This window comes from Thermobia domestica, chromosome 11 (genome assembly GCF_964235325.1).
Source record: "Thermobia domestica chromosome 11, izTheDome1.hap1.1, whole genome shotgun sequence".
Classification (NCBI taxonomy): Eukaryota; Metazoa; Arthropoda; class Insecta; order Zygentoma; family Lepismatidae; genus Thermobia; species Thermobia domestica.
Genome location: NC_137464.1, coordinates 23287794 through 23348741, shown reverse-complemented (window position 1 = coordinate 23348741; position 60948 = coordinate 23287794). Strand labels below are relative to the sequence as shown.

The 60948-nt window shown below is 36.8% G+C and overlaps 1 protein-coding gene across 1 annotated transcript; it reads left to right on the top strand.

Moving 5' to 3' along the window:
• The first annotated feature begins 3076 nt into the window (after positions 1-3076).
• Positions 3077-20840, top strand: Tssk (Testis-specific serine/threonine kinase). Its single transcript, XM_081730238.1, has 3 exons — positions 3077-3212; positions 14310-15565; positions 20364-20840. Exon 2 carries the CDS (start codon positions 14470-14472, stop codon positions 15508-15510), a length of 1041 nt encoding a protein of 346 aa, XP_081586364.1. The 5' UTR covers positions 3077-3212; positions 14310-14469; the 3' UTR covers positions 15511-15565; positions 20364-20840.
• The last annotated feature ends 40108 nt before the right edge of the window (positions 20841-60948 follow it).

Genomic DNA, 60948 nt, shown 5'->3' with positions numbered 1-60948 from the left:
ATATATATATATATATATATATATATATATATATATATATATGTTCGATACTCCTTTAACCTCCTTTAGGGGACATAATTTAATTGTTTTTCTTATTACTTATTTTCAAGGCAATGGAGTTTCTTATCCAAGTTTCATGTTTCGAGCTATAGTAGTATCAAGGGCGCCGATTTTTTTGTAACTTTGGGGGGGGCATTCAAATTTATATTTGTTTGCAGACAAGGGTCTAAGAAGACATAAATGAGGATTTTAAGACAAATTTAATTCAAATTATACCAAATTGTATATTCATTAAAAATACATATAATAATAAAAATAAATATAAAAATACATATTCATAAAAATACATGGTCCCACATGAGTATTGGGGGCCAGGCCCCCTTAGAATCGTCGCCCTCGAGTAGTATGACTTATACATTGACGAATGAAAGGAATGACGAATTAGTAGATCTACACATGTGAAAGGAACAGCGACAACACATTATACAGATTATAAATTACGAAACTTCTCATATGAAATAATTAGTGCAATACTGAGCAGTGGCATAGCCAAATTATATCATGGAGAGAACTAATAATTACAGGCTTACACAAACCAAGCATTATATAGCGTCACCGGCTGAAATGTGGGCCTTGTGGTCGTCCAGAGTACTTCACGAGTTCTCGCAATATGAAGTTTAGTATTGTACAGAATTTCAGTACATACAGGCGAGATAAATTGCAGGTGAGACAGATAAGAAAGAAATTACTTTTTTCAGTTTCTTGTAGCTATACAACATGAAGACACTAATGAAATTTTCTAAGACAGGGGGCAAAATTTCCGATCGCCGGGTCGCCATTGGCGACTAGAAATTTGGAGCTGGCGACCAGTGTTCAGTAGGAATAAAATTCACAATTTCCGTCAATGGCCCTTCACTTAAGAACTTTGATCCGAAAACTGTATCGACAATTGGTACTTCAGTGCAGAGAGAAAGCGTTACACAAACGTATTTTTTAAGGTATTTTTTTAACATGTATATCAGGCACGTAGCCAGGATTTCATAATACGGGGGGTCCGTGTCGAAATACTGCGGTTATCACACCAGGGGCTCGATCATTCTAAACTAGTTTACTGGAAACGTATTTGGTTCGTTTAACCAGGATTTCGTAATGAGGAGGGGAGGCATGACATGAGATACTCCGGCTACACACCAGGGGTTCGATCAATCTAAACTATTTTACTATGACAACAGCTATGGCAACATATCCATATTGGTTTTTTGGACAATAAAATCTATGAAGAATCTCTAGTAAAAGAATATAACAAAAAGTATTGAAAAAGATATAATCTTCCGAGTTTTTTAAGGACTTCTGAGAGTCTATCTGATCGAACTGGTTTATCGATCGTCATTTGTAGTCCTTAGAATTAGCATGGAGCTAGATGGAATTTGGAATGCTCTGTTACAATAATATCAATTTTCAACTTGTTCCCCCTCAATTTCCTCCACACAAAGCTCCTCAGAAGAAAGTGTAACCAAACGCTTACTGTAGCTTTATATTTTTAACGCTGATTCTTCTTTTCCTAGTTTCTTTTTGTTTCATTCTTTCTTAATTTTTTACATTTCTGGTTCCAAAGGGGGGTCCGGACCCCCCGGACCCACCCCTTGGCTACGTGCCTGTGCATATGAATTGTCCAATTCAAAATTGATTATCCTGAATCTAATTGTCTGGTTTTGAAATTTTATGTCCTGATGTAATCTCTTTCTTTGTCAAAGGCCATGGGAGAGGGGAAGGGCTCTCATAACTTGTACGTGAGATATGCTCTTTTGTTTTTATATCATAAACAAATGTTGTATAAATAACTGTGATATTTCACTTTTGAGACTGAGTTATTTCGAACGAAGTTTCCCGAAAAGATAATTTTGACTAATTTTCAAGTAGCATAGACCACTCAATTTTTTTTAAATGCCCATTTTGAATAATATACGATAACCACGCATTGAAAAGAAAGAAAAAAACGTTCCAAAAATTGGCCATTGGAGGTCATCGAAGTAGTTAAGGGAATTAAAACCTTTTATGCCTTATTTTTAGCACCCTTTTTTCTTTCTCTTTTTTCTATGAAAACTGCCTCTATTGGTCTAATGATGATAATATAGACGAATGTGCTTTATTGTTTATCATTAAGACAAATGCCACTGATCACTATGACATTCATTTCCTATACAACCAATGGAAATTTTATATTTTCCCAATACTACAAAAACGACTCTAGCGCCTCTACCGGCAGCAGGCGTAAGTTACTTACATCGTCTAATCCTACCAGCAGCGAGATCATTGTATTGTCGTATTCTTGCTCACAGGTTAGCTTGCATGTGGATAAAGACCATGTTGCTCACTTGCTCTACCGGCTTACGGGTATCCTTGGTCCACGTGGCCCCAAGTTCGAATTCCGGAAACTTGTCATATATTGTTGTTTAGACAAGATAACCAACAATAGCTTAAAATGTTAGGATGTATAAACATTAAAAAATATGTAAGATAAAACACTAATTGTTCGACTATGTACTTCTTTCTTGGAAACTTTCTTCATTTTAAGCAGAATCTGCTAAAAGTAAATATCTAGAGTTGCATCAACTTATACTACTATTTTCATTTTCTAATCTGACATTATTGTTAAATTACTGACACTCTTACAGTTGGTATTACTGAGAAAATATGAAACACGGGTTGTACAGGATACTATATTTTATAATAGTCGGCCAACTGAAATCCCATATTCATATCATTTTCATTTAGATAAATTATGGGTTTAATACTTTAATGGCATAATTTTTCGCAATGCGTTAACGTTTTGATTGCAACGTTGTTAGAGATACCTATTCTACCTCAAAATAGTCAAGTATTTTCATCTCCTTATATTTACACTTATTCTAGTTCTTGTCTTAATCAGTATCAGAAAATAAGTTATGCCTCTCTTGCATATTTTGCGAAAAATAATAGTTACTATCTTTCATCTCCTCTACTCTTTATTGTTGCAAATATTCATTTGCTTTTTCCAGTTCAATAGAATTCAATAACAGTGCTTAATAATTGTATCGCATACCATTCTTCCATTGTTTCGACATGAATACTCGTTGCCCAGTAACAAGACTTCAAATACGATTCGGGGGTTAATGCAAAATATGTAGTAACTTGTATAAATTTATGGTAGTTATTTTTCAGAATTGTTTAAGGTAAGATAATTCATATTACACTTAAAATAGCTTCTATTTTATAATTTGAATATTAGATAATGAATCTAATTATAAAAATAACTACAGTACATATTCGACTGATTTATAATTAAGTATAAATGCATTTTAAACAAATAAACATAGAATTTATAAACGTTAATCAACCGTGATTTAGTCAAACTTAAAACAAGAAGATCGTTATAATGCAATCATCTGAATGGCAAAACAAATATATTTATTAGTAATTGAATTCCAGATTCTAGGAAAGGTTAGTTTTCTGAATGTATTATACTTTAACGCTTAAGGACTAAATAAGCCTACAAAGAAAAACTGCAAGATGAACAGTAAGTTTAATGCAATATATACATTATAAACATAGAATGACAATGTACAGCGACGTAATTAGATTGTATATATAATAAATGTGTATGTTAAACAAAAAAACGTTTCCTCACTCAAGCACATTCAGCCCAAATTGTATGGCGTTGCAAGTTTAGTTGATAGATTTTGAAGATTCTTCTAAACAACATCTTAGTTACATACACATCTCATTAGCATAAATACAGGAAAAAGGACATCATATTGAAAGAGACGGACATATTTAAACAACTTTTGTAGATTTTACAAAACAAAACATGCGAATCAGTCAACCACACGTAAGTCAATCAAGTGTAATTTCGAGTCAACTTTTCAATGCCCACACTAGTTGGCATCCTTACGTAGACACAAGAAATAGAACTTAATTTTCACAGGAGGGATCCAGATTTATTTTACTCCAACCTAACTCTTATTCTATTCTACTCTTTCCTACCTAGTACTGTACTCTATCCTATCTTACCCTAAGCTAGCTAAACCAGTCCTACTTTTTGATGAGCACGAAAACAAGTTGGAGCGTGTTATGTAATCCCATAATTTCAAAGAAAAAAATACGTTAATTGTAGCTAAACCTAAAGTTCTAATTAGTTCAATTTAGTTTTAATACTGGAAATTGCCTTACTAAATATTATTATTTTTCTAACTTATCAATGTGAAGTGTGCAATTGACCATAATAAAATTGATATGTTATGGTTAGGGCTCCCTAACATCTCAGTTTACATAACCAAAAGTTATTTAAGACTCCAAATATCACATTTTTCTTCAAAATATATCTGTTAATATCATTCGTGTAATATTTAAACAAAAATTAGTCACTTTTAGCGAGTGATGACTTTTAATTGCTACTATATCATCTCAAGCATAGGTTGGTGGGCAACATGGAAATTTTAAAACTTTTCTCTCTCTTGGGAAAGCTGTTTTGTACTTCGAAAACGTCTCTTCTTCGTAACTGCGTCTAGATATTCTATCCTTGGTCTTCCTCGTCCTTCTGCTTTTCCCTCTATCAACACAATGATCCAATCGGAGTGCCGAATAAGATGGCCAAGCATGCTGTTTCTTCTTGTTCCTATTATCTTCATGATCTATCGTCCTTCATTAGCTTCCTTTAGTACGTCTTCATTCCTTTTCCTTTCGGTCCATGATATGCGTAGTATGCTGCGCCAACACTATATTTCACGAATCTTGGAGCACAAATCTTGAAGCTCTATTTATGGTTGATTTCGTACCTTACCCGTTTCGGAAGCATACCACTTTGAATTATTTCCCCAATGTTACCAACCCTATCAGGATCCTGCCGCCTACAGTCGGACAATTTGTCCATGCCGACCAGATGCCGCGGTCGGATTGCCGGCGGCGGACAACGGCGCCTCTCCGCGCGATTTTCGATCGCGACGAATAGTTGCCTTGCCGAGCAGTCGGCAAACAGCCGGAAATGAACATTAAATGCGTCGGCGCCGCCGTCGAAAAGAGGCCGGCATAAGGAGTCGGCAGAGGGTCGGAAAGAGGCCTTTCTGACTGTTTTGCCGACTCTGACAGTCGGCAACAGTCAACAAAGATTAGGCAAAGGGCATTTTATTTTACGATTTTCGACCACTTGCCGTCTCGGCAAAAGGTCGTCAACTTTGAACAAGTAGATCGTCGTGCCGCCGCGGACGGGTGCCGGCTGATTCCGGCGGCCCATCACCGTCGACGACGGCAATCCCTCTTTCCAATCGCGACTTCCTGATGGGGAATGAAATTCCTTGCGAGCAAATCTCTCCATGAAGGCTTAGAATTAGGAATTAGATTTCTGGGCTTTCAGCATCTATGGTCATGTTAATCCATAAGTAAGAGGGATCACGTCTCTCGGCGATCACACTGACCGGAGAATTGAAGAGGAAGGAAAGAATGAAAGTGGACTGAGACCATTATTTGAGGTACCATCCTGGAATTTGCCTGTGTCAATGAGGAAAACCTCAGTATGACTAGTGTGAAAAAGCTTTTACACCTTTTTGACCGACTATCCCCATCAGGCATCGAACCTGAGACCGCTCGCACCAAAGGTCAAGTAGTTAGTGAATACGCTACTCGGGGCTACAATCTCTCCATGAAATATATATCACTTTATTGTTATTTCCTTTCTTGTTAGTGTGTCACTAAATATTGTAATTACACTTATAAACGTCATCTTGTTGTTGGGCTTTACTTTAAATGCTCTGTGTTTGCATTGAATAAACAAATAGAAAAATTTATTTAATGGGTAAGAAGATCGGCCAATAATTGTTTAGCTCTGGATATGACCAATCTGTTTCGCGACAAATACCGCCAGTTTCTCAGCTAACAAATTTTCAGCAATCTTTCAATTGGTTTAGGAAAATTTTCCATTCTTACCTATCTGACCCAGACTTTTCACTTTCCTGGTACATTTGCTACCCCACAACTTGTATTATTTGGTCTGTATTTCAAAGGGTCTTCCTCTGATCCTTAGCAGAAGGATTTGGATCGTGACTTTTCTCTAAGTACTATCTCCTTCTACCATTTCCTCCATAGCTAATATCACGAGTCCTCCATTTCCAATAATGTATCTAATCATCCTATCTCTTCTTTCTAAAATACTGTTCAGTATACTCCTTTCTTCTTCTTCTAACATTTCCAATACTCATTAAATTAATATCTTATCCACCGTAAATTTATACTTTTTCCTTGAGCTCTTAGCTGTCGATAGAAAAGCTACCCTTCAGAGGGAAAAAGTATCTTGGAGAATGTTCCGTCATTCATCAGATCTCTGAAATGTTGGAAGTAAGAACTCGAAATTTTGTACGAAGTTTCTCATTCAACTCTAAGCAGAGTGTTCGGACTAGTTACTTTCAACTTGAAACTGCAAATATAGGGTGGCCCAAAACTAGGTATACAGTCCCGTACTTAACAATTCATTGCTTTTTAATCATTTTTTGTTATTGTTATCCATCAAGTAGACTTAGTTTCTTTATTATTTGTTGTTAATGTCTTTCTACTTATATCTTAAACTCGGAACAGCCAAAGCAAATAAACCTATAAGCTAGAATGTTATACTTGATCAATACAGGGGTATGTACCTACTTTTAGGCCATTCTGTATGTTGTGTCTTTCGCTAGAGAGCTCCGGGGTTAAGTTTTGTTTAACACCAAATCTTTGGCTTTTAGATGGTCAAGCTTTTGTTGTTTCGGCCTCGTTAATCGGTGTTTCTGTTACGTTCGTGCCGAGTGTACAGACATCGTGGCATATCCATCTATCTCACCTTTCTCGTGAATCGTGTACTCTTGTACTTCTACCCAAATCATCTTTTACCGTATGTTGTGTGGCCCCGCGTAGTGTAGTCGCTAACGCTCTCGCCTTTGGTGCAAGCAGTCCCGGGTTCGACTCCTGGTGATATATCTTGGTTGAATACATGTAAAACCTGAGTGAGTTTTTCCTCATTTACTCCACGTAAATATCGGGATGGCACCTAACATAGTTGTCCCAGTTCGCTTCCTTCTTTCCCCATTCTTTTCTTCCTCTCTTATTCCGCAGAACTGTCATCTGCGAGGGACGTCTTCCCTCATATGTGATGGGCTAAATTGCTATGGATACCGAAAGCCCAGAAATCTAATTCCTAATTCTAATCTTTTACTTGAAAACTTTTAAATATACAATCCCCCTATTTGTTAAGATATTCTTATTAATACAAAACTTTTTAAAACCCCAATTAATCACAAACTCTTTTTTATTTCGAATTTATTCGTATGTAGAAAACACAATACTTCTGTTCGGGTACACAATTTTAAGAGTTCTACTTGGACCTGGCTACTTAAATGACAAACGGCTATGAAAATTGATACCAGAGATAGTGAGTGTAATCTGACTCTTTTAAATTTAAGTGTCAACGGAAGAAGTGCATCTTGCGGCTTTTGTGCAAGTCCGCATACCTGAAAGAACATGAAGCATTCTATGGTCCAATTGCTACTATCCAGCAGCAACCACCACTTCACCAGCCTATTTCAAGTCCAGTGACTCTTCTCAGGATTAACTACAAATCACCTTCGCCCAGATTGTTTCTACCAACATTAAGATGGCTACCAATCATAACCACCACCCCCTATTCCGATGTTAAACACGTATCAAACCTCTGCCATGGACGATGAGCCTCCTTCACATCCTACCACTTCAAAGAATGATCAAACAAAATCAGCTTTCAAGAGTATGTTTCTTGACAGCATTACGGAAGCACGCACGTCTTCACAAAATCCATAGTTAAAAATGCCAAACTAAAGCAGAATTTATAATCAACCTGGATCACATCAAAATCCGCTTTCATAATCAGAACTTGACGAAGGTAGAAACTCTTCTGAAGCAACAAGCTATAGAATTCACCAGTAAGACGAATAAAAAACTAAATATCCTCAAAGTCATTGTAAAGAAACTCCCCATTGGCACAGACCCTGAAGAAATCTTACAAGATTTGGGAAGAAAGGGCTTTCCGGTCATATTAGTTCAAGAAGTGAAAGAAATCAACTAGAATCTACCCTATCCACCATCCGCATGGAAAAATACCGACTCCATTTTTCTTGATAACATTACGCAAATTCAACTCCGTGACACAAAATGACATTTCCAACATTTCTCAACTGAAGAATCTCCTTTAATATCGAATCGTGATGGAACTATTCCGCATGAGAGCTTATTATAATGTTTCGTGTGTGTTGCAACGCCTTGTAGTGTGCAATGCCCCTAATCACATCTGACTCGTGAATGTCCTACTGTGTTCCCAGGGAGCAGGAAAATTCGGTGTAGGAAATTTCGGTGTAGGGTAATTCGGTGTAAGAAAATTCGGTGTAGGAAAATTCGGTGTACGGAAAACTCGATGTGGGGAATGTTAGGTGTAAAGAAAGATTCGTTATGGTAGGCCGTAGGATTTATTAAAAACTCAACTTTGAGTATAAATGAGTGTATTAGTTTGAAGTTCAAATTTTGTGTAGAACGTACTTCTACTGTCTACTATCATTTTTACTGTTTACTGTCTACTTTATATTGCTTTATATTGAATTGTGTTCCTGAAATTATTGGAATTCTAGATTTCGAAGGATTTTAACATTTTATGGCCCTTACATGACGAGAAATTTGTCCTCCAATCAACCACTTTAGTCCTCAAAGTCCTCCAATCAGACACTTTAGTTTGTTTACCTTAAGGCAAACAAACTAAAGTGTTTGATTGGAGGAGAAGTCAACTATTTGTACAACTATTATCTTATGAAACCATCCCCTTTCCACTAAGACTTTTTTGATCAATATATTTTTGCATCTTACATATGTATATACAGAGTGATTCTTTGAAAACTCACGGATTTCATTTGGTTCTAGAATTTCTAACTGAAGTCAGATTTTCATGCCGTTTGCTGCAAATCATCAAGGAGGGATGAGAGATCTATCGGACTATGTTTACTGGTTTAAATTCATCCGGGGTAATATAGAGCAGGCCGCAAGAAAAACAGCAAATATTCGCCCTTGTACGTTACAGTTTGAATGAGATATTGGATATTTGAAGCGAAATCACATGTTGAATAGAGATTTCTTGGGTGACTTAGAGTCGGTATCTGACATCTTTCACAACATCCGCCAGCGAGATCGGATGCATCCCTGTCTTCCTCAGAAGCGATCCTGTTTCCTGCAATTTATTCACTAACGACTATATTATGATCCTGTCTGGGGCAGAACGTGAGGCAAAGTTGCGTGTAAATGCCCTTTGCGTAGCAACAACAGATCCCGTTCTCCAAAAACTTTTTAACGATAAAATCACATTGCTCCAAAGAGTACATTATTGTAACTGTGTCCTGATCATATTGATACAGTAGCACAGCATAATTCTCAATACAACGGCCCAGTTTCTTGTTTCTTATTGACCGTCGCAAGGTTGCCATCTAACGAAGAAACTCAAATCTCCACACCGCACCTCACCTAATTCCAATTCGATACAGTGGCGAATATTTGCTGTTTTTCTAGAGACGTGGCCGATATTACTCCAAATGAATTTAAACCAGTAAACATAGTTCCATAAATCTCCCAACGTTCCTTGATCATTTGCCACAAACCGCATGAAAATCGAACTTCAGTTAGAAATTCTAGACCCAAATGAAATCCGTGAGTTTTAAAAGAATCACCTTGTATATGTTCTATGATGTACTATAGGAAAGGTGTTTTTAGTTGTTCCTATAACTCTGAACTTATAATTGTTTTATTTCTGACAAAAAGTGTCAGCTTCATTGTGTGATGAAAAGTAGTTTATAATAATACCCCGCGAAAGACATGCAAGGGGTAGTGGACTGAAGAAAAAAAATAAATTTGCTTTTCTTGAAATAGGAACTAATAATTTATTCGTTATATTTAATGGATTTCGTTTTCACAATATGAAGTGTCGTAAATTATCGTAAGTGGTAATATTCAATATGTATTACACCGAATCTACCTTACACCTAAATTTCCCCACACCGATTTTTCCGTACACCGAATTTTCCTACACCGAGTTTTCTTACACCGAAATTTCCTACACCGAATTTTCCTAGACCTGTGTTCCCAGCATTATCGGTACAGGAATCAAATATTGTATGCCGAAGCAAACTTGCCGCATGTTCTATTGTACTACGTAGTATTTTGCTATTTATTGAGAAAGTGAAGAGAGGAATCGTTATGCCTTCTTATCCATTCAAAGCTTTTCTAGTCTCTGCGCCAGAAGCAAGCTTCCTTACCTAGAGCTGCACAAAAAAGCTTGGATTACAATAGTTAAAATCCTCTGTGATCATTTCAGGCATAATGGGAGCAAGAGTACTAAGTACCAGTGCATTGGTGAACTTACAGTTTCTATCTCTAGGTGACACAAATGAGGTTTCTGAAAGAAGAGCAATTGTGGTTTCAAAAGTGAAGTCTGATCACCCAAAACAACCCTATCCTAATGCTTAGTGACCGCATTTGATAGGACTGAGAATGGTGGACCCAACCTTCACAAAGTGAACCCCATTAACATTCTTCTGGATAGAGACGTGTTTCTGCTTCTAATGCTGAGTGGAAAGCGTAAAGTACCATCTGGAACACCTGTTGTCTTAGAGACCGCTCTCGGCTGGGTGCTCACGGGCAATGTAGGCCTCACCAGTGGGATTGTAATAATGACGACGTGTCGTCTTCATGTGAAGTGGATAATATTCTTCACAAGTTGTTGGACTTCGAAGGATTCCCACGTGAGATATATTTCTCAAAACAAGAGAAGAGTTGCGAAGAACATTTTGTATAAAACACCACCGTAATATCTACAGAAGCTACGTGGTGAGACTACCCGTTAAGGATAATACAATGCTTTCTGAGGAAGTTAAGGGAGGTCGCGGTCAAGAATATAGTGTATTCTGAACGCAAATTAACCAAACAGCCTTAACTTCAGCAGCAATATCGTGAGATTATGAAATAATTTCTGAAGTTGGGGCACATGGAAGTCATAGCACAAGAAGAAAGCTGTTACCTTCCACACCATACCATTCTGAAGCCAACAAGTTCTACAACGAAACTGAGAGTAGTTTTTGATGGAGGTTACAAGACTATGTCCGGTGTGTCCACACATGAAAAACTTAGGGTGAGCCTAAAATCATAAGAGGACATTTTTCCTCTGTTACTGGAATTCCGCGGACGTTATGTACTGTTATGCGCAACATGGCAAAGATCGAGCAGTACCGGTGAACAGAGAAGGCATAAACTACCAAAGAATTGTGTGGCGTAATGCTCCGAATTCCCTTATAGAAGACTACCGGCGACTACTAACAGTAACATACGGAACTGCTTCTGCTAGTTTCTGGCTACAAAGTGTCTCTAGCAGCTAGTGTCAGATGAAAATACGAAATATCCCTCAGGAGCAAGTATCGTACTAAGAGACTTTGGTGGTTGTGATAGTGTTTTCGACGCAATCAACTTCCAACAGCAGCTGATCCAGCTATCACGCAAAGAATGATTCGAACTATAGAATTGGTTGTCCAGTGAACCGAAAGTGCTTCAGGCTCTATCTTCCTCTTCATATTTGTGAGACTGATATGTCCTTCCACTTGGATAAAGACAGCACAATCAAAACCTTATATATGCATTGGTCACCAGCGAGTGACGAGTTTGAATTCAACGTTTCCCCTTCATCTCAGTATGCAATATGCCCCAAATAAATTATGTTTTGGGAGATCGTTAAGATTTTTTAACCCTCTAGGTCTTCTCTCTTCCGTGACGATCGAGGACAAAAATATACTTCTGCAATCCTTGTGAAAACTGATTTAGAGTGGAACGAAAAAAAACTCTTCTGAGACAAATGAAAGGCGGCAAGCATATTGCAGTGAATTACTAAGCAAAAACAGAAGAGTGGGGGGAGTTTGACATATTTCGACAATATACCACATTAACATTGCTGCCGTCTCAATATAAAGTATCTTTTTTTTTTTTTTTTTTCAAATAGCACCATGTTAGGATGTTTCATATTTCAAATCTACATGCAAAATGAAATATTAAAATATCACACTTTTTATTCAGTATTGTCAACTAAGGATGCTACAGTATCACACATATCCAAATTTCAGAAGGCTCTACAACATTAATAAAGCAACTGAGATGAACGAGGAGGACATCTAAAGTAACTTAATGTCGAATACTATGACCATAATATGATGTATTTAGGATAAATAAGAACAAAGTTACAAGAAACTGAATATTTAGTTTTTTAAATACTGGTTTTATTTCGAAAAGGTGCTAAGATAAGTATCGTGTCTAAAGAGTTAGGTAGTGTTCAACAATCAAAACAACCATAATGCCGTTCACAGCAGTTTGGTATCTCAAACCAATCTGAAGATATGATAAACATAGGTAGTGTCTGAAACACTGTTTAAAATGATGAATTTGTAGCAATGTTTAAAATGATCGTTGCTTTCTTTTGCATCAACGTATAACATTACAACTATGGTATTTTGTTGTTCTAATTAAAATACAAGCAGTGTTGCAAACCATACCTATGCTTATCATATCTCAGGAATGGTTTGAGATATCAAGTTCCTGTAAATTGCATTATGATTATTTTCTTTTGGAAACCATGTATCTCCTTAGATATGACACTTATCTTGACACTTCTTCGAAATAAAGTATCTATAAAAATAATAAATTTTCAATTTCTCGTGACTTTGTTCCTATTTGTTCCAAATGCATCATATCATGGCCACAGTATCCAACACTAAGTTACTTTAGATATGCATCATCTTGTTCATTTCAATTGCTTTATTACTGTTGTAGAGCCCTCTGAAATTTGAATATTTGTGATACTGTAGCATCCTTAGTTGGCAACACTGAATAAAAAGTGTGATATTTCAATGTTGCGTTTTACATGTAGATTTGAGACATGTAATAACTTGACGTAGTGCTATTTGAAAAAAGAATACTTTATATTGAGATTGCAACACTGTCGACCTGGTGATATTGTCGAGGATAAACTTTTCCCTTTCCGATATTTGCTTGGTGCAAAATTTCAACTATTTCAGTAAATTAGCTCAGAAACTACATGAAGGAGCCACTTTAAGTGGTTCACTGTATATACCGTGTTTGACGTATAGAATATGAATATCTAATGCAAGAGAGTTGGTCTGGCTGTTCCGATATTCTGAAAATACGAAGGGTGTTCAAAAAGTACCAAACGTCTTGGGCTATCGCGGCAGTGGGTGGGGCTAGAGTCGCCATCTTGGTGTCAGAACATTGTCACTCAGTTTGCATCCAGCTGTGGTAGCATGGAGACTGTGACGCTCCTACTATGCTTTCTGTGACGTGTTACAATGTGCGCTGAAATAGAAAATCACGCCTCTTGTGAGGTGCGTTCTGTGATTAGGTTTTTGTTGGCAAAAAAAAAAAAAAAAAAAAGAAAGAAAGAAAGAAAAAGAAATCCATCGCCAATTGTGTGAAGTCTACGGGCATGGAATAATGAGTAAAGGTAGAGTGAGGTAATAGTGCATTGATTTTACACCTAAAAATGGTCGTTCGAATGTTCACGATGAGGAAGATAAGGACCCACCTCATAGCCTGGATTTGCCAACGAGCGACTACTACCTCTTCCCAGTAATGAAGACATGGCTCGCTATACAACGCGTTAATAGTGATGCCGAACTATATGCCGGTGTAAGCCAGTGGTTGATTGAAATCACAGGCTGCAGTTTTCTACCGTGACTGTATTGAAAAACGTTTGCCACTGTATAAGGGCCTTAATTTTCATGGCGATTATGTGGAAAAATAGCTTAAATGTGTACCTTTCAAATGTATATAATACAATTTGGTTTGTTTATTCTGTTCTTTTTTTTTAAAAAAAAATCAAAACGCCAGTTACTTCCTGGACGCCCTCGTGCATTAAAGGAAAAGTTATATATAAGGAATTGTGAGAGTTTATGTAACTCGGTGAAACCAAACTTGCGTCAAGAATTTTGAAACCAGAGAAATTGTTTGTCTTTTAAATATTTTTCAGCAAACCTTATTCGTTCAGTCCAATTTAATTATGTAATAAATCTAAAAAAAACAAACAAAAAAATCATAGATGAAACCTGTAGTTAGACCCTTTTCAATTGACGCCTTGAACTTGTTAACTGTTAGATTTATATGTAGACGATAACAATAATTTCCGTTTTCTTTTCTTGACGCTCGATTTCATACTTTTGAGTTCTTATTAATGATTTGTTTTGCAGGTCCTCTCCGTCACATATTATTTAAACTTCCGGAAAAGAAGCCATTTGGCAATGTTTTTGGAGCCATTGCAATGCCCCGCAGTTTACCCAAATCAATGAGTGTGTTGGAGTTAATTGAATCTGAGTGGATCAGAGGGGAGATCTTTGCTACCCTCGCCAGATGGCTGGCAAACTAAGTCCCAAAAACTCAGAGGTAAATGCTCTGGAACAAAAAGGTTACTTGATAGGCAAGAAGATTGGACAAGGATCGTACGCGACGGTCCACTTAGCTGATTACATAGATGGCTCAAACCAAAGGAAAATGCGCTTGGCTTGTAAGATCTTCGACAAGGAAAAAGCACCAAAAGACTTTCTTGAAAAGTTTTTCCCTCGAGAACTGGACATTCTTACAAAGATTGAAAACCCTCACATAGTTCAAGTACATAGTATTCTTCAGCGTGGCCCACGTGTTTTCATTTTTATGCGCTTTGCCGACAATGGTGATCTTCTTGACTTTGTGAAAAGGAATGGTGTTGTGCCTGAGCATCAAGCAAAGCTATGGTTTAGACAGATGGTTGGTGGGTTACAATACCTCCACAGCAAAAACATTGCACATAGGGACCTGAAATGTGAAAATATACTTCTATCGCGGAGATTCAATGTGAAACTTGCGGACTTTGGATTTGCTCGTTTCTGCGTGGACAGTGAAGGTAGAAGAGTTCTGAGTCAAACTTATTGTGGTTCTGCAGCGTATGCTGCTCCAGAAGTAGTCAGTGGAACGCCATATAATCCGAAATTAGCGGATGTTTGGTCTTTGGGTATTATTCTATTTATTATGCTAAACGCATCAATGCCGTTCGATGATTCAAACCTAAGAAAATTGCTCAAAGATCAGATGAATCGTAACTGGGCTTTCCGTACCCGTGTTCGTGACACGGTCTCACAAGCTGCTAAATCTGTAGTGACTCAAATTTTGGAACCCGACATCACCCAGAGACTAACATTGGAAAGAGTGGCAGGCCATGAATGGGTCAAGATGCGCGGGAGAGGATCCCCTGCATCTTCGGCACGAACTTTACCACCGTCATCCTCACATCAGCAAGGTCGGAATTCGGCCGGTGCAGGAGCTTCTTCAGGAAGTGCAGCTGAGGGCACGCGAATGTTGAATCTCAATACCAGCAAGAAAAGCGCCAATCATAGTAATATCACCAGTCCAGAATGAGTCAGACAAAAAGAACGAGGAAACTTTGTATTCATGAAGATCGACCATTTTACAGGTAAGATTGATTTTTTAAAGAACGTTTTTAATAATTTTGTCAGTTGTATAAGATAATTATAGTAGCTGCGGTCAATGACAACATTCTACTACGATGTTGCTAGTCTTCACAACGAATTCAAAGGAACGCGGTAGAACGTTTCAAGAAGAGAAGCTAACTTATTGTTCATACATTTCTCCCTTTACTTCGAGTCTTAAGATTGTTCAATACTTGCACCATCTTCCTTCTTCAGGCCATTGTGTTATATTGTGAAGTATTTATGTTCTTTGCAATGAACATGGATTTTAATGGTTTATTTTTACCGATTTTGCAAGTCCTTGTTTTATAAATATGAATTTGAGTTGTCTACAATTTTAATATTACCTAAGTTAATTTTGATTTATCTTTACTATAGTTATATATGACACAAATTAACACATTCACTGTTATATCCGACCTTGGTCGGATTTGAATTGAAGTTTATAGCCTACAGTATTCGACTAGAGTCAGATTTGAGCACGCGTAAAGATTTTCTGTTTTGTTTTAAAAAGAGCGCCGGTGCCAGTAGAGGGGACTACTTTGAGGGGTACAATCTATAAAATGCTATAAAATGGGCAATACAAATTTTATAGTAAAAGTACTGTCTTTTTTTAAAAAAAATATATCTCGTATAGCTATGTAGAATATTCGAAAATCAACCTTCTATAAATTAGTTCGGAGATATGTAATAATACGGCAGAAGTATGGAGCTCGAAATGGTGTTACTCTCAAGGGCGCCCAAGTTTTGGTTTCCAAGGGGGGAGGGGGCAAGTATAACCGACGTTTCAAACATAGTTTCAAATTTTGCTGTAACTAATGTAAAAATTCTATTGGGTTTTCGATATTCCCAAGTACAATTTCCTCTAGGAGGGGGCAAGCGCCCCCTGCCCCCCCTCATGGCTACCCTTGGTTACTCTCTATTTTTTTAAAAAATAAAAGGATATTGTACCTTCTTGAACCTGATCACTATGTTTATTTAGTTATCCATTATTTATTTTCAATAGTAAAGAACAACCAAAAACTATTTGTATACGGAAATCCTTAGAATGATAGGGCTACGCAGTGGCGGCTCCAGAGCTCTACAAGAGGGAAGTCACTCCTATGGTGACAGCGTTCGGGGCCTTCAGTTATTTTCCTCGTTGAACATATTCTTTAAATCTTAATATGTTGCACAAATGTTACAGAAAAATGTAACACAACGAATTTGCAGTTATCATAATCATATATCTAGGATATATCTTACAAACAGAATTGTTTTACTTCTTTTTATCAGTATTATAAAGCACTGAAGAAGTGGGAAACAATTTATGTTGCGAACGCTATTCAACGTTCTCTCTCTCTTCAATTTGTATATCTTAATAGATTCTGTAAAACTCGTTCGTTACATACTCATTACAGTAACGAGCAGAGGAGCCAATTTTGTCCGCATGTGCAAATATTTAACTTTCTTTAACATTATAAAGTGTTTGCTAAGAGCAGTTCAATTTTACCTTGTGAATATAATGGTCACTTTTGTAAAATTTATATTATAATATCATTTATTTTATTTCTATTAAAAATTATTCATTTTGTCCTGGATGATTATTATTATCTCCCCTTGTAAGTCATCTTCGTGTTCGTCTCTTTTCCTTTCAGTTTTCTTTTTAGTCAATAATCCATATATTTTACTGTTAACCCTGTAACTGGTTATGTCGTAGTACTACATCATGGCATATGTGTAGTAGGAACGGCTACGGCATAGTACTACGTCTTGACTAAAATGTCACTAATGTTCAGTGGCAATGACGAAAGTGTCTGTTGAAAACTTTTCTTCTTACACTTAAATAGATGGCTCTGAATGCCCATAATGCGCATTGACATTGGCTTTTGGAATAATAGATGGTACATTGTTACTCAGGAGAAGGACATTGCTGCTGCTGTAATAAAAGAAACAGAAACTGCATTTCAAAACAGTAGCAAACGTCTTGGGGAAGCGGAGACGTCATTATAACTTTTTTTTTGTTTATTGAGAAATGAAATGAAATCTTTCAGTTTTACGTCCCACGGTTATGCCGACAAGGCTAAAGGAGACTGTGGTAAAAGAAATGAATGAAATGGTGGAATGAAGAAAGTGGGAGGAAACGGGAGAACCCCGAGGAAACCCACGCACACGGTGTTTGTCCACCACAAGGTTCACTGGACGAGGGCTGGGATCGAACCCTGGACCCCAAGCACCAGAGGTGAACGCGCCACCACTGACCCAACCCATAGTCTGCTCTTAAAGTTTGGAAGTTGTTTGTTGATAACTTTGAGACGAATAGATTGGCCGTACTATGACCCATAAATCCTACATATACGCCATATGTTTAGTAGTTGTATGGGAACGTCAAGGTGCAATTACATGCACAAAACCCGACAAACTAGACAACCGTGAGCGTAAGATATGTGATTCGCAACATTCCAATAGACACTATCAGAACGTAATTCTCGAATTCAGAAGAAGATTGAACAATGTTCAGATGTGAATGGTACGCAGCTGAACATCTAGCGATAAACCTAACTAGAGTCGTCCTGTAGGTGGAGTAAGTAGAGCGGTTGCCCGATGCACGCACCATAGAAGGGAGAAGTGAAGTGTTCCCAGGAAAGTAACAAAATAGCACTACATTCTGCTGTTCGTACACGATCTTTCTGTACGTAAATATTTATTTCAAGAGTTTCGTAAGTTAATAGACCCTATCTATTTCAGAGTGGTTTATTATTTTATTTGCACAGTTTATAATAATGTAATAATATCAACATTAACTAATGTATCGTACAGAAGCATACAATTGTTAGCTTAAAGGATTATCTTGTATCTTGTCTCTTATACGTATTAGAATAATACTAGGTTGTTTCTGTTGTGGCACCGTTGTGCGCACTCTCACTCAGGCCACATAGGCACGTTAAATGAATCTTGTAGCTGTCATTAAAAAAAAAAAAAAAAAAACCTTGAAACTCAATCTTTCTATATTACTGTGTACATATTACAACTTCTTGAAAGCAAGAAAGGTACTTCCACCTAAGCAGCACTGCACTCTAGTGGACAAACAGTGAACCTCCTCATTAAAAACGTATTTTGGCGCACTCCCCCTCCGTGTCCAAAAGAATCCGTTGTTTCGGAAGCGGCGAAACTGTTTTTTCCTTTATGTCAGCGGGAGGGCTATAGCAGGTAGCAAGCAAGATGTCCCAGAAAGTTGCACACTGTTCAACTCCTTGCAAGATGGAAAAAATGTTTTGTGACCCTTTCAAGACTATGTGTACATGGTGAAATATGATAGGGTTTCAAGATTTTTTTTTATGACAGCTACAAGTTCTTCTAACGTGGCAACCCCCATTAAGAGAGATTGCGTTGTGCAAAAAGAGTTTCTTTTTAAAAAAAAAAAAAAAAAAAGAAAAAGGTCATCAGTAATAATACAACCATTTATAATTGAGAGAGTTATTGTGCGTAATATTCCCAGTGAAACACTGCGTTATTCTTAACAATAGTACTTAAATAGTGTGACTGTTCATTTCAGCGATCTTGAAAACTCTGGATTCGACACTAATATCGGTCATTTTCGATCATTTTTATATATCTCCTCCTCCGTCTTAGTTGCACCGTTAAAGTGAAATGATAAAAAAAAAAAAAAAAAAACTCCCAGTCCCGAACCTCATTTATATTGAAAATTTGATGGAGATCGTTCGGGTGGTTCAAAAGCTATTAAGTCGCAAAGTCACTTTCATATATATATATGCATTACTTTTAAATTGAAGGCGAACGTTTTCGCTTTACTTTGCTTCAACAACATTTTTTGTAGACATTTCGTGGCACGGGAGGCTTCTGATAACTTCTAGACGAAGTTGAGCCTGAATTACTAAAAATAATACACAATTTACAATTTTTCTTTTGTTTGTTTATGCATAAGTGAAAGAAGATAATGCAATGCAACTTACCACAATCTTGGATAATGTTATTCTACAACAGAAAATATGAACCTGAAGAATTTTAAGTGTTGCCATCCATAGAAATTACAGTGTTGCCAGAAAAAACAACGCCTCTAAAATCTAAGTTAAGACAGAGACTAGAGGAACAATCTCAATTGCATTTGGTTACGTATCATGTTGTTTTGGTTTCTAGTGAACTAATTTTTAAAGAACATTATTATTTAATGTTAATAAATATATGTTAAAACTAGTTTGTTTATTACAAACTAAATACAACTATTATTTAAAAAGTAGTTCACAGCAAACCAAAACAACATGATACGTAACCAAATGCAGTTGAGTTCGTTTCTCTACTTGCTGCCTTAACTTAGATTTTAGGGGCGTTGTTTTTCTGGCAACACTAATTTCTTTGGGTGATAACACTGTACATTTTTAAGGTTCATATTTTTTATTGTTGAATAACATTTTCTATGATTGTGGTAAGTTGAATTTCATTATCTCTTTTCGCTTAATGAAAAATAAACAAAAGTAAAATGGTAAACTTTGTATAAATTTTAGTAAGGCAGGCTCTTAAGAAAAAAAAATCAGGGCACAAATTTTGTAAATAGATTCGCTAAATGAGACGAGATGAAAATAGTTTTTGTTCTATTTTCGAAGTGCGAGAAATTAATAATAATAATAATAATAATAATAATAATAATAATAATAATAATAATAATAATAATAATAATAATAATAATAATAATAATAATAATAAAGTTCATAAGAATCTGTTGGCTGTCTTGTACTTCTTGTAAAGCTTTTTCACAATAACATTTGTATTTTTATCTCTTTTCAGATATCTCAAAAATATTGAAGAATACGTTGATGAGAATCTGTAAGTGTATCAAACTCGTAATAACTTGTGAATTGAAATATCTGAGAGCAAAACATAAACATTTTCTTGCAACATTCCACAGGGTTTTGGATTTCCACTTATTATTATATTTTTTACAAGATTTTTTTCAGAAGCTGTGACTTTTTTTGGTGAGGCATATAAACAATGTAAATAAAATATTAACATATAATATAACTTTCATTAATTAGACTCAATGTTGTATTTGTGTACTGTACAGAAAATTCAAGAAAAGAGTTACTTTTTTCTATTCTTCATGAGATGGCCTATTGAAAATATTTTTAGAAGTAACATTTATGTGTGTTTATGTCTGTTTAATATATTTGTCCCAAAAAAAAAATCATATGGATTTAATCAAGAAAAAAATAGAATAATTTATAATTTAATATTATCTTATTAAAGTATCAAAGAGGACATTTACATATTTTGTTTTTATTTTATTTAAATTTTCCTTCAATCTATATAATATTTCTTTTGAGATTTTGGAATATTTAAGTATTTCTTACATATAATATAGGGTTTAAGAAACTTATGTACCACTGCTAGGTTCTGCAACTGTCGAGTTATACGTTAGATGATATTGTTATAAAATGAAATATGAACATACAAAGTTTAGTTTTTAGCAGGTGTGCGGCTTTTGTCTTAGGACCAATGGTTGTGCCAGAACCTACTTTTAACCCCTTTCACTCAAATGCTTTCGAAATGTTAAAAGAATTGTTTGAGGGAAATAGTGCCTTTTCTCTTCAACACAACCATTGGTCCAATTCGAACTACTACTAGTATGTTCTAGTGCATAGAGCTGACTTATGAATACTTGTTTTAACTTTAAGCAACTTTTCTTTTTTAAATTATTAGTACCTTAATTTACGATTAGTAATTTAATCGTAGCATTTAGAAATTGTCTGATCAACCATTTCTTATTTACTGTTGTACCAGTGCCTGTTTCTTTGTACTGATCCATGTTTACCTATATACACTCTGCCTTATTGGTGCAAGTTGTCTATGCACTATAACGTACACTTGCACACTATTTAATGTGGACTGTTGGTTGGACACAAAATGAGGGAAGAGAAAAAAGACTACAATTATGAACGAAATCGAACCAAAAAAATCCCGCGTCAAGGCGAATAGTTAGCCAAGGACCAGAGTGCTCTGCTAAACTCCATATCACTTTTAGAAAATAGCAAAACCAAACTGATGTTAAACGTGACGTCCTGCAACGAGACGTTGCCAGACAGTTGGTACACTGATATGAAATAGTACGACTCAGGAAAGAAACAAAAAATAAAACAAACGAATGGAATGCCCATTTGACCTTTTCCGTTTCGCCTTATGCCCTCAAAATATATGACGACAACCAATAAAGATGTTATCTTGAGGCAGAACGGGAATTCCCGTTTGACCTTTTCCTGTTTCGCCTTATATAAGGGAATTTTCACACCGTATCTGTAACAAAGGGGTATTTATTTTATTCTCAACTGCAATCTATCTTCTATTTCAGACAAATTAAACTAAATATTTTACAAGAACATAAATTTTATCCAAAATAGCATATCAAGTTTCTATGTGGATGTAATATGAAACAACAACAGTATATGAAATTACATCAATTTCATTGTTCTTAAGTCTATGTTTTAGGCGGTGAGTCCTGTCAAGCCGTCTCCAAGGGCGCCCCCAATGATCATGTGGGTCCCCTATTGTATTTATGAATATACAATATCTGGCATAATTTGAATCAAATTTGTCTTAAAATCCTCATATATATACCTTCTGCATCTGAATCTTCCCCCTCCCCCCCAATTTACAGGGAAGTCGGCGCCCTTGGCCGTCTCCACTTTAGCTTTCTAAGTGTTTCCTTGATTACCCATTTCAAGAAGAACTCGCAGTTTTTTATTTTCACGTTGCTCGTCTTTCATTAATTCAATGAAAGAATATATGTCTAAATGGTCCTTTGATGCATTTCTTCGTAATTTGGCATGTCACCCGTTTGCATTGTCAGTCTTCGTTCTTGGTCGTTTTCGAAGTGATTCCACAATTCACTGCAAATAGGTAACAAAAAAAAAAAAAAAATCACTAGCACATTAAAGATTCAAAGGATTGCTAGAGAATGTACATTGGAAAATCGATAGCAAAAGTTTGGGTGAAACGAATTTATTTCTTTTGTAAATCAAAAGAATTTATTCTTTTGATAATTTACAAATCAGTGAATGCAGAATCTTCAATATTTATGTGTTGAAACTGTTAAACATAGAATATTGCTTTGTTCGTCCGTGGAAACATTAATAGAAGTATTACATATTTATTCTTATGTTTATTTCTATGTATTTGATAAGGTAACATTTTATTAAAAGTCCTTGCAATCTTTTTAAACAGTGACGCAAATAATATATTACTCTGAATACTCTATTCGTTCAAACGTAAATTCTACTAGCCTTACAAATGTTTTGCAAAAATGACACTAAATTTCCTTATTATAATTTGAAAATTCCCCTCTCTGGTGTGAGGCCAAACGGGAATTCCCGTTTCACCTTACAATCAAATTAACATACATTATCTTAGCATCATAGCCTGAAGTAATGAAAACAGTCGTAAGGCGAAACGGAAGACACCAAATAACCTACATACACTGGTCAAGAAAATTCAACTACATACACACACACACACACACACACACACACACATATATATATATATATATATATATATATATATATATATATATATATATATATATATATATATATATATATATATATATATATATATATATAGATAGATAGATAGATAGATAGATAGATAGTTGAATTTTTATATATTTCATGAAACTGTCTGTTCCTTATAGTTTTCGAGTTGCTGAAAATGAGTCTGAGCATAGTTTTGATCCTGTACCCTTCATTTTAGAAATGATGCAAGTAACAGTATTAAGTTCGCTTATAAGAAAATATTTATATATTATGTCTTTCGTCAAAAACTTTATTCTTTAATTGATGGACAGTAAAATTTCTATGAGCATGAGTGTTAATAAAACCCAGTGATTTGGCTGGAAAACAATTTACAGGAACGGCTATAATAATACACGCCGACTACGTGGGTGCTCCGGGGGTCCGGCACCCACAAGATTTTTAGTTTGCATCCGTTTCCTAAGAGAACTGAATGGCAGAACTGTTTGAAAGATTCCCAGAATAAGGCCAAGCTCTACCAGTTCCTTAGTGAAGAACTTGTGAAATACACCAATGCTGCAAAGTATTTGTTGCTTACAACAAAAGAAGACCAGGTGCTTAGCAACAGATCAACAGACGTTACTTCCCTGACTCCATGTCGTCATGAGGAAGCGGATACACGGTTTATGCTCCATTTACACCATGTTTCTGAGTAAGGACATAGAAAAGCCTATATCCGGACAGTGGACACCGATGTTGTTGTCCTAGGAATCTACTATTTCAACCAGATGAATTTGACAGAGTAGTGGATCGGTTTTGGATCAGGAAAGGCATCCATTATATTTGTGAACAGTTGGGATTTCAACGATGTCAGGCAATACCCTATTTTCACACCTACACAGGATGTGATTTAACGTCGGCGATGCTTGGAGTTGGTAAGAAGACAGCACGGAATGTTTGGTTTAATTCCCCTGAGATTATTGACACTTTCATTGCCATTACCCAAAACCCAAGTAGCCTCACACTTGAATCTAGTCACATGCAACGTTTGGAGCGTTTTACAGTGTCCTTGTATAGCAGAAATTGCAGTGCAGAGTCTGTGAATGAGGCAAGGAAAGTTATGTTCATACACAGCCTGAAACCACTCGATTCTATTCCACCGACACAGCATGCATTATTCCAACATGCAAAGCGTGCTTTACTTTCTGCTGCCTTTATTTGGGGACAATCTCTTTCGAAAGTACCAGACATCCCTGGCCAAACTAACTGGGGCTGGGAATGGAACGCTCGAACTGAAATGTGGATCCCATATTGGACTGACCTACCGGACGCAAGCAAGGAGTGTTCACTTCTACTGCATTGTAGTTGTTCCGTTGCTTGTAAGGGTAATTGCAAATGTCATCGAACTGCAAGAAATTGTGGTCCATTGTGCAAGTGCGAAGGAAGTTACACAAACAGTTTCACTAATGCATCAAAATTTGACCCTGAATAATACTTGTGTGCACCCTTCAGATCGCATAACATCAAATCTTCTGAATGTATAGTGCAGAACTCGGACAAACTATAATGTAATATACAGGGGTGGACTGGCTATGTAAAAAGGGCGCGGTCACATACTCTGGGAGGGCGCCGTTCATCTGAGGCTTTCGCTTGTATGGAATACCCCCTCCTAATAAAAGAAAGTGCCGGGGGCTTCCCCCGGAAAATTAGTACACAAAACACAACAAAAGATTAACTAGCTATTGCAGTTAATCACGATAGAATTATACAAATTCAATATTTTCATAAACAAAGAGACTTTGAGTACTCAATACGAGGCGTGTTTTTAAGTAAGGTCCGTTTTTTTGTAGACACTAGTAGTTCGCGGGCATACCGCAACTAGCGTGTGCGTCGTGTACCGGCATGCCTCGGGAACAAATGTGCACAATTTCAACTCTGTAGCTGACCTGTGCAGTTGTGTTCTGTGCTTTCACAATGTTTAAGACTATGAAGTCGCCCGCAGCGTGTGAGGTTCGCTCAGTGATACGGTTTTTGTCAGCAAGTAACCTGTCTGCTGCAGAAATTTATCGACAGATTTGCGAAGTGTACGGTGATATTGTTATGAGTGCAAGCAAAGTGCGTAAGTGGGTACGAGAATTCAAAAATGGCCGTGACAACGTCCATGATGAGGACCGCTGGTCGCCCTTCTTCGATTACAGACGATTTGGTGGCTTCAGTTGAAGCGAGGGTTCGTGAGAACAGGCGCTGCACAATAACAGGTCTCTCAAACGAATTTCCTGACGTGTCGGGATCAGTGCTTTATAAAATTGTTTCTGAACACCTAAAGTTTAGAAAACTGTGCTCCCGTTGGGTCCCGAAACTCATAAAGAGGACCACAAAAACCAAAGATTTGAGTGTGCCATGAAGTTTTTGACTCGTTATCACGAAAGAGGTGATAGCTTCTTAAGTCAGATCGTAACTGGAGACGAAACAGACTCTGTCCCAGCGCAAATCATGGCGTCGGTGTTTTGGAATAGGCATGGTGTTTTGTTGGTCGACTTCATGCAACGAGGAACCATTATTAATGCAGAAGCATATTGCCAAACCCTGTGAAAGCTACGCAGAGCGATTCAAAACAAACGACGCGGCATGCTGACAAAGGGCATTGTTCTTCTCCATGAAAATGCAAGACGTCACACTGCAAGTCAGACCCGCGATTTGTTGGACAGTTTTGGCTGGGAAGTTTTAAACCACCCACCCTACAGTCCTGATCTTGCGCCGAACGATTACCATCTGTTCCTCCATCTCAAACAACACCTCAGTGGCAACCGTTACAATGATGACGACGATGTGAAAACGGCAGTGAACTCTTGGTTATCGGAGCAGGCGGCAAGTTTTTATGAAGGGGGTATGATAGTTGAAATTGTTTGAGAGGTATGATAAGTGTTTAAACAAACTTGGCAACTCTGTCGAAAAATAGAGTAAAGTATGTACTTTCTGAAAATACATATACTTTTTTGAATACATATACCTTTCGTTGTGTACTTATGTTCAAACGCCTCGTATATTAGGCCTATATAAATCTGCACACTTTAACTGAGACTACAAAAATCACACCAGTTGTTTAAATTCTTCGGCTACATTTGTTAACAGTCTAATTATAACTGAATATTTGAGTTAAGTTTGGGGCTTATGCTATTTTTCATACTTTTGAAAAAAGAAATTCAAAAACAAAACTGGAAAATGAAAGTAAAGTCTCCGCTTTATGCTTGAAGGAGCCTTCGCATCTCCTTGCTTTTTACACACATTTTGTCAATAATAAGATTGTTGTCTATTTTGGTCAGAATGTCTTTTTCTGAGTTCATCAAGAACAATGATTCCAGATGTTCATCTGTAAGTCTTGAACGGAGTCTTGTTTTTATGTAACGCCACTAGCGTCTCTAACAGCGGGAGTGGGAGGGAGAGACATGTAAAAATGATCCAAAATGACCGAGATTAGAGTGAAATCAATATATTTCGAAATCGCTGAGATCATTAATGGTACCACCAAAGCCTAAAACAGAAAGGGCAAGGCCGTAGGCCGAGTAAAGACGGGATCTGGGGGCGGAGCATTGGGGGTGGGAGGGTTGATATATAAAAATCATCCAAAATGACCGATATTAGAGTCAAATTTATAAATTTCAGGGTCCCTAAGATCATTATAATGACATTCCCAAAGCCAAAAATAGAAAGAGCGAGGCCGCAGGCCGAGCAAATACTGAGATTTGGGGCGGAGCGTGGGGTTGGTAAGGGTGATATATAAAAGTCGTCCAAAATGACTAATATTAGAGTCAAATCTATATATTTAGCGGTAAATCTAATGTCATTAATAGCATTCCCACGCCGAAAACAGAAAGAGCGAGGCCGCAGGCCGAGCGAATACCGGGGTCTGGGGTGGAGCCCTAGCTGGCCAAAGGCTAGCGAATTTATAAAATAATTATGTACCTTTGTTTTTTTTTAAAAATTGTGTTCAGAGAGGAAACTGTGCGCCTTCCCGAGGCTAAGACGGGTCTTAGCCCCTCCCGAGGAGGGCGCAAAGGCACTGATGTGAGGAGGGCACAGCGGCCATCGGGCCGGTACTTTATTATGGCCAGTCCACCCCTGGTAATATATGAATAACATGTGTATAACGTAAAATATGTGAAAACATAGTTAATTAATGGTATAATAATTGTAAATGGCATGTTAATGGATATTGTGAGCAATATGCAGTTACCCACTTCGATGAAGTCATTATCACCTTAACAGTCAATTTTAATATGGCAAAAAATGCAAAACTATTATTTTATAACGCACGGGTAAAATGGATGTGAAGCAGAAGATAGTTTCTGCGCGGCAACCATTTTGAATTAAGGCAAACAATCCAAAAAAGTCCAGACTTGGCTTGTTTGTGATGCTTTTTGAAAATACTATCTCTATAGCTAACATCATGCCAGATTAAAAAAAAAAACTTGCACTTTAAAGCTAGAGAAACGAATTCCACCAGCGGCCATTTTGTTCCCCCTTCCCCTCCCGGGCCATTACCACAGTCTTCGACTTGACACCTGATACCACATGACTAGATAGCTTCTAATGAAGATATTTTCTCCCTATACGCAACATGTCTTCAAGCAAAAGCCCACGAACTTATAAAGGCAGGGTTCTGACAATTTTTTCTGGCTCTTATTAAAGTCATAAAGTACTACACTTAAGATCACACAAAATAGGCTAGTTCCGTTAATTTTAGAGATACAAAAATGGCACATACCTCGTTGGAAAGCTCTTGAACTATCCAACAACGTTCATTTCAGGGTAGTTTTGTCTACATGTGATAATAAAAATGTTATTTGCTTTTAAATACAAAGAAAATGGATTGAAAATGCGTAATTTTGGAATTTAAGGACGCCATATTCAAAAGATGGCGTCACTATGGCAATATACTGTAGTAAAATGAAATGTCCAATATGTTACCTAAATATTCACTCAATCACAAAGTTCTCAATTAAAAATTTCTGGAAGTTATAGCACTTTAAATCTAGAGAGACGTAGTCCGCCTGCGGACATTTCGTTTTACGCAAACAGGCCAACAGAGGTCAGCCTCAGCTTGTTTGCGGTTTTTTTTTTAAACCTTATGTCTATACCTAACACCATGCAAAATTGCAAGAACTTGTCACCAAGTGCGCGATTCCGTGGAATTCTCTTCCAACTATACAGGCGTATAGGCGTATTTACAGAACTACAGACTGGATATGCGAAACATTGTTCCTTCGTATTTGAGTGGGATATTTGAGACCCAAGATATTCATATCAGAGAAAAGAAAAATCACTATACAGTACAATGAAAATAGCGTTAAAGAATGTTGCAAACACCTCCTTAGTCAACATTAAAACATACATTCATATACCTTTACTCCATATTAAGTTTGACCTAATGAATTTTTTGTGTTTGTAATGGACAAGAGTGGAGCTGTTTCCAGTATTTGATACGCAAATTTCCTAATCTCAGCAAACAACAAAGGGGACACTTGTGTGTTTGAGGGTCTCTAGATAAGAGATCTCATACGGGACCAGGACTTCGATACGTCCCTTAGTCCTCTTGAGCTGTAACCGTGGGTGTCCTTCAAGAGTTTGAGCTAGGTTTCATTGGTAACACAAGGGCTGTGTATTACAAAACATCAGTAGACCATTTACAGAACAGTTACGAAAAGCATGGATGCAACATGTCTCTTAAATTGTACTTCTTGTACAGCTACCTGGCGTGGTTTCCATCAGATCTGTACACGTAAGTTATGAGCACGGTGATCAATTTCATCAAACAATATTAGCAATGGAGAAACATTACCAAAGTGAATGGGAGCTAAGTATCTTGAAGAATATTGCTGGATATTAATTACGGACGTCGCAGACACTCACAGAAGGAATCAAACGTAAACAAAGAACTACGGTAGGTATTATGTGGGTTCATATGCTGTATGCTACATTTTTACATATGTTAAGTTCCAAGTGCAATATGTAGACTTTATACACAAGCTTTCACAAGGTGATTGTAGTTGGAATTGTCACTAACTTTAGTCAACCAAGCCGTCCCGCCATGTAAGGCCCTAGAAACAGCGCGACATTTACAACGAAATGTAAATTTTTACAAATTTATTTTCAAATCCCAGTAGCTTATTCCCGAAATAGCTTAGGAACATGAAACAAGGATCATAATATAAGGCCTTCAGAGCACAAGGGAGTTAAATCCAATTAGCAAAGGGATGTATAAAGTCTGTACGCTAAGCTTAAAAGGCCTAATCGCTACGAAATTAAAATACCGCTAATTTTACAGTAATTATATGATATCTTAAAATAGACAAAAGATAATCAAAATGTGGAACTAGAGCGTGCTAGACAATATTATTATCACGAGTCACCTAGTAGCTTTCCGTTTGCATCCATTTATAAACGCGAAAATAAATGTCGGTTTTCTAAATGGCTGGAAATCAAAAGCAGATAAGTGAGTCGTGATAACGGTATCTCATGTAAAATAATATTGTATAGGGAGCTCTTGTTCCACTTTTCGGTTATATTTTATCTATTTGAAGATACTACATAATTACTGTAAAATTAGCGGTATTTTAATTTCGCTTGATGGAGTCTCTGAAGTACGTGGAAAAGTACTGTGTTTTACATTATACATTATTTACAACATCTGAACATGAATCTTTTATACTCTGAAAGGAGCTTCAGGTAGAGATCTTAAAGATAAAATAGGCCTATGTCCAAAATGTCCAAAAGTGGACTTGAATCCCTTAGCACCGAACGCACCAGATACAAAATAGATCAAAGATTCATAATATGTAAGGCATATCGCCATTGGGGTACGCATAACCTAAAGTGGCAGCGAAAACTAAGATTTCTACTTTTTAACCTGCTGCCGCATCCCTGGCAAAGTATACATATAACAATTACAAAAGTAAGCTAAAACTGTTTCCTGAAATCTGATACACATAACATATTGAAGGAAACAAAACATTCTCTTGTCAAAATCTTCCAACTAGCCCACAAAGTAAATAAGTTTGGAGCATGGAATTAATTTTGCAACAAAGGAAGACGCCATTTCACTCCTATCCCTTATATTGTTACAAAATTGCTTCTTTCAACTGAAGATCATAAAAACAGGAAGAAGAATGTATCAGTATATGTGACCAGTAAACATACGTTGAAAGAGACCAATAACATTCTTTGAAAGAGAAATGTAAAAATGTCACATTTAAGCCAAGGAATCTTTATATGGTTACTTGGTATCTATTGTGTAATATCAGAGTATCTTTATAATGCTATTAGGTATCTTAAAGATTAAAAACTAATGTACCAAAGTTTCCTTTGTTTTAAACATCACTGGTGATAAGTTGTAATAAGTGGATGCCATGCACGAAATATAAGCAAAAGGGGAGCTAGATAGATAGATATAAATCTTACGGAAAGTTAAACCTTCTAAAATCAGCGATCAACAAACATATGATCGGAAAAGGTCTTCGTTGGATTGGAAATTACATTTCCCTAATTACGTTCTAAGTGTGTGTGTTATGCAAACCATTTTGGACATAAGATTATCATTTTCATCACTCTTATTATTTCGCTCCTTTCTATCTCAGAAGTCACAGTTGCTGTAAAACTTATCAACCTTGGTTCAAAAACCTTCTATATCCTCATAATTACTCGTACTAATCTATATCTTCATCGTAGGAGACATATCACTTCAAAGCAAAGTTTTAGATTTTTTTTGTTCGAATTTCTTCCGAATTTATGGATTGTTATAATAGGGTCTACATGTGTATGCTATCATTCGAGAGCATGCATTAATCTGAAGACAATGACGTACAATCTATGAAGCTATGATAATTACAGTAAGACGAGGAGATTATTATATAAATTATACATATACAAAATGTCGCAATATGTTAGATTGATGTGGATGAAACGTTTGCCCGAGCTGCATCATTTCCAAGGGCGAAAATAACGCAGTACAGAGTTAATCAAAATAGTCGCCGTCTGCAACAACACTTTTGCAATCGCTGGGCCAGTTCCATAATTAGACTATGTGGTGAAAGAAATGTGCACTCTGCAATCCGAATAACTCCTTAATCGCACGTTCCATCGCCCAATCAAAATAGGGAAGGTTTTCCCTCTTAAAAAGTGATTGAGATGTCGGAAGAAATGATAGTCAATTAAAGAGATATCGAGGAATATGATGGATGAGGAAGGGTTTCATTTTGCAACTCATGGAGCATCTGCACCGTCTTTTGCACATCATGTTGGAGAACACTGGTGTCCAGCACTTGGACACAATGTTTGTTGACGCTTGCTGGATGTTTGAAGACAAATTTGTGGTGCATTGCACCGAGTTCAATACTGTAACCATCCACGATAGTTTTATGTCGACAAAGAGAAACAAAATGGATCATCCATATCATAGGCCGTCATACTGTATAAATATACGATTTTGTTACGTATTTACATACATTATGATATTACACGTTAGTTTATTATTATGAAATTGTGGTATTACATTTACACGTTACTTCATTTCGAACATTAGAACATTTTACTTTAAATTGAACTCAATGAAAAGCGTCATCGTCTGATTAATGTTGAAGTTGCATTATAATTCTTTTTTTAAGTTCATTTACTTTACAAGCAAGGAAGTTTTCTTGCTGTCTGTCGTCTCATTCTTACATATGTAATTTCTTAATCCCTATCTGCATGATTTTTTTTTCTTTAGCGAAAAAAATAATCAGTACTGGAAATCCTCATATGGGAACTTGAAAAATGAATTAAAACTTGAATTTTAGATTTTTTCACTTAATTCCGACAAGAAATAAGTAAGTGCCATACATGACACACTTACAACTCACAAAGAACACGCCAGATGACACCAAAATATATTATTCATACACGTCAATATCTCACACAGCAGACAAAACAGTCATTTGGTGTCTTTGATAAATCACAAAAGAGCTAAAGTGAAAAAAACAGGGATGTGGTTATTCAATAATAATAATAATAATAATAATAATAATAATAATAATAATAATAATAATAATAATAATAATAATAATAATAATAATAAACTTATTATTTCCCTGTCTGCATTTCTGTTATCACCTCACCTATGGTTAATCTATGTAGTCTGCACTTTTCAATGTCACGGAAGAAATTGTCGATGACCCGGAAGGGACGTTAAGCAATAAACCATTAGAAGAATTTTGGAAGAAGTAAACGAAGTTTGATTTCGAGCCAAGCAACATGTAACAGCGCGAGTTACGATTTTGAGTTTTCTAAAAGTTATTCCTTGCTCTAGCTTTGAGCGCATTTACTATATCTTTGATGTTGTTAAGTTGTTGGTAACAAAGTCTCGTCGTTTGCAAAGTAATTTCAATCTCGGTTGAGAAAATCATCACAGACTTCTTTGTTTGAGCAGCGCCCACATCTTAATTTCCATCCGCTTCATCGTTCACTTGAAAGGAGAGATCAAGGAGACTTACGAATGGACGAACGTCGATCTACTGAAGGAACCATGAGGGAAGAAACACAGAAGCCTGCGGGTAAGTACAAGTAGATTAATCTAGCCTAATAGCTATTTCCCTTCTTACCAATTTCTACCTTTTCATCATCACAATCTGCTTCATTTTGTAAGTATCCAGTTTCATTTAAGGTTGGTTTAAAGGGACAAGCTTTGTCGATAGATGTCACTATAGTCTTGATATAGGGCTATCTCTCATGTATATTTTACCTTTCACAAAAATTCACAATTTCTCTTATAAATTTCAACCTAGAGACTTCAAATTTTTAGAGAAGGAACTTCATAACCTGTCGTAGGCAACAATCTGTGTCGATTTTTATTTAGAATTTTCTTCATTGCTGAAATGACTTGATTGTTGAATCCAAACCATTATCAATATAACTGCTTCAACAATGGAGAAAATTCTAAATAAAAAATCGGCACGGATTGATGCCTTCGATAGGTTATGAAGTTCCTTCTCTAAAAATTTGAAGTCTCAAGGCTGAAATTTGTCAGAGAAATTGTGAATTTTCGTGAAAGGTAAAAAATACATAAGAGAGATACGAAGACTGTAGTGACATCTATTGAGCAAACTTGTCCCTTTACACCAACCTTAATGCAATCCAGGTCAGATCCCGTATTTTACGCTCTACCAAATATAAATTTACAAAATCCTGGGCGCAACTTGTCAGTTTTGACATCCCCAATGTGAAATTCATTCATGCGTTGTCTGAACTTTTGAACTGACAAGGGGCGGCTCATGATTACTTCTGGCCGAGTCATGATTTTGACGAAATTATACTACTGATTCGTATGTTGTTTCTAGAGAATGCCTATTCTTTAATATTAAAGTTACCGTATGATCAAAAATAACGTTTTAAAGTTCATATGGAGGATTATAGTTTCAAGTTAGGCCAATTTTATTTTGCCTATTTTACCTATTTCGCCCATTGCTGCCTAAATAATTGCTTTAGCGCCTAATGTTGCCTATTCTATGCATTTTCTTTAAAATAAACCTTTATTCGGGGAAAATATATAACTTAGTATTTCAGGAAAGGATTCTGTCTCTTCCGAGAAATATAAGTGCTATTTGTAGTGATAAGATGCCGTAAAACTTTGGACTGCTATGGGTACTGCAAATCTTTTGATTGCTGTATGCTCTGATAAAGTCTAGAAATGTGGATTGTTATGTGTGGTGACAAAGTACTGCATATAACGTATTTACCAAATATACGTGAAATACATGCCAAGCTTCGTTTTCTTATATACAATGAAAGAAGGTATTAACAAACAGGTATATTTCTATATTCTTTGGACATTATCTAGGACTTCAATTTAGTTTTTAATTGTACAGTGAAACCTGTCTATGTTGGCCATCATCGGTTCGATTGAAAAGTGGCCAACTTAGACAGGTGGCCGACTTACAGAAAATAAGTGTGATTGGTGTATTTTTAGAATAGGGTTTCTAGTATTACTTGATTATAATAGCACGACGGATACTTTTAAATAATGTATATAGAGTAATCATAACAATATACAGTTTACTACAGTATGTTCAATATATGTACCTTTCTCTTCCTGAAAACTAGTCTTGTACACTGAATTATTCGCATTGAAAAGTCAATAATACAAACAACCATAAAATAGAAACATATGTACGCAGTTGATATTGTAGCACACTGAGTTGTTCAGATTGAAAACAAGAAAAACAAAACTATAAATTGAGCAGTTCATATGCAGTTTATATGACCTTTTTTTTTTTTTTTTTTCGACAGTGAGAAATATTTTCTGTAGTTACCTTTCGAAAAAAAGAAAAAGCGAATCAGTTATTAATAAATTTATTCATGGTGCTTCATTCTAGGCGTATTTCCTTTATTCATTTTGGCATATATATACTTTTTAATTTTGTAGTTAACTACTACTTGTTAATGAGCTCAAGTGTTTCCCTTCGAGTAAAAGATGTTTTGAGAAAATCTTAAAGGGGTTCATATCGCAAAACCTCGGCTACCTTTCGATAAGCCGTCAGGTGCCAAGTTGACAATTGAGATGGTTAGCTTTAACCTCGAGAATTACTATCTCCCCACTGATGAAAGGAGCCGATATAGCTAACGGTTAAAAAAAAAAAGACAGGGTAAACAAATACGTACAACCGTTTCCTGAATTCCTGTACGTGGTTTTACTTATTCACATCTTTCTTCACCATCCCTTTATCTGGGTAGTGTTCTGGCCAAACACCTCCGAGAACAAATCGTGGGAATTCATGCTTCTTTTGTCTCTAGTCACAAATACCGAACATCTGCCTCTCATATGGGAATTCGAAAGAGTTAAGAAAAATAACAAAACGGTATTTTGGGTGGCCAAGATACGGAGATAAATTTATCATTATCATCATAGGATAAACATTGCTTCAATTCGGCCAACTACCAAGATAGACAGGTAGCCAACTTACAGAGTAATAAATAACGAATGTCATGGGAAAATGCAGGTTCAAGATGAACCAGGCCAAGATAAACAGGTAGCCAGCTTAGAGAGGTGGCCAAGTTGACAGGTTTTACTGTATTGAGTATTTATCTTCATTATTTCGACTTATTTTAGTGCCTACTTTATTGCCTATTTTTTAAATTTTAAGTGCCTATTTGCCTGTCTATTTTCCATGTTTTTGATGCCTAAACATCCGGGGCCTTATGCAGAAACGTTCTGACGTGTGATTAGTGCCATACTAAAGAGTTCGACTAACATATGTTTGCTGCAGTAGTCAAGTCTTTAGTATGACAATAGTCGTACGTCAAAACGACTCTGCATAAGGCGGCTGGTCTCTCGGTAGTTTTCTCGAGCCGAGTCACTATTTTTGAGGTTGAGTTCAGCTCCTTTTAACTCGTATTGAAATCATGGCCTATGAATAGACTGGAAAGCAAAAGCCATGAGAAATGTAAGCAGTAATGTGGAATATTTTTATTGTTGTAGACGAGAGGGGACAATAGATTCTAGTCTCGATAACGAGACGACAATAGATTTTTATAACGAGACAGGCTCAAATATCGTGAGCACTAATATGAGTACCATCAAGGCTGAGACCTGTTAGGTCGAATTTTTGAGCCCAAGCAGAAACCTACCTGGGCAGTCATGTCGATCGGCTCGGCTCAACTGAGCCGATGGCTTAAGCAGGCTTGGTTGGGATGAGCCACCGACTCGGCTCAGATGAGCCATCGGCTTGAGCCAGCTCGGTTGAAACAAGTTCTTTAGCTTGGTTCGACTTGGTTCAACTGAGCCAATGGCTCGTGCCGGCTCGGTATAGTTGAGCCAACAGCTCGATTCGGTTCGGCTCAACGGAGATGAGGGCTCGAGCCGGATCGGTTAGGTGAGCTGTTGACTCGGCTCACTTCTTGGTTCGGCTCGATAGTGAATGAGCTGTGAGCCGAGCCACTCGAGCCGTTGACAACCCTAAATCCGGGTCGAGCAGTTTTGAACACGTGCTCCTCTATACGTCCTTCTAACTTTCAACAATTTTTGGCTCAAGCCCGAATACTTGCTCCTCCGGAACTCAAACCCAAAACCTCGTGAATGATATCCTTGCGTCTTGAAGACTTCTCGACGACCGAAGTCGGCAGTCGACCAGTAAACAAATGATATAATTTTTAGTATTCAGATATGTTTAGACTAGCGGTGGCACAAAAACCGGTTTTTCGGTTTTCGGTTTTTTAGAAAAACAGAAACCGGTTTTTAAAAATAAAAAAACGGTTTCGGTTTTCTTCAAAAACCTGTTCGGTTTTTCACCGGATTCGGTTTCGGTTTTCTTCAAAACAGGTTCCCGTTTTTTTTTCCAAAATTTGTTCTATTTCGCTGTTGTCCGGAAACCGAATCCGTTTCTACAGAAATAGTTTTATGTGTTTTTTAGAAGTTTCACCGAAACAAGTTTCGGTGAAAACCGAACCGGTTTTGAAGAAAACCAAACCGGTTTTAAAGAAAACCAAAATTTCGATTTTCGGGTTTCGTTTTTTTAGAAACCGGTATTGTCCATCCCTAGTTAAGACATGTTGCTGTTCTATTATTATTATTATTATTATTTGTATCATTGATAATAAACATTATGTAGAAAAATGTTTTTAAAAAATCGTTTCAGAGAGCGTGGGTGAAAAGGAGAGAGAAACAAATTCCCATTCTAAATTAAGAGAACAAACAATTGTTTCCACACAGAGTTGACATATCGAATACATCTGCTCGTCTTTTGCACATATCCCCTAAAAATACTCCGACATATTTATGACAAGTCAAGTAGCCATCTTTTTTCCATTTTTTTTCTTTGAATAGTCGGTATTGTCGGCATCTTGAATAGTACGAGTTCGGAAGTTTCTAGTCCTTTCCAGGCTAAGGCCATGAGAAGAATATCTTGAATAATATATATAAAACAGACTTGTTTATATATATTATAAACACAAAAGGACATTAGAAGTGTCTTTCATTTAAGATTCCCAAATTTTGCCCCGAAATGGTGGTTGGTTCTAAGTGCATAAACTTATAAAACTTTAGTAGCGCTTGTTTTTCACAAGGTTTTCTTTTTTTCGAACGGCATTACGTTCATAATTAGTGTTGCCACGAGACGAGACGAGACGAGACTTCAGGCTGTCTCGTCTCGTCTCGTGCAAAGCATGTCTCGTCTCGTGTCTCGTCTCGAAAAAATGTGCTCGTCCCGTCTCGTGTCTCGTCTCGAGAGGTTCTGTCCCGTCTCGTCTCGTCTCGTTTGTCTCGTTTTGTCTCGTCTTGTCTCGTAAAAATATAGCAGCATACCATGGGAACGAAAGTAAAATGTAGCAGGCTGCGCCATGCTAATCAAGATACAACTAACAAGGGAAGAGAGGGAGATTATATATCGAAGTGGAAGATGGTTTATATATCAATCGAAAGCACTAATGACGCCTATTACAAAACTGTAATAAAAATTTTCCGAGTGCATATACTGTGCGAGTTATATGAATATACAGGGTGTCCAGAAAATCCATTTCCACCTCTTGAAATCGCAAACGATGAGACAGATGCCAAAACTGGAAAACACGTTTTTGATCATTATAAAAGTACAATGTATCAAAGCAAACATTGTTGTCCCAGGGCCACCCGCAGAGTCCCAGGCGGTATCCAATTCAAAAATTACAAAAGGTAAGGGGGTCAAGTAGTATATCGTTCGAAACTTCTTGGGAAATGAAAGAAGACGAACAAGTCCCAACTCTCTAAAATTACCCTGTGCAAAATGGCGGCCGGTCAAACTGTCAGCAAAAACGTCATTGTAGAGTCTATGGCCACCCTCCAAAGAAAGAAAAAAAACTGAAACGGTAAGACAGATGTCAAAAAAGAAAAAGATGTGTGTCATCTTTTCAAAAGTACAATGATTGAAAGTAAAAATGTTTGTCCCAGGGTCCTCCACAAGGTTCCAGACGGGGTCCTACTCAAAATTTTCAAATGGCAAATATGGTCAAATAAAGCTGTTCAGAAATAAAAGAACAGGGAAGAAGTCTCGATCCTCTAAAATTACCCTGTGTAAAATGGCGGCCGGTCAAAATGTACATCTTCATTTCGATTTTCTGAGCACGTTCACTTGCCATTTTGCAATCGGCACTTGTTTTCATTCTGAGACATTTGTACGTATTTACTCTTCCTGGTGCAAGGAATTCTTTCGTTTGAATCATTTTATAATTGATAAACCAGATAACGAGCATAAGTACCACTGTTGTGCAGTCATAAACATAAATAAGTAGAGGTAAGAGTCTTTACTTCTGACGGCTCGAACCTCTACTTGTTTATGTTCGTGGAAGTACATTATATGTTAACTAGTCAGTTCTATACTCAAAGATGTCAAATGTTGTCGTTTCTTTTCTTTATGTCTTAATTTGCTTTTATTTTATTATTTTTTTTCTTTATTTAGATATTATTGGGCTCAAAGAGCAGAATCTCACAGTAGGGGCACTTCCTTTCTTTCCGTTGAGTACAAGAATTAAAGTGAAAATAAACTAAAACCCGGTTACAGAAAGAACAACTAAAATGCAAGATGTTTGCACAGTATTATCGTAGAGCGTCCATACTTGTTCTTTCTGCCTTCATTTAATAACAGCTTTAAACGATGTGCTACTTGACCTCCCTTGCCATTTGAACAATTTGAACATGACCCCGCCTGGGACATTGTGGAGGACCCTGAGACAAATATTTTTACTTCCAATCATTGTACTTTTGAAATGATGACACACATGTTTTCCTGTTTTGACATCTGCCTCACCGTTTCAGGATTTTTTGGGGGGTGGCCATCGACTTTTCAATGACGGTTTTGCTGACAGTTTGACCGGCCGCCATTTTGCACAAGGTAATTTTAGAGTATTGAGACTTGTTCCGTCTTCTTTCATTTCCCAAGAAGTTTCGAACGATATGCTACTTGACCCCCTTACCTTTTGTAATTTTTGAGTTGGATACCGCCTGGGACTCTGCGGGTGGCCTTGTGACAAGAATTTTTGCTTTGATACGTTGTACTTTTAAAATGATCAAACACATGTTTTCGAGTTTTGGCATCTGTCTTATCGTTTGCGATTTCAAGGGGTGGTAACGGATTATCTGGACACTCTATATATCCATATAACTCGCATAGTATATGCATTCGGAAAATTTTTATTACAGTTTTGTAATAGGCGTCATTAGTGCTTTCGATTGGTATATAAACCATCTTCCACTTCGATATATAATCTCCCTCTCTTCCCTTGCAAGTTACAAGTATTACCCAGAACACACAAGACAAGAAATGTCACGATAGCTACACCGTGAAGCCTTCACCTCTGGTGTATGTGGTAGTCGGTTCGATCTCGGTTAGTGCCATGTGAGCTTTGTGGTGGACAAACATTGAATGTGAGTGGGGACCGCGATGGCTCAGTGGTAGAGCGTTCACCTCTGGTGCTTGGGGTCTCGGGTTCGATCCCAGCCCCGCCAAGTGAACTTTGTGGTGGACAAACACCGTGTGCGTGGGTTTTCTAGGGGTTCTCCCGTTTCCTCCCACTTTCTTCATTCCACCATTTCATTCATTACTCATCATCACTGTCTCCCTTAGCCTAACCGGCATAACCGTGGGACGTAAAACTCAAAGATTTCATTTCATTTCATTTCATTTTTCGAATGTGTGTGTTTTCTCGAAGTTGTCTAGTATCCTACCACTTTCTTCATTCCACTAATTTTCCCATCATCATCCATTCGGCCAAAGTTGCCTAAAGGTCTTAAAAATAAATTGAAATAAGCTCACAAGGCAAGGACAAATAGTTTACAAGATAATATATCTCTGCTGTTAGTTGTCTGAGGCTTCTCGACCCTGGCTTCTTTTTTTTTTTTTCATTCTAAAACATTGAAATTTGTTTCACCAGTTTCAATACACGAATATACAGTAAATTGCTCATAGGTACGTCGAAGATGAAGACACTAATGTTAAATAATGTTTACACGACAAGCAAAGTTCGATGTAAAGGTCTCATCATCCCCGACACTATCGTATACTATCAGCCCACTTGCTTTATAGTGACTGTATATATATATATATATATATATATAGAGAGAGAGAGAGAGAGAGAGAGAGAGAGAGAGAGAGATGGAAAGATATATAGATAAATAGAGAGATAGATATGTGTGTACACTTTGATTTCATATATTCCAGCCTTTAGGTTTCACAGTGTTAACCACACCAAACCAAAAACTACTTTCCACTTTAGCATGTTTAGATTTGTTGCAATTATTTTTTTTAAAAAAAAGCTCGGAACCAAATAATTTTATTTAGTAATGGAAAGTATTTGATTGAAATTTTATATGTTACTGCACACTAAGCTCTACTTAAAGTGCCATAGTAATGGGAGTTGAACGACACATCGGACGAAAGAATGCTTGGGGCCAGTCTTCATCTCCATGGTTCAAATCTGTTCCCATAACCGCGGGGTGTGTGCTACTGTGTGGTGCTTGCCCCGTTTGTGTAACAAACTCATGACAGTACACCCAGATTAGCTAATGGCTAAAAAAAAAGTTGATTTTTGGGTGGCCATTTTGGATTAAAGTTCCTTATATTGTCGGGATCTATTCGCAATCATACAACGTACATCTTCATACCAAGCCGAGCGGTCTGCGGCGATAGACCATCGGCTTGAAGGCCCCGGGTTGAGTCCCGGAAGGGTCATGTGTATGGATTTTAACAACATTTGTTTTTTCGTACTGTGTCAGGGGGGGTAATCGTACGGGATAAAAGGATTTCAGTCTGAAAAAATGGAGAGAATATCCTCCCCAGGATACTTTCATGGGAGTAAGGAATTAGTAAAAATATAGGATATACATTTTATAACAGGTTTAAAAACATGGTTTGGGTATCCTATTTCTTTTCTGTTAATTATATTCTTCAATGTTCAAATTTTGATCATTCTCATGATATTTTCTGCTTTCAACGGAGTTCCATGAATATTATACCAAATGTTCTTTACACTTATCAAGTTCTAGAGGTTTAGTGCGCCTGTAAGAAACAATTTCTGAAGATAATTCAGGTCCTAATGAATATTATTCACTAGGAAAGGGAAGTATTCCCCTCCTCTCGAAGCAGAGGGCAATTTCGCACTCTGGTCAGATCAAACATTTCCGCGTAACAAAGCGAAGGTCCCCCTGTAAAATTTCTTTACCTAAAGTGTTATTATTAGTATCATAAATTTGCTGAAAGCAAACAATTTGAAGGGTTCGTCGATAATATCTTTGCTTCTTTTGTCGTCCGCCCGCCTTCCAAACGAAGAGGTGAATTTTACAACATGACTGCTGTATAATAAGCAAGCGATTGGTAAAATGGTAAAAGTGTGTTTTTCCATTGCCGTTTTCAGTTCATATAGCAAAAAGAATACCGCCACCAGAGAATAAAGACAAGTGTAGACCTTACCCAGTTTTCAAATTGAATAGATGGTGGTGGTAGTTCGGTTTCTTGACCTTGTAAAAATCTTCCCTGTCTTTGATTTTGTTTGTCATCATTCCAGCCAGAAATAAAAAAAATGAGAATTCCTCAGTTTACAGCAAGGGGAATTGGGGACAAGACATTAAGGATGATATTCCTGAAAGCTCATGTATCACGATTGTTTCATTCAATAGACAGAGGACACTTTTCTATGAAGGCTTTTCAACATGTTTTCTCACAAAGAGGATTTTCCTTTTGCAATCTATATGACCACTGGCAATTTCAATCTTGGCCATTCCCGCCAGCGTTTTCATTTTCGAGACACGAGACGAGACGAGACATTTCACGAGACGTCCCGTCTCGTCTCGTGTCTCGTCTCGTTTTCGAGACGGGACAAGTAGTCTGTCTCGTCTCGTGTTTCGTCTAAGAGGGTTCTGTCCCGTCTCGTAAACGAGACGAGACGAGACGAGACACGAGAAATGTCTCGTCTCGTGGCAACACTACGTTCATATACAGACATACACACATCTGTAAACAAGACACACATACAGGGTGACTGGTAATTCGATGCATTCCTTGCAAAGGGATATTATACAAGTACTTTGGAACATTTTCACCTGTATGAACCGGGGGTCGAAAATCAATAGTTTCTGAGTAATTTGAACATGTGTGATTTCTTTGAAATTTACCGGTTAACGAGAGATGCGCGAGAAAGTTTCCCCCTGACCCACTTTCACATATTGTAGAGCAATGAAATTTTACATGTGTGATCCTGCATACCAATGTAGTTCATGTGGTAACTTACAGCTTGAAACTCTGTAAAGCAGCGTGGCAACATCTCAGGAGTACTTGCCCCTAGGAAATGACTGCATGGTTTTGAAGAGGTGGAACGAAGAAGGTTTGCGGTCAAGAGAAAACGCGAACTATGACCGATTTCATATTCAGGGCCGTGCATCTGTCTGACCAACATTCGAGCGGTAAACTGGTGCGCGGTTTTCCAGGAGGCGGACACCTTTTGTCAACATGTCATGTTCTAGGATTTCAGAGAATCCCCCAACGCACACAACAGTGAGGCACACTGGCGTCTCTGGCATGTAAAATTTGGAGGGGGGACATCAAAGAAACTGACAAATGGTACTACCTAGCCCACCTGTTTATTATCTTCGATACCATTTGTTACCTTTCTGTTTACCTTCACGGACTCCCTGAGATATATCAAGAGCTGTGTTATAATTGTTTCACAGCCTGAATAATATATTCCAAATAAATATAATTACTATTGTTTATATGTTATTCTATCGTTAGTAAATAAATTAAATTAGAATAAAATATTGAATATTTTGTACTTCAAAATATTGGGTGGACGCGTCCCCCTCCAGAGACGCCCGTGGTGAGGCATAGTATATCCTGGTAGCTGTAGTACCCCTTGCATGGAAAGCAAGTAGTAATACCCTATGCTGATCCCAAATAAACGTGATCATCATTTTAGTCGCTCAGAGTTGAACACGGACTTCCTTTGGTGGTGATACGTCGGCACACTGTCATTGATTTGACTAGGTTTTTCCTGGTTTTCTTCACTCCCAGTAGGTGAAGGCAGGGATGGTATTTTCTAGAAAGCGAGAGCCAGTTCTTGCCCAAACCTAGACCCACGTAACAGACCGATATGACCCCGGAGTTGGAGGTCCGGACCCTTTCTTGAGTCATTCCCTTGCATAAATACATTAATAAATAAAGAAAGAAATAACAATCAAATAAATCTTTTTAATAACTAAAAACAAAATTACGACCATTGCCGTACCAATTGCCACAATGACAACCCAATGTTATAAGCTGTCTACAAAGGTAAAAATTTAAACCTTGGAAAGTCATAACAAAATAACACATTTAGCACTGTAGCACTAACAAAAGCTTGTGAAAAATAGAAATAGAGCGTGGCATGCTGACAAAAGGTGTCCGCCTCCTGCGAAACAACGCACCAGTTTACCGCTCGAATGTTGGCCAGACAGATGCCCGACCCTGGGTATGAAATCCGTCATAGTTCGCGTTTTCTCTTGACCGCAAACCTTCTTCATTCCACCTCTTCCCAACCTAGGAACAAGTTCTTTCCTAGGAGCAAGTGCAGTCATTTCCTAGAAGAAGTTCTTCTGCGATGTTGCCACGCGGCTTTCTGAGGTGCAGTAATGGATTTTGGACTACTATATCTTACTTCACGTTCGTACCTATAACACAGCAACGGTGCTGAGTTACAAGCTGTACATTACCACGTGAACTACATAGGTATGCAGGATTACACATGTAAAATTTCATCGCTCTACAATATGTGGATATGTGGATGTGGGTGTTTCTCGCCCACCTCTCGTTAGCCGCAAATTTCAAAGAAATCACACATGTTCAAATTACTCAGAAACTATTGATTTGTGACCCCCGGTTCATATGGGTGAAAATGTTCCAAGGTACTTGTAGAATATCCCCTTGCAAGGAATGCATCGATTTACCTGTCACCCTATACAGCCTTAAAAATACATACAGGATTTTGCACGTTTTGACTATGTGACATAAAGTAATCGCGAAAGTATGTTTTATTCTATTGGAACTTCATGTTTTAATTAAATTCCCAAACACAGGTTATCTCAACCCGCAGTTTCAGGAGCGTCAATTAATCTTGAGGGAGGATTCCCCCCCCCCCAAATCCCGTCTGGCAACGGGTCTGATGCTCCTCCGGAATGTAAATCCGGAACCTCTGAACGATGTCCTTGCATCCTAACCTTTACGACTACCGAGGTCGGCAGTCATCTAGTTTTTAGTATCTTTTATGTTTATACACAGTGTTGTTGTAATAATAATAATAATAATAATAATAATAATAATAATAATAATAATAATAATAATAAGTTGCAATAGTAATAGTAGTATCATTGATAATACTTATAGGGTCTATTGTCTGTGTAAGGTATACAAAAACAGTCAAAAATCTTGGAATTACATTTGATCATCACCTCACCTGGAAACCTCGCTTAAAAGACATTACTAGTAAAGCGTATATTCGCCTCAACTTACTGAAGCGTCTGACAGGCACTACTTGGGGACTTAATGCCGACACGCTTCTGAAAACGTACAAAGTTTCCCTTCGTCCAATTCTCACGTTTGGCTTCACTGCCTGGCTGTCTGCTTCCTCTCAGTATTACGAAAAACTCAAAGTTCTTGAACGCCATGCCTTACGAATTACCTATCGAGTTAAGCTTCCCAGTCCCACCCGAGAACTCTATAAGCGACTCAGTTTTCCCCACATCCTATATCATCTTGAAGACCTTCGCACCAAATATATTTGCCGCCGCCTTGCACTCAATCAACCTCTTCTCCATGATACTTTTGAAGCACATGCTCGCAGTCCCCCTCCATTGCTCACACTGGCTATCGCTTTACTCTTCACTCTTTACCACTTTACTCTTCCTCCAGACCACCCACGACGAAATTCTACCTTACATTTGGCCACCACATGCACAGTGACACCTCTTGTATCTAACAGGGCTCCCACCGTCTCTCATCAATGCCTAGTGTCGCCCCTAGGCGAGAAGCTAACCTGCAACTGTCTATCTAACACTTACCCCTGTGATGTGATATGAAGCGCACTTCATTCTCATCCCTTAGCTTGTACCTTTTCTCATGATTATGATCAAAAGATCACAATGACCAAGGATGTAATAAAAATTAATAATAACTTCAATTAATGCATAACCTCTACACTTCCAACTATCATTGTGCACAAATTCTTCTTGTTTAGATCACAACTCTTCCCCATACAGAGGGCGTAACCCTCTTCGGGTAGTTGCTCACCAAAAGGTGGGCCGGTAAAAAAAAAAAAAATATGTAGGATACTTGAAGAGAATACTTGAAACTACACACAGAATTTGGCTCGACTCGACCCAAATTCTAGTCGAGTTTGAGGAAGTTTTTCGAGCCGAGTTCTCGAGTCGAGCTCAAAGATGTCTGTTTCGAGTCGAGTCGAGTTTCAAAGAAAACTCGCTCGTGCCCATCCCTAGTTCCATGCAGGACATCAGTTTTCATCCCCATGTTTTACACCCCTAAGTTTAATGTTTAGTATTTGTATGAGCTATTAACTGATGTTCCCATTTGTGCACAATGGAAGCACAAAACATTCGTCAGGATTTGGAAACTGTCTTTACAATTGTCACAGAAGAGCAATTTTTCATGTGAAATGGCTATAGGATGGATGTCTATTGTTCGGTTACTTCGTACTGTCAGAAAACTGCACATCTGCAGAATTGGATAGGCTGGTTACAATTCTTATGGTGCGCATAAATCCAACCTTTTAGTCGTAGACTTAGGCTATTTCAGAAAGCGTTACACCCTGTAGCGAACGCGGCCAAGGTGGCTATTCAGTAATTTTACTTTCACCAGAGTTGTAAATCATACTGTGAGCCAGTCAGGGTTTCTGGGTGTTTTTGCCAGGTCCAGGTGTGTAATAGCAGAGTTCCAATACTCTGCACAAACCATCTTCAAAGCAGCTGTTTCTTGCTACAATCCCTTTGCCTGGCAACACGTCTTTCCTTTTTTTCCTTCCTTTTGAAATCTTTTAAACAGCAGGCGGTCTATTGTTCCGAAATGCACCAAATACGCTCGAGCTGACGTTTTCCTCGCGTTTTTATTGCTTTCGCGTTTGTGATTAGCCATCTACATTTAAATACATGGTCAGCGTATTCCAAGCGTACGCATGAGCAATAAATACGCTTTGCGATCGCCTCGAATAGCTGGGTACTTAACCACTGCACGGACCACTGAGTAGCCGAACAACAATAATATGGTATATACCTAACTCGTCCCCAATGGGGCAAGCACTTTTCCGAGGTTATGCTACCACGGTGTTTTCTGAGAAGCTCATCTGAACATAATGTTGATCGGTACCCAAGGAGTTAATTTTGCAATGCTGTGTCACCGGAACGAAATTTGACAAACCAACGTTGAATGGCCCGTTCATTGTCCATTCCTGATCCAAATGTACTGTCAATGTGTTTTCTTTCTTTCTTTCTTTCTTTTATGCTTGTTGTGCAAAATGTTCAAGGTGGGCAGTCATAAAGAAAAGTAACTCACAATTGTGATTTGCCGCGCTAGACCAAGGCGATTGTGACTGGATACAGTGTCTGAATTGCGTTGGCCTGCTCCATGGAACCACTGGGGAGAAGGGAACTTGCCTTAACGCTTCAATGACAACACCATTAAAAAGGTACCAATAGATTTCTACTGAAGGCAAGATTTAATGTTCCCCTGCCCCAGGCCGGAAAATGTTTGCTACATTTCATCCCGATATACAAAATTTTAGCACAATAGAATTTTTTTTTTTTTTTTAAAAAAAAGCTTATTTTATACATACCGTTGTTTCAATATTTTTGTATAAATTTCACTGAATTTTGGTATAATGATAGGTTGTTACGAAGTGCATATAGGTGGAGTCGCGGCGCGCTCTAGCACAACGGGTTACGTGGCCGCCCCCACTGGCGTCTCTGGCATGTAAAATTTGGGGGGGACATCGAAGAAAGTGATTAAAATGGTGCTACCTAGCCCATCCTATTTATTATCTTCGATTCCATTTGTTACCTTTCTGCTTACCTTCACGGATCCCCTAAGGTATATCAAGAACTCTGATATAATCGTTCCACAGCCTGAATAATATATTCCAAATAAATATAATAATATTTATTTATTTATTTATTTGTTATTCTGTCGTTAGTAAATAAATTAAATTAGAATGAAATATTGAATATTTTGTACTTCAAAATATTGCGACTCCCCGTCCCCCCGCCAGAGACGCCTATGGCCGCCCCTACGCAACTATATCCTGGAAATGCAACATCAAAAATCCATTTCATTTTAACCACCATGATTGAAGCCAGTAGATTCGTTAAAGGAATTATTACCGGGAAAGTACTTTCATTTTAAATCATGTCATTATTATTATTATTATTATTATTATTATTATTAATAATAATAATATTATTATTATTATTATTATTATTATTATTATTATATTCAACCGTCTCCTTTAACCGCAAGAGCATAACCATGAGGCATTAAACTAAAATTTAATCTCATTATTATTCATCTTTTGCAATTCTTTCGATTTGCTTATTAAGTTTTCGTCCAACTTGCGCCCTAAAGATGTTGGACCCCTAGACCCCTATCTAGTGGCAAATCCGGCCCTGCTCTTACTTTTCATAGGAATTCCAATACAAAATTAGTTTGGTTAATGTTGCAATGGACGCGTCTAGTTCCGCTACACAGATGACAGCGTTCCAAAATTGGTCGGATACAGACACGATCAACTTTCTGTAAACTTGATTATGCCCGATTTTGATAGTAATTTGGATCATGTCCAAAACTTAAGTACAACAAATAAATCTAATGATTTCTGTAGAACAAAAGTAAATAGTATGTAGTGTTTGGACTTGTTTAATAATATGGAACATTTCCTCAGTTATGTTATCATATAATTATGTTCATTTGGCTTTCTTATTCTTCATCTTTTGCCTTTATCATTCCAAGAACACTTGATATGTTATCGACACAATCACATGTTCGGAATACTGGTGAATCAATATCATTAGTACCTCTAAAACATATTGTGTATTGACGATTGTCTGTAGTTTTATCCTGTCTATTATTTTCTATTATTTCTTTCCATGTCAGAGGTACGGTACACGCTTTAGTCTCTTCAGACGAAGCAAAGACATTCGAACTTACGTCCTTGGATGGACTCTGAACAGAAGTGTTCTTATTTGATCGGAAACTTGAAGTTATATGGTCCCATGGTTTCGACTCAGTTGCTGTGCTCTTCAAAGTGGAAACTATTTCCTCCTTCTCTGACTTATTTGGTTTGCTTGGTACTGAAGATTCTGACACAATGCTTGGCCTACAACTGGTCCTTCCAACTGACATGCTAATAGCAATACGGGACTGAACTTCTTCAATACTGACTGACTCCCTTAGTTCTTTTAAATTGTAAGAAATATAATTGATATGTAGAGGGAAATTGTCAAACCATATCAGAAATGGCTCAATCATATCATATTTGCCTATTGAAAGAGCACCATTTGCAAATGTAATCCAAAATCCTCTGAATTCTGCATCAGAAATAATATTCGGTGTATCTGCTATAGCTATAGCTTTTCCGCCTTGCAAACGTCTAAGATACGATTTAGTATTGTTCTCTGCCCCAAGTACGATTTCGTAAACAGGAATCTGAGCTGCAGGTCGTTCAACTTCTGAAAGTAATATATGAGCATCACTTGCCGTTCGTATTCGGAAATATATAAGACACTCGTGAAATTTAGTCATAACTCTTGAAAATGTGGGCAGAGCGATACATGATTGTATTACACGCAGCTGGCCATACATTCCTGTAAAATTATATTTATAACTACCTTCACAATAGCAAGTCAACTTTGTGCAATTTCGACATTCACACACTCTAAAGCTAACCCACTTAACATTAATTGGAAATTGATCAATAACAGACACGAGGGGGTATTTATAAACACCAAATCCATAAAATACTTCCAAAATATTATTTTCAATGCTCAGGCAGTAACGTTGATGTTCTAGGTATTGGTCACTAAACATTTTTGCAGTCCCTCTCACTGTTCCATTCTTATAAAATGTCAAAGCGTTATTTAAAAATATAAGTGTATATCCATTTTTTCCGATTGGATCCCGTTCATCTTGTAACAATATACTGCTTTCAGAACACGAAGGAATTGTAAATTCAAATTTAATCGATCTATCCGGATTCAAGGCTAGCGGGAAATAGTTAACATAGCCTTGTGCATGCCATTTCTTATATGATTGAAATCCAAGATCCTGGACAAAATTGCATTCATAACAAACCGGTTCAGTTGAAGCCAGCAAGGAGAAACAGCCAACCTCAAATGGAATTGGATCGTCATATTGCAAGAAAGGATATTTTCTTAGTTTATCTTGCTCAAAGCCTACCGTTATTCTTCCTTGATGGACTTTTATCCAGTATGTTGTATATTCAGTGCTGAAAAGTTTTCCGTAACTTGACTCCATTTGCAGAAAACCTCTAACGAAAAGCTTACAACTGCTGCCATTAAAATCTCCAAAAATTATTTCATATCCTGGGCCAGTAATGGGATCTTTTAGGAAGGTTACGCCTGCAGCTTTCTTTGCTTTCGCTCGAAATAATAGTTCCACCACTCCGTACTGATTTAGTGGAAGGGGGAAGAAATCCAAATACTCATTTTGTCCAATTCTTCCGTAGAACGTTGGGTTATATTGTTGATCGGGATATATCCACTGACAACATGATCCCTCTCGGGAACAGAACTCAAAATACCAACATGCTATAAATTCTAGCTGTGGATCATTTAATGTCATGAATGGCTTAGCATTACCTATTCTACCAACACTCACAGTTCCACCGACTACAGTGATCCAAAATGCACGATAACACGTATCAGAAAGTATACTTTCAGTATTTATTTTGTAATTAAGTAAATCAGATGATATACTCGACTGAGTGTTGTTAGCTTCTCCTAAAACTACTACAAATCCTGGATTTATATCTTTCTCAGATCCCGTTTGGGGATACAAATTTATTATTGCATTCTGTTTTCCCTTAACTTTGAAGGAAAGTCGGTATACGACTTCCTTCTCTAGCGGATAAAATTGCGTGTATTTCACATCTTCTCCGAAAAATGATAATGAATTAAAAGGCCAGAAATTGAACATTTCAATATTAGTTGCACATCAAGATTTCGCTCATTTTTTTGCTGTGACATATTACTCACTCTAAAAGTTTATTTTCCTTTCTCTTCATATATTTTTCTGCATCATGAGAGATATTCTACAAATAATTTAGATATTTCACGAAATAAACAGTTATGATCCCATTGAAAGGACAATTTCGCAAACTAAATATCGCTCTTCAAATGTTATATAAGTTCAGTGTTGTCAGCAACTAAATACGAATATAACGTCAAAATACTAATTTATCGATAGTTTGGGTTTATCATAAGAATACAAATTACCTAGTTTTAAGAAAAGGAAACTACATTGCAGCATAAAACGCACACATACACACACACAAATCTTACAATTGGTCAAATGACAAGAGTAAGACAAATTTTAACATAAATTATTTTATTTCACAGTGATAATTACAATCCATCAAGGACTGACTCACTAATCCGTGATGGGAGTAGGAAAATCTTATTTTATTATTTTATAATCCTGTCCATTGATCTATTGGCTAGCACATGCACCTTTGGTACACATGGTCCCGCATTCGATTTCCGGTGTGTGAGTACAAAAAAAAAGTCATAATCATTCATTTTCATTTATCATTCTTTAACCTAAAGAGCATAATCGTGCGTCGTTAAACTCAACTTTGATTTCAAATTATTTTATGCATACTTTTATATTTTTACAATGATAATTAAAATCCATTAGACATTAATTCATTAATCCATGATGCCGGTAGGACAGACTTAAAAAATATACGTTTTATACTAAGTGAAATGCCCGTTCTTCGAACATGGATAATTAGTTTATGGATAATATTAGACCCCTTGTCCCTTAACAGGCCCGAAACCAGCCACAAAGGTTTGGGGAGCATGGATATGTTACGGGGGGCAAGTCATTAAAAATATCTTACGAATCTAAATTGTGCATTTTGTATTGAGGTTCTGGAAAGGCCACGAAAAGATTAGGGGAGACAGGCCCCCTAGACCCCCTCTGGTTGCGGGCCTGCCCCTTAAGATACATATTTCAATGAACACATAATTATAAAGACATATATTAACTCTATCTTCGGCATAAATTTGGAACTCCTTTACCATTTTAGGACATGCCCGTTAATCAATGTGACATGCAAAACGCTAGAGGTGTTGGTACGTATTAACTATTCACTTCAAATAGGTAAGCCGTTTTCCATGACGTAATCACAAACAAAGGACATCTATTCCAATGTGGTGAAAAGATACAGAAACTGTGCCTCTCCACTTAAACCGGAATTTTGCTTTTTATGTATTCGCTTATCAGTAGCAAAAATGTCAGTACTGCACTGAGAAAAAAAATGTAGGTGGCGTACTTAGAAAGATAGGTTACATGCGTAATTCCTGTAGTTTTTGGATTTAACGTACAGCAGACGGATAACTGAAAACGCATGTTTTATAATACTTTCTGTATAAGTGTTCCATTTATGCGTACTTTCCGTATGAAACAATGTAGGCGGTCAGGATCTCACATACAAATGGACGTATATAACATATAGCTGAAGAATGTAATATAAATAGGGTGCATATGTAATATAAGGAAGATTGTTAAATATCAGACATCCTGCAATGGCATGATGTAACGCCTAAGGGCAGTGCCTAGCATACAGATAACGTATGCTCCGTACTGATTTCTATAGTAAGCAAGAGGATACCGTATATTTGTATATACATAGAAGGCGTATTACACTAATATTAAAGTTTGTTGATTACCCTTTAAAATATTTTTTCGGTCGTTTACGTTTGTAGACATCTTCTGGAGTCTCTCTGATGATAGACCAGCAGTACTCAGCCAGCATACTTTCAACCCATTTTCCCCTTTAACGCTTTTAAAATATGGCAATGTCCTGATGAAACCGTTCTCCCTATTCATCACTTACTGCACCGAGGTTTTGAGGGAAAAGATCAAGATGTGAGTGCAAGAAGTGTAATTTTAATGACACATGTTGCATCCCATGAGTTGAAAACTGCGCACCATGTCACTAACAATAGCTTCATAATTTTCAGCCTTTACATTTCCAAGAAAACCTGAACATACCGATTTAAATGATACCCAATCTGATTTCTCAATTTGAGAGAGTTTCGTTTCAAAGTCTTCATCCCGCATGACCGTTTTAGTCTGTGGACCACAAATACTCCTTAAGTTTTGTCTCACTTAAATCTTCAACCCAAACTTCATATAAAATGCTGGCAAAAGTACATCTTGAGGGTTCACAATTGGTTTACGAGATATGTTCTTGCTGCTAGAAATGCAATCTTGTCTTTGAAGCCAGAAGTCCCCACATATATGCCATTTGATTTTTTTATATTCAATGAAGTTCAATATCGTACTCATACTTCATACGTCTGTAAGAGCCGCATATGCTACAGGAACGGATGGGTGAGAAGCACTGCCTTCAGACTTATTTAAGCTGTCAATAAACAAGCGCCATTCTGTTGGATTATGTTCATGTCTCAAAGACTGAAATAAGACTTCTACATCTATGCAATAAGCAATGCCTCCATTTTCAATAAAATATTCCTCAAAATGACTTTGTCGTTTTCTAAAAAAAACTTATTTTAACATCTTGAGCTAAGAGATTCCAACCTTGAAGCTTGGAGCACAACAATTCCGATTTTATTTTAGGAAGATTTAAGTCTCGTTGAAGATCGTTAAGCTCTTCTTGTGTGATCAAATGAGGTGATGTTGACTAGGATGTAGATGGCTGAAAGTCTACATCTTCCCTGTTGCTTGGAACGTCTGTTTTTTTTTTTTTTTTTAATCAATAGTATAACGTTCTTGAGCTTTAGGTATTGGAAGATCTTTACTGTGAGGAACTGGTAGAATAGCTTACTTTATATTATGGTACTGAATCTGATGTTTAGATTTAGAGGTAAAGCCCTTTACATCTGTCAAGCAAAAGTAACAGTCAGTTACATGATCTATTTGTTAGCATCAAATCATAAGAACAGCAAAATTCCACAGAACTACGTTTTCTTTGTAGCCAGTTTCTCAAATTTCTGGAACAGATATTGCAATATATGTATATGGCCCAAGACTCATAATTGTCTCCAACCCTACAGCCAAGTACAGTTAATAAGCCATTTTTTAACTAAAGGTGTAACGCTGTTTTTTAAGTTTTAGATGTAAGTTCATCACACACCTAGCAAAATAAGTGAGGTTTATTTTTATACGCACGGCACATTGCACTCCACCGCACGTAGAGCTTAGCTCACGAATTTCTGCCGCGATTTTTTTTTTTTTTTTTTTTTTTGCCGTCAACCGCGGCAGAGATTCGTGATCTAAGCTATAGCTAAACGTTTATTCAGTACTTTTTTGAAACGCAGGTGCACAGCATACACTACCAAAATGATACAATGCGGCAAATCTGACCACTCCTACTGAAACACCAGTCAGCAAATAATACAATCGAACCAAAAATTACTTAAATGCTAGACCATACGGCAGCATAGTTTGGCAACATAAACCTGAACTCGCTTATCACTAGATCTTAATGGGCTACTAGCTGAAATCAAGATAAAGAGTGAGGAGAAATATGAGAAACTAGTGTTTCCTCTTATAACAGAAAAAGACTCCTACGCAGTAGGAGAAAATTGGACTTATGAGGAGATCCTCTCTTTGAGCAGCGTATTTCTTCTGTAAAGAAGAAAAATTGTCGCTTGAATGATGTTTAAATGAGCGTATAGTGTAAGGTATACTGCGAATGCAACAATTTTTATCTTAAATACATTTCTGCCCTCCCCGGTGGTCTAATAGGTAAAACGCGCACCTTCGGTGCATGGGGTCTCGGGTTCGATTCCCAGTAGGAAAACATTGAATGACGTAGTGGCTCGGATTAAACTGTAGGCCCACGTCTCATACAATCTCGCTGCTGAAAAGGAACGCTAATTTTTTATAACCAAACCAAACATTAATCATATTTCATCACCATCCGTAAAAATACAGTAATTCACAACACAAAATTTCAAACTTTTCAATTTTTCACAAAATTGGTACGTGATACATAAAAATTAATTACAGATTTGACTTTCTCATGCAAAAATACATAAGAAAATCATATTTTCATTTAAAGGACAGATTTCGTGTTGCACAGTGTTATCAGTCCCGTAGTCTGTGGTCAGATTGTTAGGGTACTGGCGTCCTGCTTCAGAGTTCTTGAATTATATTCCCGCGCAAGGCAATCTATTTGTTTTCCCAAATAATAATTTTATGCATTTTAGCTTCAATTAATATTTTATTCAAGTTACACACAATACAAAATTCGATAATTGTTTTGCAAACTAACTTTATGACGTGGTACGTAGTAATAGGGTTATTATGATTAGCGGTCATAGGGTTAGTTACAACAAAACAAAACCATTTTTGTTGCAATTTGTATTTTCTTGCAAACTAATAAATTACGGATAAATACATTAATTTTATCGAAGTTAAAATGTATGAACTTATTATTTGAGTAAAAAAGGTACGCATAAATTTGTTACTTTGCGTGCGAATTGAAATTAGGATCTCTGATTCCGCAGGCCAATACGCTAACCGTATGACCACACAACACGGACCTGCCAACCCATATTTTCATAACGTTTTGGTTCCCCTCCTTTGCTTATGTAAGTGCTTATTTGCGTGTTGTGCATAGCCCCTCCCCGAAAAAAATCCTAAATGCGCCACTGTATATTGATATCACTAGATATATTATAGTTATCACAGTCGGTGTGTAAAAAATGTTCTTGGCGCTTCGTGTCTTTATCAGTGGACAGTGTGTGAATTACAAGAGGGATAAGGGGAAACAGTTGTAGCCAAGGGCGTCAGTTAGGGGAGCAAGAGGGGACAATTACCCCCCCCCCACAAGAGTTTGAGGAATACTTATACTTTAATCAATTGTCTATTAATATACTACTACAAAACATGAAAGTCTTATGTCGGTGGTGCACTTGCCCCCCTCAAACAAAGTCTCAAATTATACCTCTAGTTGTAGCATATATCCATATTACCAAAGGGGATTTCCCCTCATATCCCTTGTAATTCACACTGTAGACAGATATGGATACGAGACACCTAGAACATTTTTGCTCAACTGAGGCAACTATAATATATCTAGTGACATCAATAAACAGTGGCGTATTTAGGATTTTGTTTCGGGGAGTGGCCATACACAACACATGAATTAGCACTTACGTTTTTCCTTTTGGGTGCCGACAAATTTTAATGAAATTGTGCATATACGAAATTTATTTCGAGGCGCTTGAGCCTGATAGCCACCCCCCTAAGTACGCCACTCTCTATATATTTATGGATACAACTGATTTTAACATTTTTATTGTTGTATGCATTATAAACATATGATGAATAAATATTTTACTTGTAGTTACAAATGGCTACTTTATTAGTTAGAACAAGAAAAATTACTCGAGCGGGACCATTTACGCGTAAGATATAGATATTCCTCACTCTGCCTCTTGATAACTTAACGCGTTCTATCTTTAATGCGGAGAATCAGAAACTTTAAGACGGGTTTTCTCGCTATTGCAGTTTGTAATATTGACACTAAATGTGCACTCCTACGTCGCGAAAGGTAGCGCGGAAGTTCATTTAGCAAAGTCTGCTTTCCGCTTTTCAATAACTTGTGTTCCTACTCGGTTATACACGTTGTACAATTATTTCCAGTAACCTTGAACGACAGGGACACGAACACAGACACATCGAGAACATTTAAAATTCTCATTAAACCACATAGGGAAGTTATAAGGCCAGTGGGTTTTAGTAGTTCTACTGGAAATGCTCGAGATATGCACTTGTAACACATTGAGTAATTTATTCGAGAGAGGCAAAGCATTTTACATTGAATTCTTGTCCTCGTTTCGTTTTAGTGTTTATTCTTTGTATGTTTCATATATAACGCATGAAATAAGAAATACATTTTTTGCTACGATGTCCAGAAATACTATATTCACTGATCATAAAACAGAAATCTGTCGGTGAAGTAATATGGGGTAATATGTGGTATTCTATTTTTATACCGAGTTCCTTCGTTGCTAAGCGGTTAGCGTACGCACTCTTAACTTAAGAGAGCCAGTTCGATTGTCGGTGTGAGCTCATGTGGTTCGAATTCCACGCTAATCAGTAGGTAAACGTCTCAAATAGCCTTGCTGCTGGAAGGAACGTTAAACTCAACTTCAACTCAACGTTAGTTTTATATCATCAATAGAAGCAAGGGGTAGACGATACTATCCTGCTAAAACCATGCATTTATCTCTTTGGCACATAATACAAAGTATCGGACTATTTGCGACATTAATTATAAAAGCTTTAAGAAAAAGAAGCATTAAGTCGCTTCAAGCGTTCAAATCGCTTTATAAAAATCCAGATTATGAATTACAAAAAACTTTTTATATTGTAAGTAAAAATACAAGCATATATTGTTTTTATCTTTCTTACATTCTCTCTCTCTCTCTCTCTCTTTCCCCCTGTCTCTCTCTCACACACACACTATCTCTCTTTCTCTACATATACACTTGTATATTGCAGTAGGTATCAGAAACATACATAATTTTCATTTTGGACGTGTGGTTTAAGGTTGGTATTCAAATCAGAAATCTGTTTCCATTAAAACAATGTTAACGTTCCTCATTTTAGCGTCTTCATATATAAATGATAGACACTGTGAATAAATGTGACCCAGGTTTGAAATGAGTTGATTTTATTTTCTTGAGCACTTCAAAACAGAACTTTATATTTAAGGAAATGTTTCCATATATTGAAAAAAAGAAAAAAAAAACTACCCTCACCGCAGTGGTCGAGCGCTTTGACCACTGAACCACGATTACTACGCATTAATTGATTCGTTTTCGTCTGTTTAAGTGTATATTATACGCGCAGCATATAATTCAAAATAAAGTACTTTTGTATTTTGTTTTTTAAAAAATCTGCAATGTTGATAATTTAGTGAATACAATGATATAATGCCCTGCGACTCCTCAATTACATATTCTTGTGTTCGCCTATCTATTTGACTCAGCCTTTCCCAACCTTTTTCAACTTGCGGCACACTACAGGTGCAACTTGAATTCTCGCGGCACACCCATATATATATATATACATATATATATATATAATTACTATTATTATTTCTAAATATAAAATACCGTGGTATTTTAATGTGATTACTGATCTCCTTCTTACAGAGAAGAAAGCTCGATCACTGATTTTCCCCCGTGGTAAATCATTATGCTTATTTTTCATTCTAATTTTAATAGGAAACAATTGCAATGAAATATCGGACTCGGGTTTCTAAAAATCCACTTTCTTTTTCGAAAACTGTATCTAACCTTTAACTAAAAGGGAAGGTCACTAAATAACGAACCAACAAACAAATCTCCTATACTTTAAAACCACAAATGTAGGTAATTTGTATGCATGTTTGCTTTGTTGAATTTATTGAATGATATGTTAAAATTTCAAGTTACGAAATAGTTTGCAACAATAAAGAAGGAATAATGGTCATGACAATGATAAGTACGTTTTTCAACATTAAAAATGTACAGAAAAGTAACACAGTATGAAACTTAAAATTTTAGATTTATAGTAGAGGTCATAGTAATGTGAAATACAAATATATATTTTCCCCTATGTCTTGCAATTTGGATCCTATAGAATTAATAATTTGTTTCGATTTCCTCGCGGCACACCAGCGGCCATTTCGCGGCACACCAGTGTGCCGCGGCACACCGGTTGGGAAACGCTGATTTGACTATAAAGAAGCTACTGTTTTGAGCGACAAGAAAGGGCTATTTAGACGAGCCAGAGTAAGTAACGCTTTAGGTGAATAGTTAGCGTGGAAATTTCCTAATTTTCCGGTCGGGGTTCGATTCACGTCCTGTTCCTTTACACTTTTTCCTATGTTTCATTTACAAGGCTGAGCTCCAGTTGGATGCTGCTAAACGAAGATAATCTCCAATGGAGAAATTCAGTGATGATTTAATTCTGAAAATGAAGGAAGAAAAATGAATGGAGAAAACAAGTTACAGAGTTAATTCTGTTAATGGTTTTATATTTTATATTATCTGTTAATTTAATGCATTTTTAAATTGTTGTTAAATGACTCTATATTCTCTCTTTTTCTCCTTGTGTCTCAATGTGTAAATTTTCAAAATACTATACAAATCAGGAACTTTCAGTTATATTTGCAACCTAAAAGGAAATGCGCTCAGTATGAATAAGTCCTCCAAATCGTTAGAGTATTATCCAATTTTGCATTTTTAATATTTACAAATAAATTACTGCATACCAATATTTGGTATTCTGAAAAGTCATTTAACGAATAATGAAATCGGATAAGTTCTTCTTTCGAAGTAGTATTACGTATTAATCAGTGGCGCCGGACCCAAAGAGCTCAGGCCCTGTTAGACCCCCAAAATTTCGTTGGAGGCTGGGCTCTTCCCCCGAATGATCGTTCCGTATCTTAATTGATTTGCAGGTAGGACTATTGTTAATAGTTTCAAAACTCAGAGCAATGCTTTGTGTTTACTTAAAAAGATGACCTACTACATATACCGCATAATCTAGCCGTATATTATTTTTCACGCATATATATAGCCATTTGAAGTAAGTTAACTTGTTTATAATTCCTCATTTGAGTTAATTATAAGACTATTTAAGTCCCCTGATTGTTATCTTCTCATCGGCGCCTCTGGTGTCCGTATATTTTTCTGGTATTGTGCTGTTTCCTGTGAGTACAAGTATACAAAGACTGTCTTTTGTCATTTCCTCAGCTAGCGTTTCTCCTCACTCATGCACAAAAACAGTCTTTACGATTTGTTCTTTTAATAGGTGCGGCATACTTCATGCTGCTGTTCTAGCTACTCTACCAGGTGTAATTATTCTCGGAGCAGGCGTTAGTTGGGTTGCCTATCTCGCGGACTTTGTACATCAAGAATTTCTGTGGCCCACTGTACATATCGTAATGCACAACAGTTGAATTATTGGTGGAAATATGAAAGATCAACAGCATTAACTAATGTATTATCAAAATTCTAATGGTTTTCATAGGAATTGTATATAAAATGCAGGGATGTAATTTTAAAAAAATTGAAAAATAAAAAATGTATATAGGTCTATATGATAAAGAATTTAAAAATTGTATATATAATAAAAAATAAAAAATGTTTTCTTTTTTTAAAAAATTGTTTACATGCTCATAAACGATATCATCATTCTTTTTCAAATTTTTCATGTTAAACATTTTAAAACACTTTTGAAATGAATGAGTATGAATAATATGATGTAAAATGAATAAAGCAAAATATCCGCACAACACAGAAACCACGCTGATATTCATGATTATTTGTAAAATATATTTTAGTATTTTTTTTATAAAAAGTTTTTTATTTCCTTGGGGATGTCCATAGCAAGACTATCAAAATGATATCCTTGTTTTTCTCGTCGATGTACACTGCAACCCAATGTGATCCATTTGAATCAGCTGTATCGAGATTAATCATAAGTGCAGCACGAGGTTCTACCGTTACAAGAAGTCTGTCAATAGGGTATATCCCAGTAACACTTGCACCAGTCACTTTATCAACTAGTAACACTTTTAACAACTTGTCACTATACATGATGAATATTATTTTTAATCGTAGAGGTATGTAACTATCACTGTTATTCACGTGTAAAACAGTCATACACTTTCACACATTCACTATACAGTGGCGCTTCATGAACACTGCACCTATATTGTCCAAAACGATGTTTGTTATGTGCACACCTGTGAACGTGAAAACTTAATGAAGTATACTATGGACAGTATTTCTTCTAAATTGGTAACATTTCTTTGAAGAATTTCTTGAAGAAGATACTTTCTAGTTATTCCGTATGTCGTATGTGTATATAGTTGTAGTATTTGAACAATATGTTTGAAGTATTTCCTTAAGATATGAATATTTTACATCGCCTTCGTGCCAGAAAATGCCATATACATTCTCACCTAGGTACTTGTTTGTAGTTATGATCGGCTCAGATAATTTATTTAAAGGAAATGACGGTTTAAAAATCCAGTTTTGGAAAAAGGAAAAGTCAGGATTTACCATGGCTAGCTCCTTTATAATAAAGTCATCGTCAATAACATGAAAAGCAGAGAAGTGTACAACATCCCTCATCGTACTCAACTGAATAAATTAGAAGTAGTTATCAGTATAAATATTTCCATCTTTATCTACTTGTGCTAAGGAATCAAATTGTGGATACACAATGCATGTAACAGGTTCACGTACTACTTCCCAAGTATTTTTATCTAAAGTTCCTGTTGGAGAAGAATAAAAACATTAAAACGAAATATATATATATAAATACTTCGCTTTAGCCCTGATTCGTTTTACGTATCTTAAAATCACTACGTCATTATAATAAATATACCAACTATTAATCACTAACCATAAATTGCATCCAGATATCGTCGATTTATTCTTCTGTTTTATACGTACATTAAATATCAACAACAACCATAGCTTTTGTACATATCTTCCAATTTCGTGCGTTTCCCTGCGTAATGAGCTTTTCCATAGCAACTAATAATCTTGTCAATAACAACATGTC

Bases quoted from the DNA above. Each gene is read 5' to 3' on its own strand.
- Tssk (XM_081730238.1), top strand. From the start codon at position 14,470: ATGGCTGGCAAACTAAGTCCCAAAAACTCAGAGGTAAATGCTCTGGAA.